The sequence below is a fragment of the Telmatherina bonti genome (assembly GCF_933228915.1).
Source record: "Telmatherina bonti genome assembly, chromosome: 8".
NCBI lineage: Eukaryota > Metazoa > Chordata > Actinopteri > Atheriniformes > Telmatherinidae > Telmatherina > Telmatherina bonti.
In genome coordinates, this window is record NC_136626.1 from 2,931,266 (window position 1) to 3,003,184 (window position 71,919).

Genomic DNA, 71,919 nt, shown 5'->3' on the forward strand with positions numbered 1-71,919 from the left:
TTAAAGTGGACACTTTTTACAGTGTAGCTCAGAAAACAGCGGGCTGCTTCCAATCAGAGATGATCAGAGTTTTCCAGGAAAACAGGAAAATTTCTGGATCCGTCGAAGGATTTTAAACAAATAATTTATCAGGAATTTTCTGAGTTGGAATTTTCCAGAATGTCTTTCTGCTGCGACGATTTCTCAAGCAGAAAACAAGAAGATCGTTTAAAGTCTCTCCATCCTGCCGTCTGGCCTCGCAGAGTTTCATCTTCGGTTCTTCTCAGAACAGAGGGAGGAGCTGCAGTGCAGGAGGGCGAGAGACACCAGCTCACACTGGGGAGAGAGAGCGGGCTAGAAAAGTCCCAGCGTCAGCAAGTTGTATTGATTAAAAACTAACCTTCCAGTCTTCTCCTCTATCACCACACAAGCACGCTCACGTGCACGCACTGCAAAGCTAATGCTGCGGCACACACTCAGGAAGACGAAAACGTTCAGCCTCCGTTTTATCTAAACTTTCACCTTCTGCACCAAAAAACATTTTCCAAATTGTAGAAGAATTTTTTAAGAATGCGTGTGTGTTCGCAGATCAATACCTGTGTGTGTGTGTGTGTGTGTGTGTGTGTGTGTGTGTGTGTGTGTGTGTGTGTGTGCGGGAGAGAGAGAGAGGATGATGGCGGGACGAGCAGGAGAAACTGAGCCAGGCATTAAAGACAAGAATGGAGGAAGAAAAAAGCGATGGAGTCGGTAGGAGGAGGGGGGGGTGCGGTTGCCTTGGTCATGATAGTCACGTCCCGGGCCGTCTGGTTGTCCATAGCAACCAGACATGATGTAACACAGGGATGAAGTCCAACTTGGCAGTGAAGAAGAGGAGAGAGAGGTTCGTGGGACATGAATGGCGCACCTTTAGCGATTGATGGAATTCGTAACTTCAGGCGAAACCTGAGATGGTTTGCTTCATGCTGCCGTGGATCAAATCCAGAGTTCCAGCCTCAGTCGATCCCCTGGTGGCCGAATGCTACGGCAGGAAGCAGGAAAGATGAAGATGTTCCAGCGGATCACAGAACTCCTGGAAGCTCAGTACCGTCTCTGAACCTGCCGCGTGGACCGGCGGGTTTCTGCAATGCTGCTGCTGATGCATCGACTTGAAGACGAGTCTCCTAGTAGAAACATGTGACATCCAACGAAGACGAGAACATCTTCATCTCTTAGTTTATGCTGGACAACATGGAGCTCAGCGACTTCTCTGGGCGTCCTACATGTCCGTATGGTTTAGTCGTGTTCTGTGTGGAACTCAGGATGCATTTTGCTTCCTGTAATCGTTCCTATCAAACTAACCACTAGCTACGGAGCTATGGTTCCATTCTTCTATTTCAGATTTCTTAAGACATATTTCCACATTTGCAACAAAGTAAAATTGCTATTTGCAGGTGTTTCCACTGAACTGACAGCAGCATGGAGATACGACACCTTTTACGTTTTGGAGCAGATATTTTGGGTGCAGAAAAAAGTAGTCCAGAGGCATCTTTACTTAAAATGAACTGGTCACATGACCCCTCCTGTCTACCAAAAAAGCATTTTTATTCCTCTTTCAGGATACTTCAATGTCAACCCATCTGCACAACCACATCATGAGAGGGAAAGTCCTTTAATGATATATTGAGAGGTATTTCTCTCAGTGTGTCCATTCGCAGTTTTTTGTTTTGATATTTAGGTTTTGCGTAGTTTAAGGTGATGGAAACACAGCCAGCTTTTATTCATTCCCCCCTCCCCAAACAAACCAAATAGGCGCTATCTGTCGCCTATTTCCGCTGTCTGTCATCATCAGTTCATTCGGCTGTCAGTGTCTGCAGGTGGCAGTCCATACCAGGTTACCAGGGCAACAATGGCTCCGCCACAACACACAAAATGGCTTTGGCTTTAATCTTTATGGAAACTAGCAGGACCTTTGTCATTCATTTCAAAAGGAAGTTTTCAGCCAAGTTGGTGCCCGTCATGTTGCTATTCTACATGCCAGGCGTCCTGACAGTGATTTGCTGCTTGTTGTGGCTGACCAGACCTTTCCATCCCAGTTGACTTGTTGGGATGCGTGGGTCGAGTATTTTCCAACCCGTGGGTCCTGCATGTATAAAATAATCTTGCTCGCCCGCCCACCCCACACAACCAAACCCATTTTCACAACCCCCCCACCTAAAAACATGCTACATACACAATTGAAAGAGATTTTATTTGACCTCGAAAATCTAATGACAGAGTGGAACTTGCAGGTGGCAATAACTCATTTAAATCCAAGTCAAGAAAGTAAATAAAAATGAAAAAACAAATAGCCAAAACCCTAAAATTAAATGACCAAACACTCCTTTTGAGTATGTACTCTCCCGACCTTAATTTTTACACCTGATCTTCCATGTTCACACTTTACTGATTAGTTGTGGCGGCCGACAGCTGGTATCGGCATTGCTTCTGGCTTTCCTGATGCAAGATCGGAAGTGAAGGACACCTGGATTTAATGACTTGCCCCACCCACAGAAAAAGTAAAAATATCTTGGCCTGACCCAAGAACAACCCGCGTGGCCCACCGGTTATTGGTCCGTGCATCACTCGCGACTTGATATTTTAGCCTTGTTGAAGCTTCAGGTCTGAGAACTCCGAGGTGTTTGGGGCGGTTTTGGGATACTGGACTGAACCCCACAGCTCCCTCTCTGCAGTAGCATAAAAACATTTCAGCTGGTTCTTCCACTGGTTTCTGTTTGGTCTGTAACTACCAGGATGAAATGGGACTTGTACCTGGTGTAGACCATGAAGACTAGAAGCTGTTGTGATGGTCTTCAGGACTCCTGTTCTTGTAAGAACCTGTACACTTTCAAGCGGTGTTTTTTAGTTGTGGGATGCCCGCTGGTGGACCTAAAAGATTACGTAACCCCTTGATTCTTGACAGAATGGACCAGCTGACCTCTGACAGGAGGCTGGTACCTAGGGAAGGAGGTGGGACCGGGTGGGACCATGTTCTTGTGCGTTGGGTTTATGTATTAACACCTCTCTCTGCTGGTCTCCACAGTGGTACCTGGGATAAGGACTCCTGAGGCACCTCTACCCATCTGAACAACGGATTGCTGCAGTCTCCTCCTCCACTTTTGACCTTTGATGCCAGCTGTGACAGAAAGCCCCACCTTACTCATTCCTAGCCACGCCCCTCCTGTATCTGGCTCCGCCCCTACCAGCACTACACGCAGCATCAGCATGGCTACGCCAGATCAACGCATCCGGTGTTTAACACCATCTGTGTGACTTATGGATCATATGTCGGTCTGCATAGCCCTAGACCCTGATCTCCCAACACCCAACAGCACCCCTACCCACACCAGACCAGACCCAGGTGAAGGACCTGAGGTGGGGATGAACCTTCAGGTAGTTGGAACAAGACTGGGTCTCTGAGCTTACTCCTTTTAGAAACTGCAGATACTCTTCTATTGTCTATGAGGGGGATGTTGAGGTCCTACCTGGCTCCCCCCCCCCCCCCCCCCCCCCAACCACACACACACACACACACCCATACACACTCACACCTGAGAAAAGACTCCGCCCCTCCCGGAGTCAACAAGGCTCCTTCTGAGGACTTGAACTAATAAATGGGAGAAGCCGAGCAGATGGGAGGTGGAGCATGTTGGGGGGAGGGGGTGGGGGGGCATGACCAGGTTCTGGTGGGCCCAAGCTTGTTTCTCTGGAAGTTTTGACTCCATGGCTCATTGATTTTTTTTTTTTTCTGTCAGCCACCATTTCAGCCCCTTCTTCTTCCTCTTATATCTGTCCAACATGAGCAGTATGTTGGGTGGGCTGGGAGGGCTGGAAGCCCCCCCACGTCAACGCAGACAGTCAGGCCAGTCAATTAAACTTCACCAGGGGGAATATTGATCATGAGAAAAGTGCAATTTTGTTGGCTAGCCGTTGGAAAGTAAATATCTTTGTAAGATTTTGAAAATCTGTTGAAAAGTATATGTGAATATATATTTTTCTTCTAGTCCGCTCAGACCTCTGGGACTCTAAAATACTGGGGTCCAAAAAAACACAACAGCATTGAACTCGATCCGCAACCTTGTGACAAATAAGATGAGCTGTTTTCATTTTTATTCCTTATTATTTGTTGTTTGTTCATCTTGTAAAACTGTTAGTTTGGTAGAAACCCTTTAAGAAATATCATTTTTATCAGTTTTTTTAAAGCGCAGACAAATCTGCTTTTTATAAGTGTCACATGAAACTGATGCAAAGCGACTAACTTATTGTACCAAGCACTTCATCTTCCGTCTGAAAAGGCATTAAAACTTGGAGGAAGCGTGGAAAAAAAGCTTGAAAAGTTACCACGTTTTCTGTTTTCTCTGCTGACATGATAATCCGCCTGTGATTGGCCCAGCCTCCCAGAGGCCTCGTCCAATCACAAGCACTTCTTCCTTTGGCCAATGGGCAATGAGTGTGTAATCAGGGGTGTGGCCTAGTAATGAAGAAACTGAGTAGATGGGAGTTCAGTTATAAATATATATAAATATATAAACACACACTTTTACAACCATCCAGCGTTTAAAAAACGTGAATTTAAGTGAAATGTTAAAAAGAAAAAAATCTGCATGTTTTAGTGTTAGTGACGATTTTTCATAGATGTAGTTAGTGAGATACAGTCCAAATATTTAACGCCAACATTTCGTACTTTCAGCAGCCACTTTGTCCTTTCTGTCACTGTTCCCTTACAAAAATCCTTCTCTTACTCCATCCCTCCATCCCTCCATCCCCATGGATCAGTTCCATCTGTCGGGAAACAAGTTGCACCAAATCAGTCGTTCCTCGTCGATGTGCCTTGAGCTGCAGTCCCATCCTGGCGGCTGCAGATGATCCGCCGTGGGGAGGAGTTAGAATTAGCCCTCTGAAGCTGGCTGTGATCCGTTAGCGCTCTGAAGCTAGCTGTGATCCGTTAGCGCTCTGAAGCTAGCTGTGATCCATTAGCGCTCTGAAGCTAGCTGTGATCTGTTAGCCCTCTGAAGCTGGCTGTGATCCGTTAGCGCTCTGAAGCTAGCTGTGATCCGTTAGCGCTCTGAAGCTAGCTGTGATCTGTTAGCCCTCTGAAGCTGGCTGTGATCCGTTAGCGCTCTGAAGCTAGCTGTGATCCGTTAGCGCTCTGAAGCTAGAAGTGATCCGTTAGCGCTCTGAAGCTAGCTGTGATCCGTTAGCGCTCTGAAGTTAGAAGTGATCCGTTAGCGCTCTGAAGCTAGCTGTGATCCGTTAACGCTCTGAAGCTAGCTGTGATCCGTTAGCGCTCTGAAGCTAGAAGTGATCCGTTAATGCTCTGAAGCTAGCTGTGATCCGTTAGGGCTCTGATGGTAGCTGTAATCCGCTAGCGCTCTGAAGCTAGCTGTGATCCGTTAGCGCTCTGAAGGTAGCTGTGATCCAGTTTGTCATTATTCAGATGAGTAATGAGAAGTCACATTGCTCTCCATCAGATGGTCAATCAGCTGATCTATTAGATGGTCCAGCATGGTCCCCATCAGCTGGTCCTGATGCTGTAATACAACTAGCTGCCAGAACCCGAACCAGCTGATGGATGTGACTTCCTGTTTTCCCTGCAAACTTGTTGCTCATTGGATGAAATTGGAATTCCTCTCTTCTTAACCATTGGCCTTCCTGATATTTTTTTTTGTTCCAGAAACGAGTCAATATGCAAAAACCAGCGACTTGTCTTCGGTCTGTTCCGACTTTTTACTTTAACCAAAGTTACGTGACGGCCATTTTGGTTGATCCCTAAACATGGTGGGTCCCTGCAGTGGCACTCAGGGATTCTACTTCCTGTTTCAGCTGAGTTGCTCCGTTTGTCTGTTTTTTCTTCTCAACGTTCCTCCTTTCAGACGTGAGTTGGACGTTATCGATATGCACTAAATGTCAAATAAACAACAAACAGCTTCCAAGTCAGAAAGACTAGGCATGCAAAGTTGCGCCAACCTAAAAGACAAATGGCTGATTGTACCATCAGAACGCAGCCGAACCGGTCTGGAACCATTCTTTGGGCTGATCATTCCATTAGATCTGCGCTAAACCTGTCTGGGACTGTTCTCTGGGCCAAGGGTACCATGAGAACAAATCCAAATCTGAACCTAAAGCAATATTTGGGGCAGCGTGTTTACATGGTTTTGTTGCAGCAGCGAACAGAAGCGTAATCTAGTACTGGACCGAGCCGGCACTGCTGGACCCGATCCGACCTGACCCAACCTATCGTTGTGTTGTGTAGTTTTATTCATTCCAGGGATTAAACCTGCCGTATTTTTATTGCAGGATTTTATTATGATGATGAAACGAGGAAAACTGTCCTGCGAACTTCCTGCTCGCCATCAGAACCGCTTCCGTGTTCTGGAAAAACTTCCTGTTTCCTTCTTTTTCTTCATTTGTTTCCTTTTGTATGTATTTAAGGATATTTTTCTCCTGTTTGTGACACCACAGCTTTCCTGCTCTGACGTAGACCCGGAACGCTGTGCTGATCCGGTGACATCACGGAGCGGGAACGCCGTGCTGATGGGATGTAAATGTTACAGTTTGCTATTTCTGTTGATGAAGCTGAGTTTAGGAAAACTTGAAAAATCGGAGCGTTTTGTAGTTTCAGATGGGACACGATGACATCATCGACGCTCTGACTAGATCGGCATCTCGCCATCTTTTATTCTGTTCATCATTCCATGCAGGAAATAAACAGCTTGATGATGTAACATGATGCTTTTTCTTTTTCATCTGTTTTTTTCTGCACAAAATCATCTTCTTCCTCCTCCTCTTCATCGCCCCTACACTGCTCATCACTGTCAGGAGATGAAGGGTTCTTTCCGGTGTGATCCGACTTTCTGCTCCGACTTCTTTCCAGTGTTGATCATTGGATCAATAATTCTGTTGATCAGTTAATCTTCTCTTTACTGTCCGATTAGGGGATCAAACCTCCGGGTTTTCCTTCTGGATCAGGATGGAAGTTCTGTCCGGCATGAAACTTTCAGAGGACTCAGAAGTAAGCAGCAAGTCTGATCACACCAGTATCCGTGAAGGGAAACGGTGGGATTTGGAAGCTGGTGAGACCCAGTTCTCCAGGTGGCCTCAGGAACCCCCCCCCCACACACACACACACACACACACACACTCCTCTCACACCTGAGAGCCGGGAGAGCCATGGAACCAGAACCCTGATCCAGGAACTCTGCTGCTCCACCAGGAAACAGGGTTGAATGAAGGCTGCGGTGATGCTGTTGTTGCTAGTTCCGGTCAGTGCCCCCCACCCCCCACTCCCACGCCCTCCCTCTACAGATGTAGACCAGGGTATTTTTACTCCACCTGAGACCAGGAGATGTAGGAAGGGAGAACAATGGCACACAGAGAGCTTTGGCCACGCCTCCCAGAGCCATGATTGGCTCTAAACAGGAAGGCTTCGGTTGGATGAAGCTGCTCTCTGCGCTGTCCGTGTGTCCGGATGCAAACCCAGGACTTGGTGCTACATGTCGGACGGAATCAAAGCATTGCAGTCGCATCTGCATGAGAACTATGCACTGACTCTCCGGTTTGACCGCTTCCGTTCCGGATCCAGCTTCTCCGTTCCGGATCCAGCTTCTCCGTTCCGGATCCAGCTTCTCCGTTCCGGATCCAGCTTCTCCATTCGGATCCAGCTTCTCCGTTCCGGATCCAGCTTCTCCATTCGGATCCAGCTTCTCCGTTCCGGATCCAGCTTCTCCATTCGGATCCAGCTTCTCCGTTCCGGATCCAGCTTCTCCATTCAGATCCAGCTTCTCCGTTCCGGATCCAGCTTCTCCATTCGGATCCAGCTTCTCCGTTCCGGATCCAGCTTCTCCGTTCCGGATCCAGCTTCTCCATTCGGATCCAGCTTCTCCATTCGGATCCAGCTTCTCCGTTCCGGATCCAGCTTCTCCGTTCCGGATCCAGCTTCTCCATTCGGATCCAGCTTCTCCATTCGGATCCAGCTTCTCCGTTCCGGATCCAGCTTCTCCGTTCCGGATCCAGCTTCTCCGTTCCGGATCGTGTGGAAAACCAACCAGCATATTCCAGAATATCCTAATGAGACGTTAGTGCCTGTGAAACGATGCTCTGTAACTTTCTGACCACCAGTAGCCTTTACTGTCTGTCAGGCCACTCAGATCATCACATTATAGCTAATGATCAATAATCAGAAGATATAACTGCATGCTATCCCATAATCCTCTATTGAGCTGTTACCCGGACGACCAGAGACAATGAAAAAGTCTTTGTCTTTTACTTTCTGACCTTCATCCCTTCTCTTCATCACTCCATCTGGACTGGAACAGTCACTGTGATTGGCTGTCAGAGATCCATATGTGCCCCCCCCCCCCCCCCCCTCCCCCCCCCCCACCCCACCCCACCCCACCCAGGTGCCATGGCTCATTTAATCCAACAATCTCCAAAAAACATTACCCTCCTCCCCACTCCCTCCCTCGTTCCAGCATTGACCAGCAGGCTGAGAAATCCCCCCAACCTACAGCTTCCTGCAGGACACCAGATCAATGCCTTCGGTCTTTTTCTGCAGTCCTCAGCACTATCTGCCCCACCACCAACACCACCAGCAAATGAGCCGCCTCCTCTAGGATCAGAGGGTTTATAGCAGCACCTGGGACCCCCTCCCCCAGTCCAGGCCAGCTGGGGTCGATCGGCGAGCTCACTTCCAGTACCGCGTCGATTTGACTCGAGCATTTCTAAAACTTTCTTGATGAGATGATGTTTTCTTAAAGGACAAAGTCCTTATTTTTGTTATTTATGATTAGTTAACTATTGACTTTTAGATGGTTTGATTCGTATTCATTAACTTTCACTGGTGTCGATGCACTTTTAATATAACTTTCACAGTAATTAATAATTTAAAAAATAACATTAATTGTTGTTGATTCTATCATCTCAGAATTGTCTACAATTGTTCAGTTTTCATTAAATTTCTGTTTGATTAAATTTATTTGGTCTAATATCTAATGATGAAGTGATGACGGAGTTCTCAGCTCATCTTGTAACCTGAATCTAGATCAGTTCTACATCTGGCTCCGCCCATCTCAGAGTCATCTCTCTGATTGGTGGATTTGTTGAGTTGACAGATTTTTATTAACAAATAAACATCAGAATCGATTTCACGTCTGGAAAAGTCTACATGTACGCAAAACACAACGAGCATACCGGCTGGTCTGTTCAGAACAGAACCAAATGGAACTGAACAGAACCAGTTGGAACCGAGCTGACCCAAACAGAACCGGCTAGAACCAGTTGGAACCGAGCTGACCCAAACAGAACCGGCTAGAACCAGTTTGAACCGAGCTGACCCAAACAGAACCGGCTAGAACCAGTTGGAACCGAGCTGACCCAAACAGAACCGGCTAGAACCAGTTGGAACCGAGCTGACCCAAACAGAACCGGTTAGAACCAGTTGGAACCGAGCTGACCCAAACAGAACCGGTTAGAACCAGTTGGAACCGAGCTGACCCAAACAGAACCGGTTAGAACCAGTTGGAACCGAGCTGACCCAAACAGAACCGGCTAGAACCAGTTGGAACCGAGCTGACCCAAACAGAACCGGCTAGAACCAGTTGGAACCGAGCTGACCCAAACAGAACCGGCTAGAACCAGTTGGAACCGAGCTGACCCAAACAGAACCGGCTAGAACCAATTGGAACCGAGCTGACCCAAATAGAACCGGTTAGAACCAGTTGGAACCAAATTGAACAAAGTAGTTTAGCTTCTGGATGTTTTGTTTTTTGTTATTTTTTCTGTTTTTCAGCCTGTTAAAATGATCCTATTGATCATGTTTATTTGATCAATCAGCATTTCCTGCAAACTATCTGGATCTTCTGGAGGTGACACAAAGCCAGGACAATCTGGAAAAAGGAAAACTTTAACCGGGGAGCTGCAACCTGGTAGTGGCCCAACTTCCACATCCCATCACCATGGCAACCAGACATTCCACCCTCCCCCACTCCCTACGTCTCACTCAGAACCAATGAAACCTTGTGCCTCGACGACTCTTTTATGAACAAGGGGGAGTTTTCTGCCTCCGCCATCCCAGGTGCATGACCCTGTGTTACCAGAGGGAACCAATTCCCATCAGTTGTTCATCATGTGTGTCCAAGAGATTGTCTCCATCCTGCTTTGGTTCCTGTTATGGTTTGTGTTTATCTGGTTTGGTGTCAGTCATCTCATAAGAGACTCCTTCACACAGACTTTTCAGGATGTAAAATGTGCATTTCCTATGCAACCACCCAGAAAATAAAGATGCTAACGCTCTACTGGCCGTCTGTGATTTATTGTCTGAGTCTGAAGTTTCACGTACAGGAGACTTTTAGTCTGCTAAGCATCTGGGAACTTTGACTCACCTGTAAATATTTTATTTGTGATGTTGAAGTCCGTTTTCTGCCCATCATCCTCCAAGAAAGACTAAGTGACACTGATATTTATCCAAACTAGACAAAAAATACAACTTTTACAACAATGAGCCTACAAAGAGTTTAGAACTAAAAAAGTTGACACTTAAAAAACTGGTTAAAAGAGTTTTCTTTTTTAAAAAAAATGCAGGTACATGGGGTGGATGTTTAATAATGTGATCTATAAAAGAATTTGTAAGTATGTATGTAACATGACAGATATCTGCTAGACTAAAATCAATCCAAACTCACGTGCTTACATGGAAACTCAGTAAGCTACGAATATTGCATTTTTATGGTGGGCTGGGCGTGTACGTTATTACTGAAAATGAAAAATACTTTATTAATCCCCAAAGGGAAATATTGTAGTATATAATAATAATAACTAGAGGAGGTCTTGTTCCGGAGGCTGATGGCTGCTGGCAGGAATGATCTTCTGGATCTTTCAGTCTTACATCGGACCTGAAGAAGCCTCTCACTGAACACACTTTGTTGTTTCATCACTGTGTTGTGGAAAGGGTGTGAAGAATCCTCCATCATCTTCATCAGCTTGTGCAGCATTCTTCTTTGGACAATCAGCTCCAGCGGCTCCAGAGTTACTCCAAGCACAGAAGCAGCTTTCTGGATCAGTTTGTTGATTCTCTTCAAGTCTCTGGTTCTGATGCTACTACCCCAGCAGATGCTGCAAAGCTGACTGCACTCTCCACAACAGACTTCTAGAAGATATGCAACATCTTGGTGCAGACGTTAAACCATCTCAGCTTCCTTAAGAAGTACAGTCTGCTCTGACCTTTCTTGTAGATGTAGTCAGTGTTGCATTTCCAGTCCAGTTTGTTGTCCAGCTGAACTCCAAGATACTTGTATTCCTCCACCACCTCCACCTCCTCTCCCAGGATGGAAACAGTGCTTTGTTTATTCTTCTTCCTCCTGAAGTCAACAATCATCTCTTTTGTTTTGCTGCTATTTAATATGAGATGATTGTCACCGCACCATTTAACAAACTGACTGACCAGTTCTCTGTACTCTGCTTCTTGTCCATCCCTGATACACCCCACAACTGCAGAGTCATCAGAGTATTTCTGCAGATGACAGGACTCAGAGTTGTACTGGAAGTCTGAGGTGTACAGAGTGAAGAGGAATGGCCAGAGTACAGTTCCTTGTGGTGCACCAGTGCTGCTGACCTCCATCTCAGACACACAACCTTTCAGTCTCACAAACTGGGGTCTGTTTGTGAGGTAGTCATAGATCCAGGTGGTTGTGGAGGTATCCACCTGGAATTTATGGAGCTTCTTACATAACAAAGCAGGCTGAATGGTATTAAAAGCACTGAGAAATGAAAGAACATGACCCTCAGAGTGCTGCCTGAATGGTCCAGATGAGAGTGTGCTCTCTGGAGCAGGTATATGATGGCATCTTCAACCCCAAGTCCATTACGATATGCAAACTGGAATGGGTCCTGAAAGGTGTTTACTTGCTTGTTGAGGTGAGCCAGTAAGAGTCTCTCCAGGACTTTCATGATGTGAGATGTCAGGGCAACTGGTCTGTAGTCACTTGGTTGTGTTTTTTAGGCACTGGAACAAGGCAGGAGGTTTTCCACAGCACTGGGACTCTATTTTGTCTCAGACTGGTGTTGAAAAGGTGCTGGAGAATCGGACATAGTTGTTCTGAGCAGGTCTTGAGAACTCTGGGACTGACACCATCTGGACCTGCAGCCTTGTTCTGGTTCAGTTTCTCAAGTTGCTTCTTAACCTGATTGCAGGAGACAAACAAGGTGGAGGTCTCAGGATGTCCTGATGTGGAGGGAGATGAAGCTGTGTTCTGGTCCATGACTGAGCTGCAGGGTGACAGATTGGAGGCGTGACAGGAAAGCAGTGGGCTTATGGAGGGTGTGTGGTCTGTTGGGCTGGAGGTAGGGGGTGAACTGAACCTGTTGAAGAATATGTTCAGCTCATTAGCTCTGTCCAGACCTCCATCAGGCTGGTCCCCCTTTAACTTGAAGCCGGTGATCTTCTTCATTCCAGACCACACATCCCTCAGGTTATTCTGCTGGAGCTGACTTTCTAACTTCTTCCTGTAGTCCTCCTTGCACTTCTTAGTTTGTGTTTTAAGTTGTTTTTGTGTTGCCCTCAATAACTCCCTGTCTCCATCCCTGAAGGCTTTCTTTTTGATGTTCAGCAGCTTTTTCAGGTCACTGGTGATCCAGGGTTTGTTATTGGGGAAGCACCTCACTGTTCTTGTTGGGACGATGCTGTCCACACAGAAGTTTATGTAATCTGTCACACACTCAGTCATGGCGTTGATGTCGTCTCCATGAGGTTCACAGAGGACGTTCCAGTCTGTAGCCTCAAAGCCTCCTCTAAGAGCATCTTCAGCTTCAGCAGACCAGATATTGATAGTCTTTGTGATGACTGGTTGCTGCTGAACGATGGGCTTGTAGGTGGAGGTGAGAAGAACCAGATTATGGTCAGATCTTCCTAAAGGAGGCAGGGCAGAACAACTGGATCCATTATTCATATTTGCATAAAATAAGTCCAACATCTTATTTTCTCTGGTGGAGCAGCTGACAAACTGCTGGAATGTTGGTAGAGTTGCAGAGAGGGAGACGTTGTTGAAGTCTCCGGAGATCGCCATGAATGAGTTTGGATGCTGTGTTTGTAGCCGAGCAACGACGGAGCTGATGACGTCACAGGCTGTGTCTGGTGTTGTACCAGGTATTATATAAACCGCTACCAGAATAACACAGGTAAACTCTCTGGGTAAATAATATGGATGGAAGCTCACAGCTAACAGTTCCATGTCCCTTGTGCATATCTTCTCCTTGACAGTAACATGTCCAGGATGACACCAACGCTGGTTAACCAGCACTGCAATTCCACCACCCTTTAGCTTTCCGCTGTGTTGTCTACTGCGGTCTGCACGGACCGTTTTAAAGCCCGGTACAGAAACATTACAGTCAGGGATGTGTTCATGCAGCCATGTCTCGGTGAAGCACATAATACTGCACTCTCTGTATTCTTTCTGAGACCTTGTTAGCATCTCCAGCTCGTCCGTTTTGTTAGCTAGCGATCTCACATTACCCATGACGACAGTTGGTAGAAATGGTTTAAATATCCATCGCTTTCTCCTCTGTCTGACTCCCGCTCTGCATCCTCTTCTCTTTCTTTTCAACTCCATCAGGATTTGATGTGTTGTTTCGCTGATAATCCTGATTTGGGAGAGATTAATCAGTTGATCCCGATTGTAAACAAGTCTTTCGTTGCCATGGAGACTTATAACAAGTCTTGAAAGAGCCAAAAATATGTAGAAAAATCTCCCTTGCAGCACATCCTCTGAACCTGCATGAAATCTAATGAATTACTGTGAGGTTCCGGAAATTCAGTCACACACAAGGAGCTGTAAACAAATAACCAGTTTATTGGTGAATGAGGAACGCAAGATGAGAACGAGCAGAGGATCAATCCAGGTGACTGGGCAGCTATTAGAAACCAGGCTCCAGATGGATGGCAGGAGGTAAACGGAATGGCAAATACTCATCCAGGGCAAAGACAAGGCTCAGAGATCCAAAGACAAAGCAAGGGTCTGTGACCAGAAGATCCAAGAAAGTAGAGGTGTCCGTCGTGGGCAAGGCAAGGTGGGTAATCCTAGGACGTAAAGCAGTAGGTTGGCAACTGGAGACAATCCTTAGACTGCTGGAACACAACTAGACATGAGTCTGCTGATAATCTGGCAGAGGAGAAGAGATTGGAGGGAGTTTATTTAGGTTGTGAGACATGAAAACTGAATGAAACTGATGAAAAACAGCAGAGGTAATTAGGAAGCCACAGGTGGACAGAGTTTCCACTGGTGAGTGCCAGTCGATCAGGAAGGAAAAACATGACAGAAATCCTCAGAAAAAAAAGACCTAATTTGAGTTTATATCTATACGATAAGAGTGTTCCTTTAAAAAAAAAAATCAAGATAGCAAGTCAGAGCTACTACAATTTACTGCCATCAGCTGGCGCAATCTAGAATGGAACAGATGTCGCATTTTAGCGGTGGGCTGGGCGTGTACGTTATTAATGTCGCATTAACGTGCTGACATTGAGGTAACGTATTGTGTAATTTCCTGTTTCCCTAGCATGTGTCACTGCGGATTGCTGCGAGCCGTTGGCTCCTTTAACTTCTTTCTAACTTCAATTTATTGTTAACCAACCACTCACTTTAGCGCACAATATCTTCCCAAACCACTGTTCTATATATTGCATTTATTTTTGGGATCTTTGGCTTTCTGTTTACTGACTTAAACAGCTCAAGCACTCGGTTTTAGCATGGCTGCTAGCTCTCTTCCCACACCCCGGTCCCCTGCCTTTTCTTGCTCGGTGTGTCTGATGTTTAGCTACTCCTCCGCCTCCTTTAGTGATAACGGTAGGTGTATTAAGTGTAGCAGCTTGGCAGCTTTGGAGGCGAGGCTCTGTGAGTTAGAAGCCCAGCTCCGCACTCAGTTAGGGAAGCAGTTAGTTAGCAAGCCCCCATTAGCCAGTGCGGAGCTACCAGCCCGGGCTGCTAGCCCACCTAGCGGTCCCTCAGCAGTTCCCGCGCAGCCGGGAGCCGAGGCGGGCTGGACGACGGTCAGGCGGAAGCGTAGCCCCAAACCAAAACCCACTGGCCACCACCGACCTGTTCACGTTTCTAACAGATTTTCCCCGCTCGGCGACACACCCGCTGAGGCAGAAACCCTGATTATAGGTAGTTCCATAGTCAGAAACGTGGCACTAGAGACACCGGGGACCATAGTCAAATGCATTCCTGGGGCCAGAGCGGGCCACGTCGAATCGTATTTGAAACTGCTGGCTAAGGCTAAACGTAAATACCGTAAGATTGTAATTCACGTCGGCGGTAACGACACCCGGTTACGCCAATCGGAGGTCACTAAAATTAATGTTGCTTCGGTGTGTAACTTTGCCAAGAGCATGTCGGACTCCGTAGTTTTCTCTGGTCCCTTGACAAATTTAATCAGCGATGACATGTTTAGCCGCATGTACATTAATAATTTTAAATTTTAACAGCTGGCTGGGTGTGTAAGTTACAAATATTGCATTTTGGCGGTGGGCTTGGCATGTAAGTCACCTATGTCAAATTGTGCCGCTGGGCTAAGTTTGTAAGTTACAAATGTTGTATTTTGCCTGGTGGCCTGGCGTGTACATTAATAATTTTAAATTTTAACAGTTGGCTGGGCGTATAAATTACTAATATTGCATTTTGGCGGTGGGCTGAGCGTGTAAGTCACTAATCTCGCATTTGGGCGGTGGGCCTGGCATGTACATTATTAATATCGCATTTTGGCAGTGGGCTGGGCAAGTTGCCACGGTCGCATTTTGGCGGTAGGCTTGTGGTGTACGTTATTAGTGTTGCATTTTAGCGGTAGGCTTGGTGTGAAAGTCACTAATGTCGCGTTTTGGTGGTGGGCTGGGTGTGTAAGTTATTAATGTCACATTTCGCGATGGGCTTGGCATGTACGTTATTAATGCTGCATTTTGCTGGTAGGCTGTGTGTGTCTGTTGCTAATGTTGCATTTTGGCAGTGGGCTGTGTGTGTCTGTTACTAATGTTGCATTTCGGCGGTGGGCTTGATGTGTTCGTTACTAAAGCAAAATGATAGCATTAAGAAAATGTCATTTTTCCTCCTGGCTGGAGGAGGGTTGTCACTGTCCCTGGGGTATGCTGGGTCAGTGTGGGCTGCACCTTCTGCCTGTGGGGGCGGGGGGGGGGGGGGGGGGGGGGGGGGGGGGCTCTGTCTGCCCTGGGCAGCCGGTGCCCAGCAGGGCCGGCCCTTGGGTTCTGTTACCCCTGACTGCAGGGGTCCCTGGCTGGGGACCTCCTTCGCTACCTCCTAGTGGAGGCATGGCTGACTCTGGAGTGGAAGGGTAGGGGTCTGTGCTTGGGAGTGACCGTTGCCCAGCGCGTTCTCCTGCCCTGCCTCTTGCCTATGGGTGGGCGCAGTCACGTTGGCATGATCACTCTTCTCTAAACACGTTCCACTCTGAATGTTCTGCATGTGTCACAGTTACTGAGTCATCCAGCAAGTTTATTCATTAACAGCAGGTAGCTCTCTTTCTGTCTTCCTGATTTAACTGGCTAGTTTCTGGTCCTCCTGATAGTAAATGGTTTTCTTCTCCGCAGGGACCATGAATCTAGAGTTGGCCTATGTGGGTGTGTGTGTGTGTATATATATATATATATATATATATATATATATATATATATATATATATATATATATATATATATATATATATATATATATATATATATGGCTGGAGGAGGGTTTTATATATATATATATATATATATATATATATATATATATATATATATATATATATATACATATATATACGTGTGTGTGTGTGTGTGTGTATGTACATATGTTTGTAAGTGGATTATGTATATGTGTATACGCGTATGCATTTATCTCTTTCTCTTGTTTTTTCTGTTTTCTTTCCTGTTCTCTTTCTGTCCCTCTTCTATCCTTTCCGGTCTGGTCCAGCAGCATAAACTCTGTAATACGAACAATTATCCAGAACAAATAAAAAAATAAAATAAGAATCCAGAAATATCAGGAGATCATTATATCTATAAAAGCTCCCCTTGGGAAAGTGATTTGCTCAGCATAACACAGCGTCCAGAATATCAGTCTGCTGCTCAAATGCTGGATAAGACAAAAAATAAACAAATAAAAATAAAAATAAAGTGAATGTTACAGCAAATGTTGCTGTTAGTTGCAGTAAATGGCACTTGTTGTGTCTCACTTCACTTTCTTAATTCCAAACTTGTTTTTGTTAACCACTTCCATCCCTTCACAGTAGCCCATGGTAACCACGGCAACACCACCTTATGAAGGTCCATGGACACTCCATGATTTTCCTTGCAGCCATAATGAAACACCAATTAGAGAACAGGATAAAGGCAACACACCAATTAGCATGAATAAAAAGTGTGTTTCTATGTGTGTGTGCCTTCACAGTGAATTGTGATGCGGTTCAGGCTCAGTATAAGGTCATTGAATTGCTGCTGGTGTTTGCAATCGATACCACACCCACTGCTGGGCTTAGCCAATGAGAGTCGACATGCAGCAAGTGTGTTTGATCAATGATGAGTCATTATGCAATAAGTCAGAATTAAACTGTCAGAACAGTCAGAAGGACGGAAAGTTCTCTACCTACCTAATTATCTGGCTACCTATTTGTCTGGCTACTTGCTTATCTGGCAACCTGATTGTCTGGCTATGTGCTCGGCTACCTAGTTGTCTGGCTACCTGCTTATCTGGCAACCTGATTGTCTGGCTATGTGCTCGGCTACCTAGTTGTCTGGCTACCTGCTTATCTGGCTACCTGCTTATTTGACTACCTGGTTGTCTGACTACTTGGCTACCTGATTACATGGTTAGCTGCTTGTCTGGCTATCTGATTATCTGGCTACCCGGTTGTCTGGCCACCTAGTTGTCTGGCTACCTAATTATCTGGCTACCTGCTTATTTGGCTACCTGGTTGCCTGCCTACCTAATTATCTGGCTACCTACTTGTCTAGCTACCTGCTTATCTGGCTACCTGATTATCTGGTTACCTGGATGTCTGGCTACCTTATTATCTGGCAAGCTGGCTTCCTTTTTGTCTGGCTATCTGATTATCTGGCTACCTAGTTGTCTGGCTACCTAGTTTTCTGGCTACCTGATTATCTGGGTACCTGGTTGTCAGGCTACATGCTTATCTGGCTACCAAGTTGGCTGGCTACCTGCTTATCTGGCTACCTAGTTTTCTGGCTACCTGGTTGTCAGGCTACGTGCTTATCTGGCTACTTGCTTATATGGCGACTTGCTTATCTGGCTACGTGGTTGTCTGGCTACCTGATTATCTGGCTACCAAGTTGTCTGGCTACCTGCTTATCTGGCTACCTGGTTGTCTGACCATCTGTAAACATGGTATATGCTGTCATAAAAAGAAAAGAAATATGGAATTAAAATACTGAATGAAAGATTTGTTAACTAACGCACAGCATTAACCCATAAATGTAGGCATTTTGAAGGAAGTCAATTGTGAAGCAGTAAATCTGTGAATCTGTGAAAAGAGCCAGACTTCTCGTCTCCACGTCACAGCTGATGGAAATGTGTTTAATGCGACATTTCAGATGTTTTTTTGAGGTCGTTTCAATATCTTGCAACATGTTTTGCTGAAAACCACAAGACCGCATAGACGTTTCCCTCTGAGGTTTCTAAGATAATCAGCATGTAATTTCTGGCAGGAGAAAAAGTGGATAGAAAACAAAAGCTACACCCCTAGATACACACACACATACACTCATGCTGTGAATATTGAGCCAACTTATCTGGAGACAACGGACGCCTAAAGTTGTAATGAATACAAACACTGGCAGGATTACAGAGAGGACGAGCAGAGCAGAACAGAGCAGAGGGAGTTCTTTAGTTCTTACTATCCTGGTACTGGTACTGGTACTAGTCCAATCAAACTGAACAAAACCATCATTAAGGTTGACGCAGAAACACACACCCATGATGGAGGTTTGTGTGGCATTTCCACCTTATCAAACCTTCCTGTACTTTGTTCCAACTGACATAACTGTCGTGGAATTTATCTGATGAAAGATAAATCTAGAAATTAACTGTGTTCAGTCCAATTTATTGACAATGCACAGTTGTTGTGAGAGGTCTTGAGAGCTCTGCCCCTGCTCAGGGTGTTACAGCAATCTTTAAACATACGCAAACAACCTTTGCCTGGCAGCACTAGTCAAAACAACTGCCAGCTTCAAGATAACAACAGTTAAAGCTAAACCAGGCCTTGATCAGAACATTCAGTTTTATGCATAAACCTACTAAACCAAGCTTTCTGAACTACTCTAAACTATGCAGAATATATATTTTGTACTACATAAAAGAAGCTTAATAAAGGAGTAACATACTAAAACTACACTATATGCATAATTTCCACAACATTCCCCCCCTTTGATCCTTCCAGGATCAACACAAGAGAAGCACAATTCAAGGATACAATAAAACAAAAAAACAAACCCAGAAAAAAAACTAACTGTTTAAAGAGATACAGGAATATCTAAACATCAGAATGGTCACTCTTGGCAGGGTTGAAGAACATTGGACATAAAACATCCTGAAAGGAAAACACTCTCACGTCAGTAGAAAACCCATCACTATCAAAAAAGAAGGGAAAAGGATCAGAGAGAAGGAGATCTGAAGCAGGAAGAGGGTCAGAAACAAGCTGAGGAACGCAATATCCTAAAGCAGTGCCAGTCAGCCTAACCAAAAAGGCTCTGATACACGGAACGCAACAGCACACACTAAACAAGGAGGGCAGCAAGTACTGCAATGGAACCCCAATAACGTTGACGTAGGCGGAAGCAGCTGAGTCATCAGGATGAACACAGTGCCTGGTCCGAGTGACCGGATAAGGAGGCAGAAGGGAAACTCAGGAAGACAGCTGTAGGAAAGAGAAGGGTGACGGGGCACACATACCAGTCCACTTTGATGGCAGCACACCCCTAAGAACCAGACCACCGTACCACCACTACCGAAGGCTGGCGCAGTCCACAGAAAATTAAGAGCATAAACACTGTCACACCAAGCACGGTGAAGCTCTATCATGCTACACCAGAGTTAAACAGGTGAGGGGACTGAGTGCAGGAGGTCACTGGAAAGGAACATCCCGGGAAATGCATCTTTGAGAGGGTTAGGGTTCGTGGAAAAGAGTAAAGCAATCATACAGGCCGACCCAAACTCAGGTGGAGGGGTGACAACACGCAGTACAGGTCTGGGCCCCAGGCACACCACACAGGCAATCCCAGTAGACACACCCACCTGTTCTGCTAACAACAACCAGTTATTGCTATTGTGGATATGCCAGTCATCATTCCAAAATAATCACCTACGTCCGGTTCACCATTACGCACAAGTATTACCTCGTCTAACTGAGAATCGGGTTCTGGAACAAGGATGCTAACGGGGGAAGTGGTAAAGGAATCCGTTAAGGTATGAGACGCAGTTAAAACACTACAGCACACAGAAAAATGAATGAAAGGGTCCTGGCAAGGGTGAGTGAACATGAGCACGAGATTGGCTTTGGTGAGGCCTTGTTCTTGCATGTGCGGGAATTTCCATTAGTCACGTAGGTCCCTGTACATCCATAAACATTTCCTCAAGTAGAGATGAATCAGACAAACACCAAAAGCAACCAGTCCACTAATCACCATGTGATCCAAAAAACCAGAGCACACACATGGCGCAGATTTTTTAATGACAGAGTAGGCCGCACAGGGGCTCCTTAGAGCGCTAGCTGGGGAATAGAAGAGGGTGCATCTACCTGTTAGAACCCTTCTGGGCACTCAGCGACTGCGGGGCAGAGAAGGAACTGTAGTGAGTGGCCGAGCGGTTAACAGGGGGTGAAGCAGATTAATAAAAGAAGACAATAGGAAACACAATGATGATAGCTAAAATAACCAAACAACACATTGAGCTCGTTAATGATCAGACATGAACCCTAAATGGATGCCAGGGTCGATCTCTCTCTATGATGCCGTGTGGGCGGAACTTGCGTTGGAGCTTGGCACGCTACTGTTGCAGGTGGACGCTAATGTCACTCCACACTGAGATTGCTTGAGAACGGCAGCTGGTCTTCAGGTGTGAGAGTAGACTGTCTCACTACCCACGCTACCACAGGGATTATTCTGCCCTCTGTCGGGTGGTGCGTTATTCTGCTGCGTCAGGATCAGCAGCAAGCTGGGGAGCCACGGTCGGTGCAGGAACCTCCCTGCAGCAATGACATGGTAGTTGGATACTACGGGCAGCCAAGTAGCACGGTCATCTGTCTGGGTCGCCAGAAGAATCTGAAATGGGTGGTCCCATTGACGTTTGAAGCTTCTCATCAGGACAAAGTCTCCAGGCTGAAGTAAACGGAGCTGCTTAGACGCTGGTTCAGGAAGGTCTGGAGCAACCTGAGAGCAAATTCCTGAAAAGGTTCACATGAGATCAGCACAGCATGTTAAAACATTACTATCACACAGGGTCGTGTCTGGAGGGGGAGCCTCGGAGGGGCCCATGCCCATTCGGGTGGACCTGCAAAAAGAATCTACGGGGGGACCAATTTGGTCCTCCCCTTTTATGCATGCGCATGGACAACAGCACGAGAGGAAGTGCTTTGGTCCTAGAGGCCTGAAAAGGCCTGAGAGAGACCAAGGAGGAAATCTCTCCATCTGTGGGCCGTGAGAGAAAAGAGGAAGTGAGAGGCTGCAAAAGGAGGGTGGGTCAGAGATGCAGCCTTCATCTGCAGGAGAGTCACCTGTAGAGACAGGGTCAGAAGAGTTAGTGCACATGTGCATACAGCAACCTGTCAGGGGAGCAAAATGGCAGAAAGAAGGGAGTCAATAAGGCGACGGTGACGAACTGGGTCACCATCAGATGTCAGGAAACCATGGTATTTCCACAGTGCTCCAAAACCCACACCTGGGTCTGGGTTCTGAGAACGGAGCCATCATGTCAGGGTCAACTAGAGGTCGGTCAGAGAGGTCAGGTCTGGGGGTGCAGAGGATGGCCAGTCCAGCCACACAGTCATGGTGCGTGTCATCGACAGGAGCAGGGAGTAGAGAGGCTGGATGTAGGACTGTGTGTCGATTGACAGTCAAATACGGAATAAAACATCCAACACTAATGTTAAAGATGATTTCATCCACTACAACAAGACTCACACACACACACACACACACACACACACAAGTGCACATGTCCACACGTACATACCCACACTCACATGCACAGCAACACCTCTTCTTCAGTGTTTTTGGAGAATTGAGAACGTTTTCCAGTTTCACACACACTCCTCCACTGGATATAATGCAAATGAGTGTAACAGAACAGGCCACAGCTAACGATTTAGCATAACTAGCTTAACCTTGGAAGCATCAATACTGTCCCAAATGATCGGCCTCATGTTTATGTTATTTTGAAGACTTACAGGGTTTTGATAGTTGGTTTGTTAACCTGTTGTTTCCCCTCGCCAAATAAAAGCGTCAGACGTGTACTTAACAACAACAGAGTTCAGATCACGACTAAAACACCGGGCTGTCAGCCAATAAAAACGTGGAGGATTCAAACCTTTCCTAATATTCTACCCTGATTGGCCATAATATTGAACCTGAGAGGCATCCACTGCTGGTAGGTTAATGTTGTTGTGGGTTTTAATTTATCATGTTGTTGTTGTCTAATTTAATATAGTTAGAAATACATTAGAAATAACAATATGTTCAAGGATTTGGACCAAGAATGTACCATGACTCACCGTGCTCTGGTTCAGTCTTACTGGGTTGTTTCCCTATGCTTTTTACCTAACCTGCTGCAGAGCAGGAACTAAGATTAGTTACTTTTCTCAAAACGATTACTGAATTGTAGAATATTTGTGAATGACTTGTGTTGAACCCTTGAAGGAAATGTAACTGCAAAACAATTCCCTCTCGAGTTCCTCTCTGATTTTCTCTTTGACCGGTGAGACTCCAGTCGAGGGGTTTCTCCTTTAATGTTTTTTATAACCAGTGAGATTCTGGTCGTGTGGTTGTCATTTAATTCTTTTTTTAACCAGTGAGAGTCTGGTTATACCGTTCCCATTTCATATTTTTTATAACCAGTGAGATTCTGGTTATGCGGTTTGAACTCTCTAGAACTATCCCTAGGACTAGTTCTTTGAATTCATTTTAATATCCAATAAGAAACTGTTGCTGACTTTAGTTTCCCACCAGTTATTGTATATGATATTACTAGGCCCTAGTGAGAAACTGTGACTGAAGCTAATTTCTTACTAGAGTTATTTTAATAAAACCCCTTCAGAGAATATTGCCGGAGCCTATCTCTTACTTGTAAGGAAGACTCTCACCCTGCAGACTCTCACCCTGACCCCCCAGGGATAGTCTCTCACACTGATCCCCTATAAAAAGGTCCCAACTATTAGCCTAACTAAATGGTGCTGCAAAGCCGTCTTTTGGTTCTTTGTCTAAAGTTCTCATACTAAAATCTAAACTCCACCTTCTAGGAACATAAATTTCCCGGTCATGTGGGATACTGTAATATGATTTGATTTCACACAGAAAACTCCACCTTCAAGGGGCGATACATTTTTCAGATAGAGCGAGAGAGCGGGAGAGAGGAAGAGAGAGTCACACAAAGAAACTTTATATTTAATGAGCTAAGACGTCTTCTGGACCGGGTGATGCAGAGTTGCCCAGCGACCAAGTTCCGGCGATAAGATAAGCGTCTTCCTTCCTCGCCCTCTTCAGGCCAAAGCTGGGAAGTTAGAAGGAGCATTCCTGCCAGGTGTCCGACGGTATGAAAAATATTCTGGTTTTTTTTTCAGAACAATGAGAATCAGTTTTCAGGCTGAGAGAGTCCCTGTTATGGTGTTAGGCATTTGAAACTTCATAAAACATGTCAAGTCTGGATGCAGCTTCTTATCTTAAAGTAAGAGCGCTGCAGAGAGGAGGGGTGGATAGGGGTGAATTCTCTCCTACTAACTCCTTAAACACACCGTCTATAATACTGCTCTATAATCCTTTATATGGTAAATATAATATCACAAGAATTACTACTAAAAACCAAAGGTTTATAAAAGTTTACTGCAGTTAATTGAACTATTGTATTACAAACAGCACAAAACATCTCTGTTATCCTCTCCACTCTGCAAGGTCAACTACGAGGGGAGATTCCTCTCGCCTCCCCCCACAGCTGCATACAGGGCCTGGAGAGGGAGGGGGTCCCGCTCTCACCACTGCTCCACAATCTACAAACATTAAGTTCTAAAGTTATAAAAGTTACTGAAAAGGGTTATAATAAAACTAATCAACTACTGCGTTACAAACAAAATCCATATAGTGTTAAAGCTTGTGATAATCATCTAAAACATTTGTGAATCTGCAGTGAAAATATGATTTCAGAGTAACTTTTCTAGGGTCAGAAGGTCGGAGAGGAAGCTGCTGACACAATCTCCTGGTCGGCCTTTCAACACTTGCACGAATGGCAAATTATGGATGGTTTATATTAGGGCTTTTTTTTTTTTTTTTTTTTTTTTTTCAGCCTGGCGCCTGAGAGAGAGGCAGCAGGTCACAGTAGCTCCTGGGTTTCACACCTTTTCACACCTTTTAGAGTCGACTTTTTGTCTTTTTTTCCTCTCTTTTTTCCTCACTTTACCTGCCTTATGAAAAATGAAACATGTTTTTCGGGCGTTTTTGTTTGTTTAAACTGCTTTTTTGGTTTTTCTCTGGGCTTTTTGTGTTTGGCTGTCTGGCCCAGCAGCACTGCCGGCCCTTTGTGTATTCCAGAGAACAGCTTCTTTCTCTGGCCAGGGTCCCATTCCTGAGTGGAGCTAAGCCAGTCATCCCCAAGCAACTGCAGAGGAAGAAGCGCCGAGGAGTCCGTGCTGGAGCGAAAGTGAAGGAGCGGAGGAGGAAGTTCAAGCCTGCAGTTCCAGCTGTGCTTATGGGGAACGTGAGGTCTTTGGGGAATAAGATGGACGAACTTCATGCGCTTGTCCGGACTCAGAAGGAGTATGCTGTGAGTAGTATCATGTGCTTCACGGAGACATGGCTCCATGCGGACTTCCCTGATCACAGCGCGTCTGTACCCGGCTTCAAAACTCTACGTGCGGACAGAGACAAGCACCTGAGCGGTAAGAAGAAAGGCGGTGGAATTGCTATTCTTGTGAACGAGCGGTGGTGCAATCCTGGACATATTACTGTGAAGGAGCGTGTCTGCTCACCGGACATTGAGCTTTTGGCTGTGGGATTACGTCCTTATTATTTACCAAGGGAATTCACGTCTGTGCAGTTCATTGGAGTCTACATTCCGCCCTCAGCGGACGAGGCTGCTGCGTGTGACACTTTACACTCCACTGTAGCAGGACTACAGGCTAAACATCCGGAGGCCCTCGTCCTTATTTCTGGGGATTTTAATCATGTTTCTCTTGACTCTGTCCTGCCCACCTTTAATCAGTTTGTGAACTGTGCCACACGGGACAATAAAACTTTGGACCTGCTGTATGCTAATTCCAAGGATGCATACAGCTCCACTGCCCTGCCCCCCCTCGGCCTATCGGATCATAACCTTATCTGGATGTCACCGGAGTATGTCCCTGTTGTGAAGAGGCTTCCTGTTTCCACTAGAACTGTGAGGAAGTGGAGCCAGGGGGCCACTGAGGCGCTGCAGGACTGCTTTGGCACTACAGACTGGGATGTGCTCTGTCAGGACCATGGGGAGGACATCAACAGTTTAACGGACTGCATCACGGACTACATCAACTTCTGTGAGGATGTAGCTGTGCCCACTCAGACTGTCAGCTGTTATCCGAACAACAAGCCCTGGATCACCAGTCAGCTGAAGGGTCTTCTTAATCAGAAGAAGAGGGCTTTTGCGTCTGGTGATAAGGACAAGTTGAAAGAGATACAGGGACAGATCAAGGTCAGACTAAGGGAGTGTAGGAGCGCTTATGGGAGGAAGCTGGAGGCCAAGCTCCAACAGAACAACACCAGAGAGGTTTGGAGGGGTGTAAAGTCCATCACTGGCTTCAACACCAAAGCCAAACAACAGGATGGTGGAGAGGACATGGCTGAACGACTCAATCTGCATTTCAACAGATTTAGCCTCTCACCTCCTGTTGCCCCCTCCTCCTCCCCTCCTGTACTCACACTTCCTGGACCGTCTACACACACCTCCCCACAGAGCACTCAGACGGACAATCAACAACCCTCACCTTCAGCCCCCTTGTCCCAGCTCAACACCCCTGCCCCCCTACCTGCCCCCCTGTTGCAGCTCAACACCCCTGCCCCCCTACCTGCCCCCACCCCCACAGAGGAAACGTCCCCTCTGACATTGACAGCCGGCCAGGTGAGGAAGCAGCTGGAAAAGGTTCGTCAGAACAAGTCTCCTGGACCGGACAAAGTCAACCCATGGGTCCTGAAGACTTGTGCTGCTCAGCTGACTGGAGTCCTGCACCTCATCTTCAACCTGAGTCTGAAGCTGGAGAAGATACCGGTGCTATGGAAGACCTCCTGTATAGTACCGGTACCAAAGAGGCCCGTCCCATCTGGCCTCAATGACTTCAGACCGGTTGCACTGACATCTCACGTGATGAAGGTGTTTGAGAGACTCGTCCTGGCCCAGCTGAGACCCCTCGTGTCATCTGCCCTGGACCCTTTACAGTTTGCATATCAGGCTCAACTTAGTGTGGATGATGCTGTCATCTATCTTCTGCAGCGTGCTCACTCACACCTGGATAGTGTTAAAGGCTCGGCGAGAATCATGTTTTTTGATTTCTCGAGTGCCTTTAACACTATTCAGCCTGTTTTGATGAGTGACAAGCTGCTCGGGATGGGTGTCAGCTCCTCCACTGTCTCCTGGATTGCTGACTACCTGTCTGGCAGGCCTCAGTATGTGCGGCTGGGGAACACCCTGTCTGATACTGTGGTCAGTAATGTAGGAGCTCCGCAGGGCACTGTCCTGTCTCCTTTCCTGTTCACTCTGTACACCTCTGATTTCCAGTACAGCTCCGGGTCCTGCCACCTGCAGAAGTTCTCTGATGACTCTGCGGTGGTGGGGTGTATCGGGGATGGACAGGAGATGGAGTACAGGACACTGATTGCAGACTTTGTGAAGTGGTCCCAGGCTAACCATCTGCTCCTGAATGTGGACAAGACAAAGGAGCTGGTCATCGACTTCAGGAGAAAGAGGACACCAGTGGAGCCCATCACCATCCAGGGCTCAGAGGTGGAGATAGTGGACTGCTACAAATATCTCGGAGTCCATGTGAACAGCAGACTAGACTGGAGGGACAACTGTAATGCTGTTTACAAGAAGGGCATGAGCAGACTGTACTTCCTGAGGAAGCTCAGGTCTTTCAATGTGTGCAGTAAACTGCTGGAGATCTTTTACCAGTCTGTGGTCTCCAGCGCCCTGTACTTCGCTGTGGCCTGCTGGGGCAGCAGTACATCCAAAAGGGACATCTCTCGGATTGACAAACTGATCCGCAAAGCTGGACAGGTGGTTGGCTGTCAACTGGAGACATTTGTGACAGTGAGGGACAGGGGGACTCTGGACAAACTGCTCTCTATTATGGACAATCCTGCTCATCCACTCCACCGGACTGTAGAGGGGCAAAGGAGCTCCTTCTCCAACAGACTTTTACAGCTGCGCTGTCACAGTGAGCGCTACAAGAACGCATTCTTACCATTGTCTATACAGATGTACAATAACTCCCCACTTTGTGACAGATAACTAACATTCATTTCAAAGCCCCTGTGTAAACTGGCACTGCATTTAGTCACATGTTGTATATATTGTAAATTTCTAAATTTCCATATTCTATATTGCCAATTTTACTTTAGATAGTTTTATTTATCTTTTATCTTTGTAAAAGTGTACATATTCCAGATTGCTTTATGGATAGTACCTATTCTATTTTATTATTATTATTTACTTTTTTTTTCTTACCTACTATTGCTGTTCTATTTCTTCCTCTATTGCTGTTCTGAGCTACTGTGACAACAGAATTTCCCTTGTGGATGAATAAAGTCTGTCTAAGTCTAAGTCTAAGTGACCGTATGCTTTTATCCCGATTCGATTCGATTCCGATTTTTTTGGGTGCCGATTCGATTTAAATTGCGGTTCTCAAAATTCTTTGATATTGCTGATTTTCGTGATTTAAAAACCAAAAAAAATCTATAAAACCTTTTTTTGCTTGTAATTTTTTTTTTCAGTTAGGAGAAACAACACAGTAGCTAGACCATCATTCTGCTACTATATTGCCCAAGAATACAAGCAAAAAGATCAATAAAAACAATAAAAATGACAAAAATCTATAGTAGATTTTCATTTTATTTCATTGAAAGAAAAAAATCGAATTTTTAACAAAAAAAAATCGATTTTAAAATTGTGAAACAAAAAATCCCGATTTTCGATTTTTCGATTCGATTTTCCCACCCCTAGTTTATATCATATCCATGTGTCTAAAATGCAAGATAAATGTTAAATAAGGCACAGCTAGAGATGTAGAGCGTGCCAGAAGTTGTTTTGTCTGTAAGAACTGATGTTTCGCTTCACAGCAGCAGAGCAGAGAAAATACTGGGACCTTGTTCAGTTGCAAAAGTCTGCAGGACTGCAGAACTTTGTATGCATGTTCATGTGTGTAGTATGAAGCTAAGCAGAAATAGTGAGAAAATTTTGGGTCTTTGGGTCTAATTTCTTGGCCTGGTCATGTGGCTCCAATGCCAGAAATTTATGTAGGTGTGTATAATCATTCAGCTCGAACCACTCAGTCTTCTCAGGAATCAGGAACTCACACACGCTGATTTCTGTGTGAATGGCTGCTATGGCCCCATGATGTCAACCAAGACAGCCAATCACACGGTTTTAATTCACTCAGGAAAAGAGTCACCAAAAATAACAAAAACCTCCGACAATATTTCCACACAACTCTCCAGAACATAGCGGGCCTCTATTTTTAATTCCTCTTATGGAGAGTGAACCAGCCTGCACGTTAGTTTCTTTTTCTGTTCCAACATTTCCATCTGATACATGCTCATAAAGCTTCCTTCTGGAAACCCAAATTCTTCACACCAGAGCATTGAAAATTTACCTATGGCTTCATCATATTTCTACTTTAAAAACACCATGATAGAGTCTGGTTTAGGTTGCTCCTCCTTTCTCCCTATAGTCCCCATCGTCACCTGGTCTTATATTTCTGCTATGTCAGAATAGTCAGTCATTTCTACTCACAGGACTTCGTTTTGGAACCTGATCTCGTAGAGTCTATGTCTATAATTTTGTTTCGTTTTTGTTTTATCTTTTATTTATTGTCAAAGTCAGTCCTGGGGAAAAGGAGCGCAACCACCATTATTATGAAAACAGTCGACAATTTTATAAACAAACTGTTTCAGCTCGATTAGCAATGAGAATTACTCAGTCTACAATATTATATCACAAATACTTTCAATCAGATCATAATTTGGAAAAATATACTTTTCACCAGATAAACCCACACGTGGGTTGAGATCCCGAAACCGGTGACTGTGGCCCGCGTCACTCTTAAGGCCTGCATGAGGTCTGAAGATGAATCTGTTTGGATTCCGGCGACCTGCCCCTCAGTCCGGTCCCAGCAGAAACACATGGGATCCCACTTCTGAGACCAAATTGTTGTGGAATTTATCAGATGAGAAATAAATCTATAAATCAACTGTTTTCTATTCAATTTATTGGGCATGTACAGATGTTGCGGGCGAGAGGTCTCGAGAGCTCTGCTCCTGCTCAGAGTGCTACAGAGTTCTTTAAGCAGACACAAACAACCTTTGCCTGGCAGCACTAGTCAAAACAACTGCTAGCTTGGAGATAACAACAGTCAAAGCTGAAACAGGCCTTGAACAGAACACTTAGTTTTATGCATGAATCTACTAAAGCAAGCTTACTGAACTACTCTAACTATGCAGAATATATGTCTTGTACTACTTAAAAGAAACTTAATAAATGAGTAACATATTAAAACTACACTATACGCATAATTTCACCACATTAACTGTAATTTCATGCTTTCAGTGTTTCACTGTGTATGTGTGTGTGTGTGTGCGCGCGCGCACAGGGTCCCCCTCCTCCCTCAACCCCTAAGAACATCAACTGGCTGATAATTAATAAGCCACAAATCAAAACATGGTGAACAATTTAAACCAATCAGCAGCCTTCCAAGGAACATGTGACAACCTGCAGTTCCTCATTCGGCCTCCAGGAGGTGTTGTGGGAAAAACTCTGATTTTAATTTCAGCTGGTGTACGCCAGTCCCAGTCCACTTCTGGGATTTATGAAACCAGGACTTGTCGGTAAAACCGCCACGCCAACTCTGACCCTACGCACAACATCTGGAGAAACGGGAAACGGCGACACCAAAGGCAGGAAATAAAAGCAAAGAAATGGTGTGAAATTTGAGACATTTGTTCAAAATCCAATATAAACCTTTATGCAGAACGCCGTACATAAACAGCATTTGCAAAAAAAACAAAACAAAACAAAAAACCGCACTTTTAATATCGTTCCTCCAGCACGTAAAACATCAACCACTAAAATCTGTTCTGAAACCAAGCAGTTCTACGTGTTATAAAAACCATTTCACACAGTTAAGTCGTACAGAAGCTGCATTAATAATAAAAGTTGAAATGAATAATTGCATTAAAATGACGTGTCGCCATGACAACAGCCCATCATCAGGCTGCTCAGGTGTTTCCTCCACCTGCAGATACAGAACATGAAGTGATGGTTGGATATAAAATGCTCCCCAACGTGGCTTATCTGTCCCTGCTGGTGGACATGGAACATGGAGAGTCTGGACTCCAGTCCGGCACCTTCCAAAGGGAAGGGACTGACAGGTCGGGTCCGCTCCTTTTCCCAACCCAGAGCAGAGGAACAGAACGATGTTCTCCACAGCCAGACGTGGTGTAGCGGCCATCGGGCAGATGGAGGCAGGTGGAGGTGCCTCCATGCCCAGGAGGAAACCTGTTGTACAGCTGCAGATGTGTGCAGATAGTGGAGACGCTACATAACATGCTACTAAATGGTAACGTGTCCCGTTCAGCTGCGACCAGCGCTGTTGTCCCCGACCTCCAACCATCATGTTGGAACCAAACTGCTGCCAAACGTCTAGAAGTGATGCAACACATCAGAGGTGGACAATTCTCATTTATTCACAAGTTTAGTCTCATTTCTGTCTTCATGTCTCCGTCTCCTGCACCTCCTCCTCTGCCAGGACACGCCTGCTGGGGGGACAAGGTGGACCCACTGCCCCCCCCCTCTCCGACCACATCTGCAGCGCTGCAACCCAGCTGGGACACACAGGAACACCAGTATGTTCCCAGTAAATAAACTGGAGTCAGAGACGTCTCATTTATGTCCGTTCATTTTATAATCTGAAACAAAGGAATGAAGCACTTCCAGCATCATCTGGAGCATTTTGTTCCAGCGTATCTCTGGACTCCTTCATTTTCCCGCCAGCTTCTAATCTGTGGGAGTGGGCAGCGCCCCCCCTTCCTCCTCCTGTGGACCAAGATGTCCTCTCTCCCTACATTTTATTGTCTGACCACTTTATTTGTCCTTTCTGGATAAGTCCGGTGGTCTGATGAGACGCTGACAGCATCTGTCCCCTGCTGACCTCCTCTGTCTTTCTGGTGGTGCTGATGTCCATCCCGTCTCTTCATCTTCATCCATCCATCTTCAGCCGCTTATCCGGGGTCGGGTCGCGGGGGCAGCAGCCTAAGCAGGGAAGCCCAGACTTCCCTCTCCCCAGCCACATTTGCCAACTCTGCGGGGGGGATCCCGAGGCGTTTCCAGGCCAGCCGAGAGATATAATCCCTCCAGCGTGTCCTGGGTCTTCCCCGGGGTCTCCTCCCAGAGGGACGTGCCTGGAACACCTCACCAGGGAGGTCCAGGAGGCATCCTGACCAGATGCCCGAGCCACCTCAACTGGTTCCTCTCGATGCGGAGGAGCAGCGGCTCTACTCTGATCTCCTCCCGGATGACCGAGCTCCTCACCCTATCTCTAAGGGAGAGCCCGGCCACCCTGCGGAGGAAACTCATTTCAGCCGCCTGTATACGAGATCTCCTTCTTTCGGTCACGACCCACAGCTCATGACCATAGGTGAGGGTAGGAACGTAGATCGACTGGTAAATCAAGAGCTTCGCCTTCTGGCTCAGCTCCTTCTTCACCACGACAGACCGGCGCAGAGTCCGCATTACTGCAGACGCCGCACCGATCCGTCTGTCCATCTCACGCTCCATCCTTCCCTCACTCATGAACAAGACTCCAGGAGTAGCCCCCACAGGGGCCCCCGGGGGACATGGTCGAACTCCTTCTCCAGGTACAAAAAGAACATGTAGACTGGTTGGGCAAACTTCCATGCCCCCTCCAGGACCCCAAAGAAGGTATAGAGCTGGTCCACTGTTCCGCGACCAGGACGAAAACCACACTGCTCCTCCTCAATCCAGGATTCGACTATCTGGCGGACCCTCCTCTCCAGGACCCCTGAATAGACCTTACCAGGGAGGCTGAGGAGTGTGATTCCCCTGTAATTGGAACACACCCTCCGGTCCCCCTTCTTAAAATTGGGTACCGCCACAAGGGACGCACCGATCCACTTTTTTGGGAGTTCCGATCCAATACCGATATCTAAAATTTGAATATCTGCCGATAACCATATTTGCCAATACCAAATCTGTTTATGTGAACATTATTGTGACTATGGTTATGATTGCTGTTATAACTGTGTAAGATTTCATGAGGCTGTAATAAATGACCCATCCTTTCTGAAGTTACCTCACCAATACAAATATAATAACATTACAGATCTAACAATTTCAACAAGTTTTATTTTGATTTGACACATTTGACCTAAATACACCTATAAATGTGTTTTGAAACAAAGATCTAGCTTTTTGTGCCGTGTTCCTTATCGGATGCGGCTGAATGTCTGATTTTTTAACGTAGCAGGATACATAGCATGGGAACGCTTTTTTGGGGGGTGGCTCTCCTCTTGTCTTAGTATATTGAGTGCGGCTCTTATTGAATTAACAGTGAGGATCATGGTTTTAATGTAACAAAAAATGTCCCATTTTAACATTCAAGGCATTTATTTCTTTTAAAACATGTCCGAAGCATGTCATGAAAATACATCTGCGCTAGCTTGACTATCGGTTGTGGTATCGGTACATTTTTGTTAATACCAAGTATGAGTACACACGCTTGGTATTGAGTCGATACCGATACCAGTATCGGTGCATCCCTAACCACCACCCCAGTCTGCCAGTCCAGCGGCACTGCCCCCGATGTCCACGCGATGCTGCAGAGACGTGTCAGCCAGGACAGCCCGCCTCAGCAATAGAGACACGGAACACAGCCCATTGGGACTCAATGTCCCCCGCCTCACTCGGGACATGGTTGAAGCTCTGCTGAAGGTGGGAGTTGAAGCTCGCTCTGACGGGGGACTCAGCCAGACGTTCCCAGCAGACCCTCACAACACGTTTGGGCCTGCCAGATCTGACCGGCTTCCTCCCCCACCATCTGAGCCAACTCACCACCAGGTGGTGATCAGTTGAAGCTCCGCCCCCCTCTTCACCCGAGTGTCCAAGGCATGTGGCCGCAGGTCCGACGATACGACTACAAAATCAATCATGGAACTGCGGCCCAGGGAATCCTGATGCCAGGTGTACATATGGACACTCTTATGTTGGAACATGGTGTTCGTTATGGACAATCCATGACGAGCACAGAAGTCCAATAACAAAACACCATTTGGGTTCAGAGGGGGGACCATGCCTCCCAATCACTCCCCTCCATTGCCCACGTGAGCATTGAAGCCCCCCAGCAGAACAATGGAGTCCCCAGAAGGAGCACCCTCCAGCACTCCCTCCAAGGACCCCAGAAAGGGTGGGTACTCTGAACTGCTGTTCGGTGCATAAGCACAGACAACAGTCAGGACCCGTCCCCCCACCCGGAGGCGGAGGGAAACTACCCTTTCATCCACCGGGGTAAACCCCAACGTGCAGGCACCAAGCTGGGGGCTGATGAGAATACCCACACCTGCTCGGTGCCTCTCACCATGAGCAACTCCAGAGTGGAAGAAGGTCCAGCCCCTCTCGAGGGTTCTGGTTCCAGAGCCCAAGCCATGCGTCGAGGTGAGTCCAACTATATCTAGTCGGAACCGCTCAACCTCGCGCACAAGCTCAGGCTCCTTCCCCACCAGAGAGGTGACGTTCCAGGTCCCTAGAGCCAGCTTCTGCAGCCGGGGATCGGACCGCCAGGGTCCCCGCCTCTTGCTGCCGCCCAGCTCACACTGCACCCGACCCCTACGGCTCCTCCTGCAGATGGTGAGCCCACGGGAGGTGGGGCCCATGTAACCCTTTCAGGCTGAGCCCGAATGGGCCCCATGGGCGAAGGCCAGACGCTTGCTCTCGTGACCCACCCCCAGGCCTGTCTCCAGAGGGGGGTCCCGGTAACCCGCGTCCAGGCAAGGGGACATTTCTGCCCATGGTCGTCGTCATCATCGAGGTCTTTGTGCCGCACTTAGTCTGGTCCCTCCCCTAGACACCTGTTTGCCATGGTGACCCTACCAGGTGTATAAATCCCCCAGACAACATAGCTGCTAGGATCTTTGGGACACACAAACCCCTCCACCACCATAAGGTGACCGCTCAGGGAGGAGTCATCCTGTCTCCACCAGATAAAATACTTTTATATTTTACAACATTATCGATTAGAATTTCTTCATTTTCCAGAAAATTCCTCTTTTTTTCCAGCAGAACCGTCATGGAAATGAGATGGATTAATATTTATCAGGGGTGTTCACCTGATCTTTTATGGCCAACATGTAGGCGTGGCCAAATGTTTCCTCACGTGGTGAAATTTAGTGTTGATCCTGATTTATGAAGGAAACAGGCGTGGGAACCTGGAAGATTTTCCTGGTTTCCGTACGGACGCCGCCTGGAGGCAGCGTTGCTGCACAGGGTTAGAAATCAGGCTCCTGGTTCGTTAATAACTAATCTCTTGTCTACAAACATGAGGAAACTCTGCGACCTGCCAGAACAAAAGCCGCCTTCACCATCAGATAGCAGCACATTAACTCATAACAGGATGACAAAAAAAACTTTATTTACAAATTACACAAAGTTTCATCGAACCTACAACATCACAGTCAACAGGAAACAGGAGTCATGTGACCAGTACAGAAACACGGTGACTGAAAATTTTAGGAATCAGCCTTTTAAGACATTTCAAGCTTAATCCAACATGTTGCCATGGTAACAGCAGGAGCAGGGGACACCTGGACACATAGAGGACATCTTTTAACACGGATACAGGTAGAGGAATCCAGTGGACATGAAGAGAAGGGGACTTCTCAGAGGGACAGGTGAGGCTTCCTGTAGGTCTGGTTGGTGATGGTCAGACGGGTCAGTCGGGCGCCGTAATAATCCACAATGTAGCTGGATCCGTCTGCTGGACCCACAATCTGCAGGAGATCAGGACACTTCTATTTACTGATCCTGCTAATGACAACCAGAACCAGACTCTGGTTCTAACGTTCTGACAGACCCAGACAGAACCACTAATCTGGTCCATGTTGCGGATTAATGAATGGATAAATTTCAGCACAATTCAGATCGACGGAGCCCTGCTAGGAACAGGAAGTGACTTCTATGGTTGGTGCGTTTGTGTCGGTCCACCTGAGACTCACCTGCATGGCAATCAATATGAAATCAATTAGTGTGCCAATACCACAGAACCCAACGGTGCAGAACTTCAACAGACCTGAAGAACAGAGTAAAGAAAAGAGTTTAGAACTTCGGGTGTTCCGAAAGGTTCAATAGAACCAAAATTTATAAACTTCACCTGTAAGACTTGCTAACGGGTGGCTTTAGGACTCGCTATCGGGTGGCTTTAGGACTCGCTATCGGGTGGCTTTAGGACTCGCTATCGGGTGGCTTTAGGACTCGCTATCGGGTGGCTTTAGGACTCGCTATCGGGTGGCTTTAGGACTCGCTATCGGGTGGCTTTAGGACTCGCTAACGGGTGGCTTTAAGACTCGCTATCGGGTGGCTTTAGGACTCGCTATCGGGTGGCTTTAGGACTCGCTAACGGGTGGCTTTAAGACTCGCTATCGGGTGGCTTTAGGACTCGCTATCGGGTGGCTTTAGGACTCGCTAACGGGTGGCTTTAGGACTCGCTATCGGGTGGCTTTAGGACTCGCTATCGGGTGGCTTTAAGACTCGCTATCGGGTGGCTTTAGGACTCGCTAACGGGTGGCTTTAGGACTCGCTATCGGGTGGCTTTAGGACTCGCTAACGGGTGGCTTTAAGACTCGCTAACGGGTGGCTTTAGGACTCGCTAACGGGTGGCTTTAGGACTCGCTATCGGGTGGCTTTAGGACTCGCTATCGGGTGGCTTTAGGACTCGCTATCGGGTGGCTTTAAGACTCGCTAACGGGTGGCTTTAAGACTCGCTAACGGGTGGCTTTAAGACTCGCTAACGGGTGGCTTTAAGACTCGCTATCGGGTGGCTTTAGGACTCGCTATCGGGTGGCTTTAGGACTCGCTAACGGGTGGCTTTAAGACTCGCTATCGGGTGGCTTTAGGACTCGCTAACGGGTGGCTTTAGGACTCGCTAACGGGTGGCTTTAGGACTCGCTAACGGGTGGCTTTAGGACTCGCTATCGGGTTGCTTTAGGACTCGCTAACGGGTGGCTTTAGGACTCGCTAACGGGTGGCTTTAAGACTCGCTAACGGGTGGCTTTAGGACTCGCTAACGGGTGGCTTTAGGACTCGCTAACGGGTGGCTTTAAGACTCGCTATCGGGTGGCTTTAGGACTCGCTAACGGGTGGCTTTAGGACTCGCTAACGGGTGGCTTTAAGACTCGCTAACGGGTGGCTTAGGGGGGAAATGGGGTGAGAGGGGGAAAGGGGCAGAGAGGGGGAAGAGGGGCAAAGAAACACTTTACCCCCTCAAATCAAATCTGCAAAAATGCTTAAACAAGCTGAGCCGCTGCTGCAGTGGTAAAACTTTAAGTGAAGCTGTTAAATCTGTCGTAGCGGTTTATACGGTGAGACCAGATACTTAATAACTAAATAACAATAAATACAGTCATGCAACATCTATATGTTCTTTCTGCAGTGGAAGGTTGCCTCTTTAAGTGTATGAGCATTGCTCCATCATACATGAGCACTGGATGTGTGTGTCCGCTCTGAGCCAATCAGATGGAGGGAAAATGAGCCTGTCAGGAAGCTCCGCCCAGCTTCTAGTTCTACATGCTGGTTTGAGGAGAATCCCACTAAGTTTTATTTCTTGTTTTCCCAACTCCTGCTGGTTTCAGCAGCTCATGTAGAGCTTCATGTCTGCATCCATGTTATCAGAAAAAAGAAGTTCTTGTGGAAAACAGATGTTGCTCAACAAATGTCCAAATGCAACGGACCTGTCCACCGCGTGAAACACCTGCAGAGTTCTGGGACAGACAAGCAGGAGATGGTTGTTGTAGACAAGGGAATGAGTTTCTAAGTAAAAAGAAAAACATTTCATCTTCTCTGTGTTTGTTGTTTGTTCTGGATGTTTATATCAATATGAGGTTACTGTCTGAGGTTCTGCCGCCGCCTTGTGTTCTGGAGTCTAATGTTCCGTCCTGCTTCTGTTGGTTGTGATCGACCGAACTCAGGGGGTCCAAAGTCGGTCCTGGAGGGCCGCCATCCTGCAGATTTCCATCTATCCCTGCTCCACCACACCTGACTCCCCTTAAATGGATCCAACAACCAATGAAATTCTGCAAAGTGACTGATCAGTGTGAGTCAGGTGCGTTGGAGCAGGGATACATGGGAAACCTGGAGGAATGGTTTTCCATGTATCCCCCCCCCCCACAGACTGGTCTCTGGTGGGCCCCGACCCCCCCAGGCTGGTCTCTGACCCCCCCCACAGACTGGTCTGTAGTCTCTGGTGTCCAGGTGTGCGCCTACCGAGAGCCGGGTAGCCCAGGTAGAACCGATCCGCTCCGACCCAGCCCAGGAACAGAGACAGCGCCACAGCAACGCGGTAGGAATACCCGCTCCTGGGAGGACAGACATTCAGATCAAGAAGACTCAGGAGGAAACTTATCGGGTCTTGGATCAGAACTTACACGTTCCTGCAGGGGATGGTCCGGTTGAACCCGACCTCGTTCCCGCTGAACCGGAACTCCGTCCCGTTGGGAAGACGGCAGGTGATGTCTGGAGATGGGAGACACTCCACTGCAAAGGAGGCAGAACCGGACCGGGTCAGAACCGAGCCGGATCAGAACCGAGCCTGTGAGTTATTTTCGTGTCCGGTTCTGGTGGACCCACCCCAAGCCGTCATATCCCGGCAGTTCTCCGGTTCCTGAGTCGCCTCGTCGATGTTTGGATCTTTACACAGATACGTGGAGAGTGAAGGAGATCAACCAGAACCAGAACTGATCAGAACCGGGTCAAAGCCTGATGCATTCAGGTCCAGACTAGTTTTACTGACTTGGTCTCCGGATCAGACCGAACCGGAACTGAACCATCATATCCGGATCTCAAAACGTGTCCGATTCTGATCCGTGTCACTGAGATCCAGTTCCCTCCTCACCAAAACACCGAGCTAAGCTAGGCTAGGCTAGGCTAGGCTAGGCTAGGCTATGCATCTGATGCTGCGCGGGTGACCTGAGCCCGCGCGCATCATGGAAAGGATATTGTCCGAGTCTCAGGCTCTCGCAGCCGTCCACGTCCTCCGCCAGCGCGAGCCTCACGAGACAGGAGGCGCAGTAAAACAGCAGAAACCAAAACCCGGACCGCAAACACAGAAGCCGTCTGTGCGAGGACGCCATGACTGGCCGCGTCACGTGACACCGCGCTGCGTTCAGGGCGCTCCGGGCGGAGCGGAGTCAGAAACGGCTCGCTGAGCTCACCTGTTCACGTCACTATTCAGGTGGGGGTGGGGGGTTACAACTTTCCCACAGAAAGCACCAAACTGCACACACACATGTACACACACACCATGTCCGTGTCTGGAAAAAAAAAAACAGATAGTTCCTGTTCCCATGGTAACAGCAGATGTTTGTACCATCAGACATGTTATCTAACTGGAGATGACGAGCTGGAACGAGACCCAGTCCAGAAAACCAATACAGAACCATAAAAGAACCAGTAGAGAACCAGTAAAAGAACCAGTAAAGATCCAGTAAAGAACCAGTACAAAACCAGTGAAGAACAAATAAAAATCCAGTAAAGTTCCAGTAAAGAACCAGTGCAGAACCAGTAAAGAACTGGTAAAGATCCAGTAAAGAACCAGTACAGATCCAGTAAAGAACCAGTACAAAACCAGTGAAGAACAAATAAAAATCCAGTAAAGTTCCAGTAAAGAACCAGTGCAGAACCAGTAAAGAACTGGTAAAGATCCAGTAAAGAACCGGTGACGAACCAGTACAGATCCACTAAAGTTCCAGTACAGAACCAGTAAAGATCCAGTAAAGATTGAGTACAGAACCAGTAAAGAACCGGTGAAGAACTAGTACAGAACCGGTAAAGATCCACTAAAGAACCACTAAAGTTCCAGTACAGAACCAGTAAAGATCTAGTAAAGAACCAGTACAGAACAAGTAAAGAACCTGTAAAGAACCAGTACAGAACCAGTAAAGAACCTGTAAAGATCAAGTAAAGAACCAGTACAAAACCAGTATAGAACCAGTAAACAACCTGTAAAGAACCAGCACAGGACCAGTAAAGGACCTGTAAAGATCCTGTAAAGAACCAGTACAGAACCAGTGAAGAACCAGTCCGTCAGACTGGCGTCTGGTTTACTGAACGCGGTTGAAACGATGCAGGAATAAAACTTTTATTTAAACCTTACAGGAAAAGAATCATTTCATTTCATCGCTGCTTTATTGATCCCAGATTAAATTTTATAGTCCAGTCCAGGTCCTCTGGACCTTCCTGGACCCTTCCGGACCTTCCTGGACCCTCCTGGACCTTCCTGAACCCTTCCGGACCTTCCTGGACCCTCCTGGACCCTTCCGGACCTTCCTGGACCCTCCTGGACCTTCCTGGACCCTTCCGGACCTTCCTGGACCCTCCTGGACCTTCCTGGACCCTCCTGGACCTTCCTGAACCCTTCCGGACCTTCCTGGACCTTCCTTGACCCTCCTGAACCCTTCCGGACCTTCCTGGACCTTCCTTGACCCTCCTGGACCCTTCCTTGACCCTCCTGGACCCTTCTGGACCCTGCAGGTCCAACCGGAACACCTGGACCAGATGAAGGCTGGTGAAGAGGTTCTGTTCCCTCGGATCAGGCGTGTTGGAGCAGGAACTGGTCGAACATCTGATCGGTTCTCTGGTCGCGGCTCTCTGCCCATCCGGAACCAACTCTTGCGTCGTTCTTCACGACGTGGAACAGGAGGTGCGATTTCCCACTGCACATGAAGGCAGCATTTAATCGACTGGATCCAGTCCGACTGAGTTCTGCTCCGCTTCGGAACCGGGTTTCCTGACTGTGTTCAGTAAGTTGTGAACAGTTCTGTCCTCCGTCTGTCTGCCGGTGTGGAACCGAACCGGGCTGAAGTTCGGTCCGAGGCTCGTGCCCGCGGTGGGAAGTTTCTGGAAGTTTTTTCCCAGCGACACTGACTGGGAGGCTCGAACTGAATGACGTCACGGGACGTGCGCGTGCTTTGGTGTGTTTGGGGGAGTTTTGCACCTGTGTGACGCACCTGCTAGACCTCCAGACGCTCACCTGGCCACGTCATTAAATCACCTGTCTCAACTCTGGGACGTCAGGAGGTCACGTGGTATTTATTCTCTCTACCCCTCCCCTCGCGCACTGCCCAGTTTCACTTCCTGGTTGCTCAGGTGAGCGCGAGCTCAGGTGAGCCGACTCCTCGCTTTGAACTCGGACTTCGGACTGTTTTTAGGTCGTGGTGTGTGAGGAGATCAGTTCTGGTTCTGGTGGGTTTAACCTGACAGCCGGAAAGGGACGGTTTGTTCACGCGCCTCGCACCCTCCCTCTGAGAACAGCGCAGATACAAGGCGCGCGTGCGCGCACGTGGAAGGTGAGCGTGCACACAAACCTGCAGCGTTTAGAAACTTTCACCTACAGAATTGATGAGAAACTACGGCGGCCCTGCAGGGTCAGTTACTCTGCCTTTGATCTGAGTTTTTCAGCATGAAACTATAAAAATAATCACGCGCACCTGCTGATGAACGCATGCGCGAGGAGAATGCGGCTGAAACCATTTCTGAAAGTTTGTGTGTAAAAGACGTCCCGTGTCCATCTGGACAGCATGTGGGACCCAATCGGGTTCCACTCTGGTTCTGATCTGGCTCTGATCTGACTCCAATCTGGTCCCGATCTGGCTCTGATCTGACTCCAATCTGGCTCTGATCTGGTTCCAATCTGGCTCTGATCTGACTCCAATCTGGTCCCGATCTGGCTCTGATCTGACTCCAATCTGGTCCCGATCTGGCTCTGATCTGACTCCAATCTGGTTCTGATCTGGCTCTGATCTGACTCCAATCTGGTCCCGATCTGGCTCTGATCTGACTCCAATCTGGTCCCGATCTGGCTCTGATCTGACTCCAATCTGGTCCCGATCTGGCTCTGATCTGACTCCAATCTGGTTCTGATCTGGCTCTGATCTGACTCCAATCTGGTTCTGATCTGGCTCTGATCTGACTCCAATCTGGTCCCGATCTGGCTCTGATCTGACTCCAATCTGGCTCTGATCTGGTTCCGATCTGGCTTTGATCTGGTTCCGATCTGGCTTTGATCTGGTTCCGATCTGGTTCCGATCTGGTCCCGATCTTACTCCAATCTGGCTCTGATGTGGTTCCGATCTGGCTTTGATCTGGTTCCGATCTGGTTCTGATCTGGCTCTGATCTGGTCCCGATCTGGCTCTGATCTGACTCCAATCTGGTCCCGATCTGGCTCTGATCTGGTCCCAATCTGGCTCTGATCTGACTCCAATCTGGTTCTGATCTGGCTCTGATCTGACTCCAATCTGGTCCCGATCTGGCTCTGATCTGACTCCAATCTGGTCCCGATCTGGCTCTGATCTGACTCCAATCTGGTCCCGATCTGGCTCTGATCTGACTCCAATCTGGTCCCGATCTGGCTCTGATCTGACTCCAATCTGGCTCTGATCTGGTTCCGATCTGGCTCCGATCTGGTTCCGATCTGGCTTTGATCTGGTTCCGATCTGGTCCCGATCTGACTCCAATCTGGTCCCGATCTGGCTCTGATCTGGCTCTGATCTGACTCCAATCTGGCTCTGATCTGGTTCCGATCTGGCTTTGATCTGGTTCCGATCTGGCTCCGATCTGGTTCCGATCTGGCTTTGATCTGGTTCCGATCTGGTTCCGATCTGGTCCCGATCTGACTCCAATCTGGTCCCGATCTGGCTCTGATCTGGCTCTGATCTGACTCCAATCTGGCTCTGATCTGGTTCCGATCTGGCTTTGATCTGGTTCCGATCTGGCTCCGATCTGGTTCCGATCTGGCTTTGATCTGGTTCCGATCTGGTTCCGATCTGGTCCCGATCTGACTCCAATCTGGTCCCGATCTGGCTCTGATCTGGCTCTGATCTGACTCCAATCTGGCTCTGATCTGGTTCCGATCTGGCTTTGATCTGGTTCCGATCTGGCTTTGATCTGGTTCCGATCTGGCTTTGATCTGGTTCCGATCTGGTTCCGATCTGGCTCCGATCTGGTTCCGATCTGGCTCCGATCTGGTTCCGATCTGGCTCCGATCTGGCTCTGATCTGGTCCCGATCTGGCTCTGATCTGAATCCGATCTGGTTCCGATCTGGCTTTGATCTGGCTCTGATCTTGTCCCGATCTGGCTCTGATCTGGTTCCGATCTGGCTTTGATCTGGTTCCGATCTGGTTCCGATCTGGCTCTGATCTGGCTCTGATCTGGTCCCGATCTGGCTCTGATCTGACTCCAATCTGGTTCCGATCTGGCTCTGATCTGACTCCAATCTGGTCCCGATCTGGCTCTGATCTGGTTCCGATCTGGCTCTGATCTGGTTCCGATCTGGCTTTGATCTGGTTCCGATCTGGCTTTGATCTGGTTCCGATCTGGTTCCGATCTGGCTCTGATCTGGTTCCGATCTGGCTCCGATCTGGCTCTGATCTGATCCCGATCTGGCTCTGATCTGACTCCAATCTGGTCCCGATCTGGCTCTGATCTGACTCCAATCTGGTCCCGATCTGGCTCTGATCTGGTTCCGATCTGGCTCCGATCTGGCTCTGATCTGGTCCCGATCTGGCTCTGATCTGACTCCAATCTGGCTCCGATCTGGTTCCGATCTGGCTTTGATCTGGTTCCGATCTGGCTTTGATCTGGTTCCGATCTGGTCCCGATCTGACTCCAATCTGGTCCCGATCTGGCTCTGATCTGGCTCTGATCTGGCTCTGATCTGGCTCTGATCTGGTTCCGATCTGGCTTTGATCTGGTTCCGATCTGGCTTTGATCTGGTTCCTATCTGGTCCCGATCTGGCTCTGATCTGACTCCAATCTGGTCCCGATCTGGCTCTGATCTGGTCCCGATCTGGCTCTGATCTGACTCCAATCTGGTCCCGATCTGGCTCTGATCTGGTCCCGATCTGGCTCTGATCTGACTCCAATCTGGTCCCGATCTGGCTCTGATCTGACTCCAATCTGGTTCTGATCTGGCTCTGATCTGACTCCAATCTGGTCCCGATCTGGCTCTGATCTGACTCCAATCTGGTTCTGATCTGGCTCTGATCTGACTCCAATCTGGTCCCGATCTGGCTCTGATCTGACTCCAATCTGGTCCCGATCTGGCTCTGATCTGGTCCCGATCTGGCTCTGATCTGACTCCAATCTGGTTCTGATCTGGCTCTGATCTGACTCCAATCTGGTTCCGATCTGGCTCTGATCTGACTCCAATCTGGTCCCGATCTGGCTCTGATCTTGTTCCGATCTGGCTTTGATCTGGTTCCGATCTGGCTTTGATCTGGTTCCGATCTGGCTTTGATCTGGTTCCGATCTGGTCCCGATCTGACTCCAATCTGGTCCCGATCTGGCTCTGATCTGGCTCTGATCTGACTCCAATCTGGCTCTGATCAGGTTCCGATCTGGTTCCGATCTGGTTCCGATCTGGCTTTGATCTGGTTCCGATCTGGTTCCGATCTGGTCCCGATCTGACTCCAATCTGGTCCCGATCTGGCTCTGATCTGGCTCTGATCTGACTCCAATCTGGCTCTGATCTGGTTCCGATCTGGCTTTGATCTGGTCCCGATCTGGCTCTTATCTGAATCCAATCTGGTCCCGATCTGGCTCTGATCTGAATCCACTCTGGTCCCGATCTGGCTCTGATCTGAATCCAATCTGGTCCCGATCTGGTTCCGATCTGGCTCCGATCTGGTCCCGATCTGGCTCTGATCTGGTCCCGATCTGGCTCTGATCTGGTTCCGATCTGGTTCCGATCTGGCTTTGATCTGGTTCCGATCTGGCTCTGATCTGGTTCCGATCTGGCTCTGATCTGAATCCAATCTGGTCCCGATCTGGCTCTGATCTGAATCCACTCTGGTCCCGATCTGGCTCTGATCTGAATCCACTCTGGTCCCGATCTGGCTCTGATCTGAATCCAATCTGGTCCCGATCTGGTCCCGATCTGGTTCTGATCTGGCTCTGATCTGGTCCCGATCTGGCTCTGATCTGGTTCCGATCTGGTTCCGATCTGGCTTTGATCTGGTTCCGATCTGGCTTTTAATCTGGTTCCGATCTGGCTTTGATCTGGTTCCGATCTGGTTCCGATCTGGCTCTGATCTGGTTCCGATCTGGCTCCGATCTGGCTCTGATCTGATCCCGATCTGGCTCTGATCTGACTCCAATCTGGTCCCGATCTGGCTCTGATCTGACTCCAATCTGGCTCTGATCTGGTTCTGATCTGGCTCTGATCTGACTCCAATCTGGTCCCGATCTGGCTCTGATCTAACTCCAATCTGGCTCTGATCTGGTTCCGATCTGGCTTTGATCTGGTTCCGATCTGGCTCTGATCTGGTTCCGATCTGGCTTTGATCTGGTTCCGATCTGGCTCTGATCTAACTCCAATCTGGCTTTTATCTGGTTCCGATCTGGCTTTGATCTGGTTCCGATCTGGTTCCGATCTGGCTCCGATCTGGTTCCGATCTGGCTCCGATCTGGTTCCGATCTGGCTCTGATCTGGTTCCGATCTGGCTCTGATCTGGTTCCGATCTGGCTCTGATCTGACTACAATCTGGTCCCGATCTGGCTCTGATCTGACTCCAATCTGGTTCCGATCTGGCTCTGATCTGACTCCAATCTGGTCCCGATCTGGCTCTGATCTGGTCCCGATCTGGCTCTGATCTGACTCCAATCTGGCTCTGATCTGGTTCCGATCTGGCTTTGATCTGGTTCCGATCTGGTTCCGATCTGGTTCCGATCTGGTCCCGATCTGACTCCAATCTGGTCCCGATCTGGCTCTGATCTGACTCCAATCTGGCTCTGATCTGGTTCCGATCTGGCTTTGATCTGGTTCCGATCTGGCTTTGATCTGGTTCCGATCTGGTTCCGATCTGGCTCTGATCTGGTTCCGATCTGGCTCCGATCTGAATCCAATCTGGTCCCGATCTGGCTCTGATCTGAATCCACTCTGGTCCCGATCTGGCTCTGATCTGGTTCCGATCTGGTTCCGATCTGGTTCCGATCTGGTTCCGATCTGGTTCCGATCTGGCTCTGATCTGGTCCCGATCTGGCTCTGATCTGGTTCCGATCTGGCTCTGATCTGGCTCCGATCTGGCTCTGATCTGAATCCAATCTGGTCCCGATCTGGCTCTGATCTGAATCCGATCTGGTTCCGATCTGGTTCCGATCTGGCTTTGATCTGGTTCCGATCTGGCTTTGATCTGGTTCCGATCTGGTTCCGATCTGGCTCTGATCTGGTTCCGATCTGGCTCCGATCTGGCTCTGATATGATCCCGATCTGGCTCTGATCTGACTCCAATCTGGTCCCGATCTGGCTCTGATCTGACTCCAATCTGTCTCTGATCTGGTTCTGATCTGGCTCTGATCTGACTCCAATCTGGTCCCGATCTGGCTCTGATCTGACTCCAATCTGGCTTTGATCTGACTCCAATCTGGTTCTGATCTGGCTCTGATCTGACTCCAATCTGGTTCTGATCTGGCTCTGATCTGACTCCAATCTGGTCCCGATCTGGCTCTGATCTGACTCCAATCTGGTTCTGATCTGGCTCTGATCTGACTCCAATCTGGCTCTGATCTGACTCCAATCTGGTTCTGATCTGGCTCTGATCTGACTCCAATCTGGTTCTGATCTGGCTCTTATCTGACTCCAATCTGGTCCCGATCTGGCTCTGATCTGACTCCAATCTGGTTCTGATCTGGCTCTGATCTGACTCCAATCTGGCTCTGATCTGGCTCTGATCTGACTCCAATCTGGTCCCGATCTGGCTCTGATCTGGTCCCGATCTGGCTCTGATCTGGTTCCGATCTGGTTCCGATCTGGCTTAGATCTGGTTCCGATCTGGTTCCGATCTGGCTTTGATCTGGTTCCGATCTGGTTCCGATCTGGTCCCGATCTGGCTCTGATCTGTCTCCGATCTGGCTCTGATGTGGTTCCGATCTGGCTTTGATCTGGTTCCGATCTGGTTCTGATCTGGCTCTGATCTGGTCCCGATCTGGCTCTGATCTGACTCCAATCTGGTCCCGATCTGACTCCGATCTGGTCCCGATCTGGCTCTGATCTGGCTCTGATCTGACTGCAATCTGGTCCCGATCTGGCTCTGATCTGGTCCCGATCTGGCTCTGATCTGGTCCCGATCTGGCTCTGATCTGACTCCAATCTGGTCCCGATCTGGCTCTGATCTGACTCCAATCTGGTCCCGATCTGGCTCTGATCTGACTCCAATCTGGTCCCGATCTGGCTCTGATCTGACTCCAATCTGGTTCCGATCTGGCTCTGATCTGGCTCTGATCTGGTCCCGATCTGGCTCTGATCTGACTCCAATCTGGCTCTGATCTGACTCCAATCTGGCTCTGATCTGGTTCCGATCTGGCTTTGATCTGGTTCCGATCTGGTTCCGATCTGGTCCCGATCTGGCTCTGATCTGGCTCTGATCTGACTCCAATCTGGCTCCGATCTGGCTTTGATCTGGTTCCGATCTGGCTTTGATCTGGTTCCGATCTGGTTCCGATCTGGTCCCGATCTGGCTCTGATCTGGTTCCGATCTGGTTCCGATCTGGCTCTGATCTGGTTCCGATCTGGCTCCGATCTGAATCCAATCTGGTCCCGATCTGGCTCTGATCTGAATCCACTCTGGTCCCGATCTGGTCCCGATCTGGCTCCAATCTGGCTCTGATCTGGTTCCGATCTGGCTTTGATCTGGTTCCGATCTGGCTCTGATCTGGTTCCGATCTGGCTCTGATCTGGTTCCGATCTGGTTCCGATCTGGTTCCGATCTGGCTCTGATCTGGTTTTGATCTGGTTCCGATCTGGCTTTGATCTGGTTCCGATCTGGTTCCGATCTGGTTCCGATCTGGTCCCTATCTGGCTCTGATCTGACTCCAATCTGGTTCTGATCTGGCTCTGATCTGACTCCAATCTGGTCCCGATCTGGCTCTGATCTGGTTCCGATCTGGCTCTGATCTGGTTCCGATCTGGCTCTGATCTGGTTCCGATCTGGCTTTGATCTGGTTCCGATCTGGTTCCGATCTGGCTCTGATCTGGTTCCGATCTGGCTCCGATCTGGCTCTGATCTGGTCCCGATCTGGCTCTGATCTGACTCCAATCTGGTTCCGATCTGGCTCTGATCTGACTCCAATCTGGTCCCGATCTGGCTCTGATCTGACTCCAATCTGTTCCCGATCTGGCTCTGATCTGGTTCCGATCTGGCTCCGATCTGACTCCAATCTGGTTCTGATCTGGCTCTGATCTGACTCCAATCTGGTCCCGATCTGGCTCTGATCTGACTCCAATCTGGCTCTGATCTGGTTCCGATCTGGCTTTGATCTGGTTCCGATCTGGCTTTGATCTGGTTCCGATCTGGTCCCGATCTGACTCTGATCTGGCTCTGATCTGACTCCAATCTGGCTCTGATCTGGTTCCGATCTGGCTTTGATCTGGTTCCGATCTGGCTTTGATCTGACTCCAATCTGGTCCCGATCTGGCTCTGATCTGGTCCCGATCTGGCTCTGATCTGACTCCAATCTGGTCCCGATCTGGCTCTGATCTGGCTCTGATCTGACTCCAATCTGGCTCTGATCTGGTTCCGATCTGGCTTTGATCTGGTTCCGATCTGGCTTTGATCTGACTCCAATCTGGTCCCGATCTGGCTCTGATCTGGTCCCGATCTGGCTCTGATCTGACTCCAATCTGGTCCCGATCTGGCTCTGATCTGACTCCAATCTGGTCCCGATCTGGCTCTGATCTGACTCCAATCTGGTCCCGATCTGGCTCTGATCTGACTCCAATCTGGTCCCGATCTGGCTCTGATCTGACTCCAATCTGGTCCCGATCTGGCTCTGATCTGACTCCAATCTGGTCCCGATCTGGCTCTGATCTGACTCCAATCTGGTCCCGATCTGGCTCTGATCTGACTCCAATCTGGTCCCGATCTGGCTCTGATCTGACTCCAATCTGGTCCCGATCTGGCTCTGATCTGACTCCAATCTGGTTCTGATCTGGCTCTGATCTGACTCCAATCTGGTCCCGATCTGGCTCTGATCTGACTCCAATCTGGTCCCGATCTGGCTCTGATCTGACTCCAATCTGGTTCCGATCTGGCTCTGATCTGACTCCAATCTGGTCCCGATCTGGCTCTGATCTTGTTCCGATCTGGCTTTGATCTGGTTCCGATCTGGCTTTGATCTGGTTCCGATCTGGTTCCGATCTGGTCCCGATCTGGCTCCGATCTGGTCCCGATCTGGCTCTGATCTGGCTCTGATCTGACTCCAATCTGGCTCTGATCTGGTTCCGATCTGGTTCTGATCAGGCTCTGATCTCACTCCAATCTGGTCCCGATCTGGCTCTGATCTGACTCCAATCTGGTCCCGATCTGGCTCTGATCTGACTCCAATCTGGTTCCGATCTGGCTCTGATCTGACTCCAATCTGGTCCCGATCTGGCTCTGATCTTGTTCCGATCTGGCTCGCATCTGGTTCCGATCTGGCTCCGATCTGGCTCGCATCTGGCTCCGATCTGGCTCTGATCTGGTCCCGATCTGGCTCTGATCTGACTCCAATCTGGTTCTGATCTGGCTCTGATCTCACTCCAATCTGGTCCCGATCTGGCTCTGATCTGACTCCAATCTGGTTCTGATCTGGTTCTGATCTGACTCCAATCTGGTCCCGATCTGGCTCTGATCTGACTCCGATCTGGCTCTGATCTGGTTCCGATCTGGCTTTGATCTGGTTCCGATCTGGCTTTGATCTGGTTCCGATCTGGTTCCGATCTGGTCCCGATCTGACTCCAATCTGGTCCCGATCTGGTCCTGATCTGGCTCTGATCTGACTCCAATCTGGCTCTGATCTGATTCCGATCTGGCTTTGATCTGGTTCCGATCTGGCTTTGATCTGGTTCCGATCTGGTTCTGATCTGGCTCTGATCTGGTCCCGATCTGGCTCTGATCTGACTCCAATCTGGTCCCGATCTGGCTCTGATCTGGTCCCGATCTGGCTCTGATCTGACTCCAATCTGGTCCCGATCTGGCTCTGATCTGGTTCCGATCTGGCTTTGATCTGGTTCCGATCTGGCTCTGATCTGGTTCCGATCTGGCTCTGATCTGGTTCCGATCTGGCTCTGATCTGAATCCAATCTGGTCCCGATCTGGCTCTGATCTGGTTCCGATCTGGCTCTGATCTGGTTCCGATCTGGCTTTGATCTGGTTCCGATCTGGCTTTGATCTGGTTCCGATCTGGTTCCGATCTGGTCCCGATCTGAATCCAATCTGGTCCCGATCTGAATCCAATCTGGCTCTGATCTGAATCCGATCTGGCTCTGATCTGGTCCCGATCTGGCTCTGATCTGGTCCCGATCTGGCTCTGATCTGGTCCCGATCTGGCTCTGATCTGGTTCCGATCTGGTTCCGATCTGGCTCTGATCTGGTTCCGATCTGGCTCTGATCTGGTTCCAATCTGGCTCTGATCTGAATCCAATCTGGTCCCGATCTGGCTCTGATCTGAATCCACTCTGGTCCCGATCTGGTTCTGATCTGGCTCTGATCTGGTCCCTATCTGGCTCTGATCTGGTCCCGATCTGGCTCTGATCTGGCTCTGATCTGACTCCAATCTGGCTCCGATCTGGTTCCGATCTGGCTTTGATCTGGTTCCGATCTGGCTTTGATCTGGTTCCGATCTGGTCCCGATCTGACTCCAATCTGGTCCCGATCTGGCTCTGATCTGGCTCTGATCTGGCTCTGATCTGGCTCTGATCTGGTTCCGATCTGGCTTTGATCTGGTTCCGATCTGGCTTTGATCTGGTTCCTATCTGGTCCCGATCTGGCTCTGATCTGACTCCAATCTGGTCCCGATCTGGCTCTGATCTGGTCCCGATCTGGCTCTGATCTGACTCCAATCTGGTCCCGATCTGGCTCTGATCTGGTCCCGATCTGGCTCTGATCTGACTCCAATCTGGTCCCGATCTGGCTCTGATCTGACTCCAATCTGGTTCTGATCTGGCTCTGATCTGACTCCAATCTGGTCCCGATCTGGCTCTGATCTGACTCCAATCTGGTTCTGATCTGGCTCTGATCTGACTCCAATCTGGTCCCGATCTGGCTCTGATCTGACTCCAATCTGGTCCCGATCTGGCTCTGATCTGGTCCCGATCTGGCTCTGATCTGACTCCAATCTGGTTCTGATCTGGCTCTGATCTGACTCCAATCTGGTTCCGATCTGGCTCTGATCTGACTCCAATCTGGTCCCGATCTGGCTCTGATCTTGTTCCGATCTGGCTTTGATCTGGTTCCGATCTGGCTTTGATCTGGTTCCGATCTGGCTTTGATCTGGTTCCGATCTGGTCCCGATCTGACTCCAATCTGGTCCCGATCTGGCTCTGATCTGGCTCTGATCTGACTCCAATCTGGCTCTGATCAGGTTCCGATCTGGTTCCGATCTGGTTCCGATCTGGCTTTGATCTGGTTCCGATCTGGTTCCGATCTGGTCCCGATCTGACTCCAATCTGGTCCCGATCTGGCTCTGATCTGGCTCTGATCTGACTCCAATCTGGCTCTGATCTGGTTCCGATCTGGCTTTGATCTGGTCCCGATCTGGCTCTTATCTGAATCCAATCTGGTCCCGATCTGGCTCTGATCTGAATCCACTCTGGTCCCGATCTGGCTCTGATCTGAATCCAATCTGGTCCCGATCTGGTTCCGATCTGGCTCCGATCTGGTCCCGATCTGGCTCTGATCTGGTCCCGATCTGGCTCTGATCTGGTTCCGATCTGGTTCCGATCTGGCTTTGATCTGGTTCCGATCTGGCTCTGATCTGGTTCCGATCTGGCTCTGATCTGAATCCAATCTGGTCCCGATCTGGCTCTGATCTGAATCCACTCTGGTCCCGATCTGGCTCTGATCTGAATCCACTCTGGTCCCGATCTGGCTCTGATCTGAATCCAATCTGGTCCCGATCTGGTCCCGATCTGGTTCTGATCTGGCTCTGATCTGGTCCCGATCTGGCTCTGATCTGGTTCCGATCTGGTTCCGATCTGGCTTTGATCTGGTTCCGATCTGGCTTTTAATCTGGTTCCGATCTGGCTTTGATCTGGTTCCGATCTGGTTCCGATCTGGCTCTGATCTGGTTCCGATCTGGCTCCGATCTGGCTCTGATCTGATCCCGATCTGGCTCTGATCTGACTCCAATCTGGTCCCGATCTGGCTCTGATCTGACTCCAATCTGGCTCTGATCTGGTTCTGATCTGGCTCTGATCTGACTCCAATCTGGTCCCGATCTGGCTCTGATCTAACTCCAATCTGGCTCTGATCTGGTTCCGATCTGGCTTTGATCTGGTTCCGATCTGGCTTTTATCTGGTTCCGATCTGGCTTTGATCTGGTTCCGATCTGGTTCCGATCTGGCTCCGATCTGGTTCCGATCTGGCTCCGATCTGGTTCCGATCTGGCTCTGATCTGGTTCCGATCTGGCTCTGATCTGGTTCCGATCTGGCTCTGATCTGACTACAATCTGGTCCCGATCTGGCTCTGATCTGACTCCAATCTGGTTCCGATCTGGCTCTGATCTGACTCCAATCTGGTCCCGATCTGGCTCTGATCTGGTCCCGATCTGGCTCTGATCTGACTCCAATCTGGCTCTGATCTGGTTCCGATCTGGCTTTGATCTGGTTCCGATCTGGTTCCGATCTGGTTCCGATCTGGTCCCGATCTGACTCCAATCTGGTCCCGATCTGGCTCTGATCTGACTCCAATCTGGCTCTGATCTGGTTCCGATCTGGCTTTGATCTGGTTCCGATCTGGCTTTGATCTGGTTCCGATCTGGTTCCGATCTGGCTCTGATCTGGTTCCGATCTGGCTCCGATCTGAATCCAATCTGGTCCCGATCTGGCTCTGATCTGAATCCACTCTGGTCCCGATCTGGCTCTGATCTGGTTCCGATCTGGTTCCGATCTGGTTCCGATCTGGTTCCGATCTGGTTCCGATCTGGCTCTGATCTGGTCCCGATCTGGCTCTGATCTGGTTCCGATCTGGTTCCGATCTGGCTCCGATCTGGCTCTGATCTGGTCCCGATCTGGCTCTGATCTGAATCCAATCTGGTCCCGATCTGGCTCTGATCTGAATCCGATCTGGTTCCGATCTGGTTCCGATCTGGCTTTGATCTGGTTCCGATCTGGCTTTGATCTGGTTCCGATCTGGTTCCGATCTGGCTCTGATCTGGTTCCGATCTGGCTCCGATCTGGCTCTGATATGATCCCGATCTGGCTCTGATCTGACTCCAATCTGGTCCCGATCTGGCTCTGATCTGACTCCAATCTGTCTCTGATCTGGTTCTGATCTGGCTCTGATCTGACTCCAATCTGGTCCCGATCTGGCTCTGATCTGACTCCAATCTGGCTTTGATCTGACTCCAATCTGGTTCTGATCTGGCTCTGATCTGACTCCAATCTGGTTCTGATCTGGCTCTGATCTGACTCCAATCTGGTCCCGATCTGGCTCTGATCTGACTCCAATCTGGTTCTGATCTGGCTCTGATCTGACTCCAATCTGGCTCTGATCTGACTCCAATCTGGTTCTGATCTGGCTCTGATCTGACTCCAATCTGGTTCTGATCTGGCTCTTATCTGACTCCAATCTGGTCCCGATCTGGCTCTGATCTGACTCCAATCTGGTTCTGATCTGGCTCTGATCTGACTCCAATCTGGCTCTGATCTGGCTCTGATCTGACTCCAATCTGGTCCCGATCTGGCTCTGATCTGGTCCCGATCTGGCTCTGATCTGGTTCCGATCTGGTTCCGATCTGGCTTAGATCTGGTTCCGATCTGGTTCCGATCTGGCTTTGATCTGGTTCCGATCTGGTTCCGATCTGGTCCCGATCTGGCTCTGATCTGTCTCCGATCTGGCTCTGATGTGGTTCCGATCTGGCTTTGATCTGGTTCCGATCTGGTTCTGATCTGGCTCTGATCTGGTCCCGATCTGGCTCTGATCTGACTCCAATCTGGTCCCGATCTGACTCCGATCTGGTCCCGATCTGGCTCTGATCTGGCTCTGATCTGACTGCAATCTGGTCCCGATCTGGCTCTGATCTGGTCCCGATCTGGCTCTGATCTGACTCCAATCTGGTCCCGATCTGGCTCTGATCTGACTCCAATCTGGTCCCGATCTGGCTCTGATCTGACTCCAATCTGGTCCCGATCTGGCTCTGATCTGACTCCAATCTGGTTCCGATCTGGCTCTGATCTGGCTCTGATCTGGTCCCGATCTGGCTCTGATCTGACTCCAATCTGGCTCTGATCTGACTCCAATCTGGCTCTGATCTGGTTCCGATCTGGCTTTGATCTGGTTCCGATCTGGTTCCGATCTGGTCCCGATCTGGCTCTGATCTGGCTCTGATCTGACTCCAATCTGGCTCTGATCTGGCTTTGATCTGGTTCCGATCTGGCTTTGATCTGGTTCCGATCTGGTTCCGATCTGGTCCCGATCTGGCTCTGATCTGGCTCTGATCTGACTCCAATCTGGCTCTGATCTGGCTTTGATCTGGTTCCGATCTGGCTTTGATCTGGTTCCGATCTGGCTTTGATCTGGTTCCGATCTGGTTCCGATCTGGCTCTGATCTGGTTCCGATCTGGCTCCGATCTGAATCCAATCTGGTCCCGATCTGGCTCTGATCTGAATCCACTCTGGTCCCGATCTGGTCCCGATCTGGCTCCAATCTGGCTCTGATCTGGTTCCGATCTGGCTTTGATCTGGTTCCGATCTGGCTCTGATCTGGTTCCGATCTGGCTCTGATCTGGTTCCGATCTGGTTCCGATCTGGTTCCGATCTGGCTCTGATCTGGTTTTGATCTGGTTCCGATCTGGCTTTGATCTGGTTCCGATCTGGTTCCGATCTGGTTCCGATCTGGTCCCTATCTGGCTCTGATCTGACTCCAATCTGGTTCTGATCTGGCTCTAATCTGACTCCAATCTGGTCCCGATCTGGCTCTGATCTGGTTCCGATCTGGCTCTGATCTGGTTCCGATCTGGCTCTGATCTGGTTCCGATCTGGCTTTGATCTGGTTCCGATCTGGTTCCGATCTGGCTCTGATCTGGTTCCGATCTGGCTCCGATCTGGCTCTGATCTGGTCCCGATCTGGCTCTGATCTGACTCCAATCTGGTTCCGATCTGGCTCTGATCTGACTCCAATCTGGTCCCGATCTGGCTCTGATCTGACTCCAATCTGTTCCCGATCTGGCTCTGATCTGGTTCCGATCTGGCTCCGATCTGACTCCAATCTGGTTCTGATCTGGCTCTGATCTGACTCCAATCTGGCTCTGATCTGGTTCCGATCTGGCTTTGATCTGGTTCCGATCTGGCTTTGATCTGGTTCCGATCTGGTCCCGATCTGACTCTGATCTGGCTCTGATCTGACTCCAATCTGGCTCTGATCTGGTTCCGATCTGGCTTTGATCTGGTTCCGATCTGGCTTTGATCTGACTCCAATCTGGTCCCGATCTGGCTCTGATCTGGTCCCGATCTGGCTCTGATCTGACTCCAATCTGGTCCCGATCTGGCTCTGATCTGGCTCTGATCTGACTCCAATCTGGCTCTGATCTGGTTCCGATCTGGCTTTGATCTGGTTCCGATCTGGCTTTGATCTGACTCCAATCTGGTCCCGATCTGGCTCTGATCTGGTCCCGATCTGGCTCTGATCTGACTCCAATCTGGTCCCGATCTGGCTCTGATCTGACTCCAATCTGGTCCCGATCTGGCTCTGATCTGACTCCAATCTGGTCCCGATCTGGCTCTGATCTGACTCCAATCTGGTCCCGATCTGGCTCTGATCTGACTCCAATCTGGTCCCGATCTGGCTCTGATCTGACTCCAATCTGGTCCCGATCTGGCTCTGATCTGACTCCAATCTGGTCCCGATCTGGCTCTGATCTGACTCCAATCTGGTCCCGATCTGGCTCTGATCTGACTCCAATCTGGTCCCGATCTGGCTCTGATCTGACTCCAATCTGGTTCTGATCTGGCTCTGATCTGACTCCAATCTGGTCCCGATCTGGCTCTGATCTGACTCCAATCTGGTCCCGATCTGGCTCTGATCTGACTCCAATCTGGTTCCGATCTGGCTCTGATCTGACTCCAATCTGGTCCCGATCTGGCTCTGATCTTGTTCCGATCTGGCTTTGATCTGGTTCCGATCTGGCTTTGATCTGGTTCCGATCTGGTTCCGATCTGGTCCCGATCTGGCTCCGATCTGGTCCCGATCTGGCTCTGATCTGGCTCTGATCTGACTCCAATCTGGCTCTGATCTGGTTCCGATCTGGTTCTGATCAGGCTCTGATCTCACTCCAATCTGGTCCCGATCTGGCTCTGATCTGACTCCAATCTGGTCCCGATCTGGCTCTGATCTGACTCCAATCTGGTTCCGATCTGGCTCTGATCTGACTCCAATCTGGTCCCGATCTGGCTCTGATCTTGTTCCGATCTGGCTCGCATCTGGTTCCGATCTGGCTCCGATCTGGCTCGCATCTGGCTCCGATCTGGCTCTGATCTGGTCCCGATCTGGCTCTGATCTGACTCCAATCTGGTTCTGATCTGGCTCTGATCTCACTCCAATCTGGTCCCGATCTGGCTCTGATCTGACTCCAATCTGGTTCTGATCTGGTTCTGATCTGACTCCAATCTGGTCCCGATCTGGCTCTGATCTGACTCCGATCTGGCTCTGATCTGGTTCCGATCTGGCTTTGATCTGGTTCCGATCTGGCTTTGATCTGGTTCCGATCTGGTTCCGATCTGGTCCCGATCTGACTCCAATCTGGTCCCGATCTGGTCCTGATCTGGCTCTGATCTGACTCCAATCTGGCTCTGATCTGATTCCGATCTGGCTTTGATCTGGTTCCGATCTGGCTTTGATCTGGTTCCGATCTGGTTCTGATCTGGCTCTGATCTGGTCCCGATCTGGCTCTGATCTGACTCCAATCTGGTCCCGATCTGGCTCTGATCTGGTCCCGATCTGGCTCTGATCTGACTCCAATCTGGTCCCGATCTGGCTCTGATCTGGTTCCGATCTGGCTTTGATCTGGTTCCGATCTGGCTCTGATCTGGTTCCGATCTGGCTCTGATCTGGTTCCGATCTGGCTCTGATCTGAATCCAATCTGGTCCCGATCTGGCTCTGATCTGGTTCCGATCTGGCTCTGATCTGGTTCCGATCTGGCTTTGATCTGGTTCCGATCTGGCTTTGATCTGGTTCCGATCTGGTTCCGATCTGGTCCCGATCTGAATCCAATCTGGTCCCGATCTGAATCCAATCTGGCTCTGATCTGAATCCGATCTGGCTCTGATCTGGTCCCGATCTGGCTCTGATCTGGTCCCGATCTGGCTCTGATCTGGTCCCGATCTGGCTCTGATCTGGTTCCGATCTGGTTCCGATCTGGCTCTGATCTGGTTCCGATCTGGCTCTGATCTGGTTCCAATCTGGCTCTGATCTGAATCCAATCTGGTCCCGATCTGGCTCTGATCTGAATCCACTCTGGTCCCGATCTGGTTCTGATCTGGCTCTGATCTGGTCCCTATCTGGCTCTGATCTGGTCCCGATCTGGCTCTGATCTGGTTCCGATCTGGTTCCGATCTGGCTTTGATCTGGTTCCGATCTGGCTTTGATCTGGTTCCGATCTGGTTCCGATCTGGCTCTGATCTGGTTCCGATCTGGCTCCGATCTGGCTTTGATCTGGTTCCGATCTGGCTTTGATCCGGTTCCGATCTGGCTTTGATCCGGCTCTGATCTGGTTCCGATCTGGCTCCGATCTGGCTCTGATCTGGTCCCGATCTGGCTCTGATCTGACTCCAATCTGGTTCCGATCTGGCTCTGATCTGACTCCAATCTGGTCCCGGTCTGGCTCTGATCTGACTCCAATCTGTTCCCGATCTGGCTCTGATCTGACTCCAATCTGGTTCTGATCTGGCTCTGATCTGACTCCAATCTGGTCCCGATCTGGCTCTGATCTGGTCCGATCTGGCTCTGATCTGGTCCCGATCTGGCTCTGATCTGACTCCAATCTGGTCCCGATCTGGCTCTGATCTGGTTCCGATCTGGTTCCGATCTGGCTTTGATCTGGTTCCGATCTGGCTCTGATCTGGTTCCTATCTGGCTCTGATCTGACTCCAATCTGGTCCCGATCTGGCTCTGATCTGGCTCTGATCTGGTCCCGATCTGGCTCTGATCTGACTCCAATCTGGCTCTGATCTGGTTCCGATCTGGTTCCGATCTGGCTTTGATCTGGTTCCGATCTGGCTTTGATCTGGTTCCGATCTGGTTCCGATCTGGCTCTGATCTGGTTCCGATCTGGCTCCGATCTGGCTTTGATCTGGTTCCGATCTGGCTTTGATCCGGTTCCGATCTGGTTCCGATCTGGCTCTGATCTGGTTCCGATCTGGCTCCGATCTGGCTCTGATCTGGTCCCGATCTGGCTCTGATCTGACTCCAATCTGGTTCCGATCTGGCTCTGATCTGACTCCAATCTGGTCCCGATCTGGCTCTGATCTGACTCCAATCTGTTCCCGATCTGGCTCTGATCTGACTCCAATCTGGTTCTGATCTGGCTCTGATCTGACTCCAATCTGGTCCCGATCTGGCTCTGATCTGGTCCGATCTGGCTCTGATCTGGTCCCGATCTGGCTCTGATCTGACTCCAATCTGGTCCCGATCTGGCTCTGATCTGGTTCCGATCTGGTTCCGATCTGGCTTTGATCTGGTTCCGATCTGGCTCTGATCTGGTTCCTATCTGGCTCTGATCTGACTCCAATCTGGTCCCGATCTGGCTCTGATCTGGCTCTGATCTGGTCCCGATCTGGCTCTGATCTGACTCCAATCTGGCTCTGATCTGGTTCCGATCTGGCTTTGATCTGGTTCCGATCTGGCTTTGATCTGGTTCCGATCTGAATCCAATCTGGTCCCGATCTGAATCCAATCTGGCTCTGATCTGAATCCGATCTGGCTCTGATCTGGTCCCGATCTGGCTCTGATCTGGTCCCGATCTGGCTCTGATCTGACTCCAATCTGGTCCCGATCTGGCTCTGATCTGGTTCCGATCTGGTTCCGATCTGGCTTTGATCTGGTTCCGATCTGGCTCTGATCTGAATCCAATCTGGTCCCGATCTGGCTCTGATCTGAATCCACTCTGGTCCCGATCTGGCTCTGATTTGGTCCCGATCTGGCTCCGATCTGGCTCTGATCTGATCCCGATCTGGCTCTGATCTGACTCCAATCTGGTCCCGATCTGGCTCTGATCTGACTCCAATCTGGCTCTGATCTGGTTCTGATCTGGCTCTGATCTGACTCCAATCTGGTCCCGATCTGGCTCTGATCTGACTCCAATCTGGCTCTGATCTGGTTCCGATCTGGCTCTGATCTGGTTCCGATCGGGCTTTGATCTGGTTCCGATCTGGCTTTTATCTGGTTCCGATCTGGCTTTGATCTGGTTCCGATCTGGTTCCAATCTGGCTCCGATCTGGTTCCGATCTGGCTCTGATCTGGTTCCGATCTGGCTCTGATCTGACTCCGATCTGGTCCCGATCTGGCTCTGATCTGACTCCAATCTGGTTCCGATCTGGCTCTGATCTGACTCCAATCTGGTCTCGATCTGGCTCTGATCTGGTTCCGATCTGGCTCTGATCTGGTTCCGATCTGGCTCTGATCTGGTTCCGATCTGGTTCCGATCTGGTCCCGATCTGGTTCTGATCTGGCTCTGATCTGGTCCCGATCTGGCTCTGATCTGGTCCCGATCTGGCTCTGATCTGGTTCCGATCTGGTTCCGATCTGGCTTTGATCTGGTTCCGATCTGGCTTTGATCTGGTTCCGATCTGGCTCTGATCTGGTTCCGATCTGGCTCTGATCTGAATCCAATCTGGTCCCGATCTGGCTCTGATCTGAATCCACTCTGGTCCCGATCTGGCTCTGATCTGACTCCGATCTGGCTCTGATCTGAATCCAATCTGGTCCCGATCTGGCTCTGATCTGGTTCCGATCTGGCTCTGATCTGGTTCCGATCTGGCTTTGATCTGGTTCCGATCTGGTTCCGATCTGGTCCCGATCTGAATCCAATCTGGTCCCGATCTGAATCCAATCTGGCTCTGATCTGAATCCGATCTGGCTCTGATCTGGTCCCGATCTGGCTCTGATCTGGTCCCGATCTGGCTCTGATCTGGTTCCGATCTGGTTCCGATCTGGCTTTGATCTGGTTCCGATCTGGCTCTGATCTGGTTCCTATCTGGCTCTGATCTGGTTCCTATCTGGCTCTGATCTGACTCCAATCTGGTCCCGATCTGGCTCTGATCTGGCTCGCATCTGGCTCCGATCTGGCTCTGATCTGGTTCCGATCTGGCTCTGATCTGAATCCAATCTGGTCCCGATCTGGCTCTGATCTGGCTCTGATCTGGTCCCGATCTGGCTCTGATCTGACTCCAATCTGGTTCTGATCTGGCTCTGATATGACTCCAATCTGGTCCCGATCTGGCTCTGATCTGACTCCAATCTGGTTCCGATCTGGCTCTGATCTGACTCCAATCTGGTTCCGATCTGGCTTTGATCTGGTCCCGATCTGGCTCTGATCTGGTCCCGATCTGGCTCTGATCTGACTCCAATCTGGTCCCGATCTGGCTCGCATCTGGCTCCGATCTGGCTCTGATCTGAATCCACTCTGGTCCCGATCTGGCTCTGATCTGAATCCACTCTGGTCCCGATCTGGCTCTGATCTGACTCCGATCTGGCTCTGATCTGAATCCAATCTGGTTCCGATCTGGCTCTGATCTGACTCCAATCTGGTCCCGATCTGGCTCTGATCTGACTCCAATCTGTTCCCGATCTGGCTCTGATCTGACTCCAATCTGGTTCTTATCTGGCTCTGATCTGACTCCAATCTGGCTCTGATCTGACTCCAATCTGGTCCCGATCTGGCTCTGATCTGGCTCTGATCTGACTCCAATCTGGTCCCGATCTGGCTCTGATCTAACTCCAATCTGGCTCTGATCTGGTTCCGATCTGGCTTTGATCTGGTTCCGATCTGGCTTTTATCTGGTTCCGATCTGGCTTTGATCTGGTTCCGATCTGGTTCCGATCTGGCTCTGATCTGACTCCAATCTGGCTCTGATCTGGCTCTGATCTGACTCCGATCTGGCTCTGATCTGAATCCAATCTGGTCCCGATCTGGCTCTGATCTGGTTCCGATCTGGCTCCGATCTGGCTCTGATCTGGTCCCGATCTGGCTCTGATCTGACTCCAATCTGGTTCTGATCTGGCTCTGATCTGACTCCAATCTGGCTCTGATCTGGTTCTGATCTGGCTCTGATCTGACTCCAATCTGGTCCCGATCTGGCTCTGATCTGACTCCAATCTGGTCCCGATCTGGCTCTGATCTGGTCCGCATCTGGCTCTGATCTGACTCCAATCTGGTCCCGATCTGGCTCTGATCTGGTTCCGATCTGGCTTTGATCTGGTTCCGATCTGGCTCTGATCTGGTTCCGATCTGGCTCTGATCTGGTTCCGATCTGGCTCTGATCTGAATCCAATCTGGTCCCGATCTGGCTCTGATCTGGTTCCGATCTGGCTCTGATCTGGTTCCTATCTGGCTCTGATCTGACTCCAATCTGGTCTCGATCTGGCTCTGATCTAGTTCCGATCTGGCTCTGATCTGGTTCCGATCTGGCTCTGATCTGACTCCGATCTGGTCCCGATCTGGCTCTGATCTGACTCCAATCTGGTTCCGATCTGGCTCTGATCTGACTCCAATCTGGTCTCGATCTGGCTCTGATCTGGTTCCGATCTGGCTCTGATCTGGTTCCGATCTGGCTCTGATCTGGTTCCGATCTGGTTCCGATCTGGTCCCGATCTGGTTCTGATCTGGTTCCGATCTGGCTCTGATCTGGTTCCGATCTGGCTCTGATCTGACTCCAATCTGGTCCCGATCTGGCTCTGATCTGACTCCAATCTGGCTCTGATCTGGTTCTGATCTGGCTCTGATCTGACTCCAATCTGGTTCTGATCTGGCTCTGATCTGACTCCAATCTGGTCCCGATCTGGCTCTGATCTGACTCCAATCTGGCTCTGATCTGGTTCTGATCTGGCTCTGATCTGACTCCAATCTGGTCCCGATCTGGCTCTGATCTGACTCCAATCTGGCTCTGATCTGGTTCCGATCTGGCTTTGATCTGGTTCCGATCTGGCTTTTATCTGGTTCCGATCTGGCTTTGATCTGGTTCCGATCTGGTTCCGATCTGGTTCTGATCTGGCTCTGATCTGGTCCCGATCTGGCTCTGATCTGACTCCAATCTGGTTCCGATCTGGCTCTGATCTGACTCCAATCTGGTCCCGATCTGGCTCTGATCTGACTCCGATCTGGCTCTGATCTGGTTCCGATCTGGCTTTGATCTGGTTCCGATCTGGCTTTGATCTGGTTCCGATCTGGTTCCGATCTGGTCCCGATCTGACTCCAATCTGGTCCCGATCTGGTCCCGATCTGGCTCTGATCTGACTCCAATCTGGTTCGGATCTGGCTCTGATCTGACTCCGATCTGGCTCTGATCTGGTTCCGATCTGGCTTTGATCTGGTTCCGATCTGGCTTTGATCTGGTTCCGATCTGGTTCCGATCTGGTCCCGATCTGACTCCAATCTGGTCCCGATCTGGTCCCGATCTGGCTCTGATCTGACTCCAATCTGGTCCCGATCTGGCTCTGATCTGACTCCAATCTGGTCCCGATCTGGCTCTGATCTTGTTCCGATCTGGCTCTGATCTTGTTCCGATCTGGCTTTGATCTGGTTCCGATCTGGTTCCGATCTGGTCCCGATCTGACTCCAATCTGGTCCCGATCTGGCTCTGATCTGGCTCTGATCTGACTCCAATCTGGCTCTGATCTGGTTCCGATCTGGCTTTGATCTGGTTCCGATCTGGTCCCGATCTGACTCCAATCTGGCTCTGATCTGGTTCCGATCTGGCTTTGATCTGATTCCGATCTGGCTTTGATCTGGTTCCGATCTGGTTCCGATCTGGTCCCGATCTGACTCCAATCTGGTTCCGATCTGGCTCTGATCTGGTTCCGATCTGGCTCCGATCTGGCTCTGATCTGGTCCCGATCTGGCTCTGATCTGAATCCACTCTGGTCCCGATCTGGCTCTGATCTGAATCCAATCTGGTTCCGATCTGACTCCAATCTGGTCCCGATCTGGCTCTGATCTGACTCCAATCTGGCTCTGATCTGGTTCCGATCTGGCTTTGATCTGGTTCCGATCTGGCTTTGATCTGGTTCCGATCTGGCTTTGATCTGGTTCCGATCTTGCTTTGATCTGGTTCCGATCTGGCTTTGATCTGGTTCCGATCTGGTTCCGATCTGGCTCCGATCTGGCTCCAATCTGGTCCCGATCTGGTTTGAATCTAGCTTTGATCTGGTCCCAATCTGGCTCTGATCTGACTCCAATCTGGTCCCGATCTGGTCCCGATCTGACTCCAATCTGGTCCCGATCTGACTCCAATCTGGTCCCGATCTGGTCCCGATCTGGCTCTGATCTGGTCCCGATCTGGTCCCGATCTGGCTCTGATCTGGTCCCGATCTGGCTCTGATCTGAATCCAATCTGGTCCCGATCTGGCTCTGATCTGAATCCAATCTTGTCCCGATCTGGCTCTGATCTGGTTCCAATCTGGTCCCGATCTGGCTCTGATCTGGTCCCGATCTGGCTCTGATCTGGTTCCAATCTGGTCCCGATCTGGCTCTGGTCTGACTCCAATCTGGCTCTGATCTGGTCCCGATCTGGCTCTGATCTGACTCCGATCTGGCTCTGATCTGACTCCAATCTGGTTCTGATCTGGCTCTGATCTGACTCCAATCTGGCTCTGATTTGGTCCCGATCTGGCTCTGATCTGGTCCCGATCTGGTTCTGATCTGACTCCAATCTGGCTCTGATCTGGTTCCGATCTGGCTCTGATCTGGTTCCGATCTGGCTCTGATCTGGTTCCGATCTGGCTCTGATCTGACTCCAATCTGGCTCTGATCTGGTTCCGATCTGGCTCTGATCTGACTCCAATCTGGTTCCGATCTGGCTCTGATCTGGCTCTGATCTGGTTCCGATCTGGCTCTGATCTGGTTCCGATCTGGCTCTGACCTGGTTCCGATCTGGCTCTGATCTGGTTCCGATCTGGCTCTGATCTGGTTCCGATCTGGCTCTGATCTGGTTCCGATCTGGCTCTGATCTGGTTCCGATCTGGCTCTGATCTGACTCCAATCTGGTCCCGATCTGACTCTGATCTGGTCCCGATCTGGCTCTGATCTGAATCCAATCTGGTCCCGATCTGGCTCTGATCTGACTCCAATCTGGCTCTGATCTGGTTCCAATCTGGTCCCGATCTGGCTCTGATCTGGTTCCGATCTGGCTCTTATCTGACTCCAATCTGGTCCCGATCTGGCTCTGATCTGACTCCAATCTGGCTCTGATCTGACTCCAATCTGGTCCCGATCTGGCTTTGATCTGGTTCCGATCTGGTTCCGATCTGGTCCCGATCTGACTCCAATCTGGTCCCGATCTGGCTCTGATCTGGCTCTGATCTGACTCCAATCTGGCTCTGATCTGGTTCCGATCTGGCTTTGATCTGGTTCCGATCTGGTCCCGATCTCACTCCAATCTGGCTCTGATCTGGTTCCGATCTGGCATTGATCTGATTCCGATCTGGCTTTGATCTGGTTCCGATCTGGTCCCGATCTGACTCCAATCTGGTTCCGATCTGGCTCTGATCTGGTTCCGATCTGGCTCTGATCTGAATCCAATCTGGTCCCGATCTGGCTCTGATCTGAATCCACTCTGGTCCCGATCTGGCTCTGATCTGAATCCAATCTGGTTCCGATCTGACTCCAATCTGGTCCCGATCTGGCTCTGATCTTGTTCCGATCTGGCTCTGATCTGGTTCCGATCTGGCTTTGATCTGGTTCCGATCTGGCTTTGATCTGGTTCCGATCTGGCTTTGATCTTGTTCCGATCTGGTTCCGATCTGGCTCCGATCTGACTCCAATCTGGTCCCGATCTGGCTCTGATCTGGTCCCGATCTGGTTTGAATCTAGCTTTGATCTGGTCCCAATCTGGCTCTGATCTGACTCCAATCTGGTCCCGATCTGGTCCCGATCTGACTCCAATCTGGTCCCGATCTGACTCCAATCTGGTCCCGATCTGGTCCCGATCTGGCTCTGATCTGGTCCCGATCTGGCTCTGATCTGAATCCAATCTGGTCCCGATCTGGCTCTGATCTGAATCCAATCTGGTCCCGATCTGGCTCTGATCTGGTTCCAATCTGGTCCCGATCTGGCTCTGATCTGGTCCCGATCTGGCTCTGATCTGGTTCCAATCTGGTCCCGATCTGGCTCTGGTCTGACTCCAATCTGGCTCTGATCTGGTTCCGATCTGGCTTTGATCTGGTTCCGATCTGGCTTTGATCTGGTTCCGATCTGGCTTTGATCTGGTTCCGATCTGGTTCCGATCTGGCTCCGATCTGACTCCAATCTGGTCCCGATCTGGCTCTGATCTGGTCCCGATCTGGTTTGAATCTAGCTTTGATCTGGTCCCGATCTGGCTCTGATCTGACTCCAATCTGGCTCTGATCTGGTCCCGATCTGGCTCTGATCTGACTCCGATCTGGCTCTGATCTGACTCCAATCTGGTTCTGATCTGGCTCTGATCTGACTCCAATCTGGCTCTGATTTGGTCCCGATCTGGCTCTGATCTGGCTCTGATTTGGTCCCGATCTGGCTCTGATCTGGCTCTGATCTGGTCCCGATCTGGCTCTGATCTGACTCCAATCTGGCTCTGATCTGGTTCCGGTCTGGCTCTGATCTGGTTCCGATCTGGCTCTGATCTGGTTCCGATCTGGCTCTGATCTGACTCCAATCTGGCTCTGATCTGGTTCCGATCTGGCTCTGATCTGACTCCAATCTGGTTCCGATCTGGCTCTGATCTGACTCCAATCTGGCTCTGATCTGGTTCCGATCTGGCTCTGATCTGACTCCAATCTGGTTCCGATCTGGCTCTGATCTGACTCCAATCTGGCTCTGATCTGGTTCCGATCTGGCTCTGATCTGACTCCAATCTGGTTCCGATCTGGCTCTGATCTGGCTCTGATCTGGTTCCGATCTGGCTCTGATCTGGTTCCGATCTGGCTCTGATCTGGTTCCGATCTGGCTCTGATCTGGTTCCGATCTGGCTCTGACCTGGTTCCGATCTGGCTCTGATCTGGTTCCGATCTTGTTCTGATCTGGTTCCGATCTGGCTCTGATCTGACTCCAATCTGGTCCCGATCTGACTCCAATCTGGTCCCGATCTGACTCCAATCTGGTCCCGATCTGGCTCTGATCTGGCTCTGATCTGAATCCAATCTGGTCCCGATCTGGCTCTGATCTGACTCCAATCTGGCTCTGATCTGGTTCCAATCTGGTCCCGATCTGGCTCTGATCTGGTTCCGATCTGGCTCTGATCTGACTCCAATCTGGTCCCGATCTGGCTCTGATCTGACTCCAATCTGGCTCTGATCTGACTCCAATCTGGTCCCGATCTGGCTCTGATCTGACTCCAATCTGGTCCCGATCTGGCTCTGATCTGACTCCGATCTGGTCCCGATCTGGCTCTGATCTGGTCCCGATCTGGCTCTGATCTGTTTCCAATCTGGTCCCGATCTGGCTCCGGTCTGACTCCAATCTGGTCCCGATCTGGCTCTGATCTGACTCCAATCTGGCTCTGATCTGGTCCCGATCTGGCTCTGATCTGACTCCGATCTGGTCCCGATCTGGTCCCGATCTGGCTCTGATCTGGTTCCGATCTGGCTCTGATCTGGTTCCGATCTGGCTCTGATCTGGTTCTGATCTGGCTCTGATCTGACTCCGATCTGGCTCTGATCTGGTCCCGATCTGGTTTGAATCTAGCTTTGATCTGGTCCCGATCTGGCTCTGATCTGACTCCAATCTGGTCCCGATCTGGTCCCGATCTGACTCCAATCTGGTCCCGATCTGGTCCCGATCTGGCTCCGATCTGGCTCCGATCTGGCTCCGATCTGGCTCCAATCTGGTCCCGATCTGGTCCCGATCTGAATCCAATCTGGTCCCGATCTGGTCCCGATCTGACTCCAATCTGGTCCCGATCTGGTCCCGATCTGAATCCACTCTGGTCCCGATCTGGCTCTGATCTGAATCCAATCTGGTTCCGATCTGACTCCAATCTGGTCCCGATCTGGCTCTGATCTGACTCCAATCTGGCTCTGATCTGGTTCCGATCTGGCTTTGATCTGGTTCCGATCTGGCTTTGATCTGGTTCCGATCTGGCTTTGATCTGGTTCCGATCTGGTTCCGATCTGGCTCCGATCTGACTCCAATCTGGTCCCGATCTGGCTCTGATCTGGTCCCGATCTGGTTTGAATCTAGCTTTGATCTGGTCCCAATCTGGCTCTGATCTGACTCCAATCTGGTCCCGATCTGGTCCCGATCTGACTCCAATCTGGTCCCGATCTGACTCCAATCTGGTCCCGATCTGGCTCTGATCTGGTCCCGATCTGGCTCTGATCTGAATCCAATCTGGTCCCGATCTGGCTCTGATCTGAATCCAATCTGGTCCCGATCTGGCTCTGATCTGGTTCCAATCTGGTCCCGATCTGGCTCTGATCTGGCTCTGATCTGGTCCCGATCTGGCTCTGATCTGTTTCCAATCTGGTCCCGATCTGGCTCTGGTCTGACTCCAATCTGGTCCCGATCTGGCTCTGATCTGACTCCAATCTGGCTCTGATCTGGTCCTGATCTGGCCCTGATCTGACTCTGATCTGGCTCTGATCTGACTCCAATCTGGTTCTGATCTGGCTCTGATCTGACTCCAATCTGGCTCTGATTTGGTCCCGATCTGGCTCTGATCTGGCTCTGATCTGGTCCCGATCTGGCTCTGATCTGACTCCAATCTGGCTCTGATCTGGTTCCGATCTGGCTCTGATCTGGTTCCGATCTGGCTCTGATCTGGTTCCGATCTGGCTCTGATCTGACTCCAATCTGGCTCTGATCTGGTTCCGATCTGGCTCTGATCTGACTCCAATCTGGTTCCGATCTGGCTCTGATCTGGCTCTGATCTGGTTCCGATCTGGCTCTGATCTGGTTCCGATCTGGCTCTGATCTGGTTCCGATCTGGCTCTGACCTGGTTCCGATCTGGCTCTGATCTGGTTCCGATCTGGTTCTGATCTGGTTCCGATCTGGTTCTGATCTGACTCCAATCTGGTCCCGATCTGACTCCAATCTGGTCCCGATCTGACTCCAATCTGGTCCCGATCTGACTCCAATCTGGTCCCGATCTGGCTCTGATCTGGCTCTGATCTGGTCCCGATCTGGCTCTGATCTGGTTCCGATCTGGCTCTGATCTGACTCCAATCTGGTCCCTATCTGGCTCTGATCTGAATCCAATCTGGTCCCGATCTGGCTCTGATCTGACTCCAATCTGGCTCTGATCTGGTTCCAATCTGGTCCCGATCTGGCTCTGATCTGGTTCCGATCTGGCTCTGATCTGACTCCAATCTGGTCCCGATCTGGCTCTGATCTGGTTCCGATCTGGCTCTGATCTGGTTCCGATCTGGCTCTGATCTGGTTCCGATCTGGCTCTGATCTGGTTCTGATCTGGTTCTGATCTGGCTCTGATCTGGTTCTGATCTGGCTCTGATCTGACTCCGATCTGGCTCTGATCTGGTCCCGATCTGGTTTGAATCTAGCTTTGATCTGGTCCCGATCTGGCTCTGATCTGACTCCAATCTGGTCCCGATCTGGTCCCGATCTGACTCCAATCTGGTCCCGATCTGGCTCTGATCTGACTCCGATCTGGCTCCGATCTGGCTCCAATCTGGTCCCGATCTGGTCCCGATCTGAATCCAATCTGGTCCCGATCTGGCTCTGATCTGGTTCCAATCTGGTCCCGATCTGGCTCTGATCTGAATCCACTCTGGTCCCGATCTGGCTCTGATCTGAATCCAATCTGGTTCCGATCTGACTCCAATCTGGTCCCGATCTGGTCCCGATCTGACTCCAATCTGGTCCCGATCTGGCTCTGATCTGAATCCACTCTGTTCCCGATCTGGCTCTGATCTGAATCCAATCTGGTTCCGATCTGACTCCAATCTGGTCCCGATCTGGCTCTGATCTGACTCCAATCTGGCTCTGATCTGGTTCCGATCTGGCTTTGATCTGGTTCCGATCTGGCTCTGATCTGGTTCCGATCTGGCTCTGATCTGGTTCTGATCTGGCTCTGATCTGGTTCTGATCTGGCTCTGATCTGACTCCGATCTGGCTCTGATCTGGTCCCGATCTGGCTCTGATCTGACTCCAATCTGGTCCCGATCTGGTCCCGATCTGACTCCAATCTGGTCCCGATCTGGCTCTGATCTGACTCCGATCTGGCTCCGATCTGGCTCTGATCTGACTCCAATCTGGTCCCGATCTGGTCCCGATCTGACTCCAATCTGGTCCCGATCTGGCTCTGATCTGGTTCCAATCTGGCTCTGATCTGGTTCCAATCTGGCTCTGATCTGGTTCCAATCTGGCTCTGATCTGGTTCCGATCTGGCTCTGATCTGGTCCCGATCTGGCTCTGATCTGGTCCCGATCTGGTTTGAATCTAGCTTTGATCTGGTCCCGATCTGGCTCTGATCTGGTCCCGATCTGGCTCTGATCTGGTTCCGATCTGGCTCTGATCTGGTTCCGATCTGGCTCTGATCTGACTCCAATCTGGTCCCGATCTGGCTCTGATCTGAATCCAATCTGGTCCCGATCTGGCTCTGATCTGGCTTTGATCTGGTTCTGATCTGGTTCTGATCTGGTTCTGATCTGGCTCTGATCTGGCTCGGACATGGCTCGGATCTGACTCGGATCTGACTCGGATCTGGCTCTGATCTGGCTCTGATCTGACTCCGATCTGGCTCTGATCTGGTTCCGATCTGGCTCTGATCTGGTCCCGATCTGGTTCCGATCTGACTCCAATCTGGCTCTGATCTGGTTCCGATCTGGCTCTGATCTGGTTCCGATCTGGTTCCGATCTGGCTCTGATCTGGTCCCGATCTGGTTCTGATCTGGTTCTGATCTGGTTCTGATCTGGCTAGGTATGTAGTTTACGCAGGTAGACCTGAAGCTCTTCAAGGAGCACTTCAGCAGCTATTTTTGTTGGAAAGTTGGAGAACTTAGTCCAGCTCTTTGCAACAAACCTTATAGTATTAATTCTTTGTATTATTATACCATCGGATATTATGGGATGGGAAGGGAGTAAACAAACACATATGTAAGTCACTTTGGATATAAGCGTTTGCTAAATGACATTAGAATAGAATAGCTTAGGCAGGTAGGTAGTTTAGGCAGGTAGGTAGTTGATTAAGGCAGGTAGGTAGTTTAGGCAGGTAGGTAGTTGATTAAGGCAGGTAGGTAGTTTAGGCAAGTAGGTAGTTTAGGCAGGTAGGTAGTTGATTAAGGCAGGTAGGTAGTTTAGGCAGGTAGGTAGTTTAGGCAGGTAGGTAGTTGATTAAGGCAGGTAGGTAGTTGATTAAGGCAGGTAGGTAGTTTAGGCAGGTAGGTAGTTTAGGCAGGTAGGTAGTTGATTTAGGCAGGTAGGTAGTTGATTAAGGCAGGTAGGTAGTTTAGGCAGGTAGGTAGTTGATTAAGGCAGGTAGGAAGTTTAGGCAAGTAGGAAGTTTAGGCAGGTAGGTAGTTGATTAAGGCAGGTAGGTAGTTTAGGCAGGTAGGTAGTTGATTAAGGCAGGTAGGTAGTTGATTAAGGCAGGTAGGTAGTTGATTAAGGCAGGTAGGTAGTTTAGGCATGTAGGTAGTTGATTTAGGCAGGTAGGTAGTTGATTTAGGCAGGTAGGTAGTTGATTTAGGCAAGTAGGTAGGTAGTTGATTAAGGCAAGTAGGTAGGTAGTTGATTAAGGCAAGTAGGTAGGTAGTTGATTAAGGGAGGTAGGTAGTTGATTAAGGGAGGTAGGTAGTTTAGGCAGGTAGGTAGTTGATTAAGGCAGGTAGGTAGTTTAGGCAGGTAGGTAGTTGATTAAGGCAGGTAGGTAGTTTAGGCAAGGAGGTAGTTGATTAAGGCAGGTAGTTTAGGCAGGTATGTAGTTGATTAAGGCAGGTAGTTTAGGTAGGCAGGTAGGTAGTTGATTAAGGCAGGTAGGTAGTTTAGGCAAGTAGGTAGTTTAGGCAGGTAGGTAGTTGATTAAGGCAGGTAGTTTAGGCAGGTAGGTAGTTGATTAAGGCAGGTAGTTTAGGTAGGCAGGTAGGTAGTTGATTAAGGCAGGTAGTTAGTTTAGGCAGGTATGTAGTTGATTAAGGCAGGTAGTTGATTAAGGCAGGTAGTTGATTAAGGCAGGTAGTTAGTTTAGGCAGGTAGGTAGTTGATTAAGGCAGGTAGGTAGTTGATTAAGGCAGGTAGTTTAGGCAGGTAGGTAGTTGATTAAGGCAGGTAGTTTAGGTAGGCAGGTTGGTAGTTGATTAAGGCAGGTAGTTAGTTTAGGCAGGTAGGTAGTTTAGGCAGGTAGGTAGTTGATTAAGGCAGGTAGTTTAGGCAGGTAGGTAGTTGATTAAGGCAGGTAGTTTAGGTAGGCAGGTTGGTAGTTAATGAAGGCAGGTAGTTAGTTTAGGCAGGTAGGTAGTTGATTAAGGCAGGTAGGTAGTTTAGGCAGGTAGGTAGTTTAGGCAGGTAGGTAGTTGATTAAGGCAGGTAGGTAGTTGATTAAGGCAGGTAGGTAGTTTAGGCAGGTAGGTAGTTGATTAAGGCAGATAGGTAGTTTAGGCAGGCAGATAGGTAGTTTAGGCAGGCAGGTAGTTTAGGCAGGTACATAGTTGATTAAGGCAGGTACATAGTTGATTAAGGCAGGTAGTTAGTTTAGGCAGGTAGGTAGTTTAGGCAGGCAGGTAGGTAGTTGATTAAGGCAGGTAGTTAGTTTAGGCAGGTAGGTAGTTTAGGCAGGTAGGTAGTTGATTAAGGCAGGTAGTTTAGGCAGGTAGGTAGTTGATTAAGGCAGGTAGTTTAGGTAGGCAGGTAGTTGGTTTAGGCTGGTAGGAGGTTTAGGTAGGTAAGTGGTTTAGACATAGGTAGTTTAGGCAGGTAGGTAGTTGATTAAGGCAGGTAGGTAGTTTAGGCAGGTAGGTAGTTGATTAAGTTAGGTAGGTAGTTTAGGCAAATAGGTAGTTTAGGCAAATAGGTAGTTTAGGCAGGTAGG

General features: G+C 49.5%; 1 protein-coding gene across 1 annotated transcript; it reads right to left on the reverse strand.

Moving 5' to 3' along the window:
* Positions 1-35,113: 35,113 nt before the first annotated feature.
* Positions 35,114-39,644, reverse strand: tm2d1 (TM2 domain containing 1). The gene is made up of 6 exons (XM_079245565.1): positions 38,712-39,644; positions 38,343-38,416; positions 38,141-38,249; positions 37,980-38,071; positions 35,717-35,790; positions 35,114-35,491 (listed from the first exon to the last, which is right to left on the reverse strand). The coding sequence occupies exons 1-6, from the start codon at positions 38,843-38,845 to the stop codon at positions 35,381-35,383; spliced, it is 594 nt and encodes a 197-aa protein (XP_079101691.1). The 5' UTR covers positions 38,846-39,644; the 3' UTR covers positions 35,114-35,380.
* Positions 39,645-71,919: the final 32,275 nt, after the last annotated feature.

Coding starts and splice junctions, on each gene's coding strand:
- tm2d1 (XM_079245565.1), bottom strand. CDS start 38,845: ATGGCGTCCTCGCACAGACGGCTTCTGTGTTTGCGGTCCGGGTTTTGG. Junction 35,791..37,979: donor CCTGGGCTACCCGGCTCTCG/GTAGGCGCACAC, acceptor TCTGTTCTTCAG/GTCTGTTGAAGTTCTGCACC. Junction 35,492..35,716: donor TCATATTGATTGCCATGCAG/GTGAGTCTCAGG, acceptor GATCTCCTGCAG/ATTGTGGGTCCAGCAGACGG.